Source organism: Globicephala melas, chromosome 3 (assembly GCF_963455315.2).
Source record: "Globicephala melas chromosome 3, mGloMel1.2, whole genome shotgun sequence".
NCBI lineage: Eukaryota > Metazoa > Chordata > Mammalia > Artiodactyla > Delphinidae > Globicephala > Globicephala melas.
The window spans coordinates 126,311,853-126,380,811 of record NC_083316.1 but is presented as its reverse complement, the minus strand read 5'-3'; the positions used below and the strand labels follow the sequence as shown (position 1 = coordinate 126,380,811).

Genomic DNA, 68,959 nt, shown 5'->3' with positions numbered 1-68,959 from the left:
TCCAGAGCTTTTTTCCCCACAATCCCTGACAAAGTTCTGGCTAATTGTGCTCTAGATTTTTGTATCAAATATATTGTTAGGACTGATACACTATATTGCTACTGTTTCAGAGTAACTGCTTTTGGGAGTGATTTTTTTAACTGCAGATGACTTTTTATTTATGCGAAAAATATTCTTTCAACAAAAGTTTCTACTATACAGTAAAATAAAAGGGAAAAGGAAAATACAAGTTTATCTATGTTAAGTTCAGAAAGTTGACTCTGCTAATCAGAGTCCTGGTCACATATTGTTTAATATTATCTGTATGTTTGTTAAGGGGGTGTTCTGATTCTGGAATATAATGACCCTTACATGACTGATTATCCAGAGGATGTGTAGGACAAGCCTAAAAATAATTCATTTTTTTATATTTATTTTAAATAAATTATGGCATATTAAAAGCTAGATGCATTATTAATTGCAGGTCAAATCTAACTATAGTAAAAGTTTGTTCATCTAAAAGATTTTCTAAAACATAAATTTCGTGAAATTTCATGAAAACTCAGGAATTTGGATAATTTCTTAGAATGCTCTGTAGTAGTATTGGCCTGATGGTGCTAAAGATTTTGAATTAAAATAAAGCCTCTGGGGCTTCCCTGGTGGCACGGTGGTTGAGAGTCCGCCTGCCGATGCAGGGGACACGGGTTCGTGCCCCGGTCCGGGAGGATCCCACGTGCTGTGGAGCGGCTGGGCCCGTGAGCCATGGCCGCTGAGCCTGCGCGTCCGGAGCCTGTGCTCCGCAACGGGAGAGGCCACAACAGTGAGAGGCCCGCGTACCGCAAAATAAATAAATAAATAAAGCCTCTGGTACCAAATAAGAAAGTGGAGAAAATGATGTATTCTGTCTACATATTCAGTTTGGATATGGTTTAAAATGTATTTTGAGTTTTTTCCTCCTTTCCTTTGTTGTAGGCTTGCCCATCCAGGTTCGTGACGCAGGATTGTCTTTTAAGGATGACATGCCAAAGTCCGATGTCAACAAAGAATACTATACACAGAATATGGAGCGAGAAGTATGTTGCCACTTGCTTGATGTAGTTTTATATTTAATGAAAGAATCCTGGGGGATTGATACAACCTGTGTAATTTATCTTTTGAATGTGTCATTCCTTTATAGATTTCTAACTCTGATGGAACACGGCCAGTTGGCATGTTGGGGAAGGCCACATCCACCAGTGACATGCTGCTCAAACTGGCCCGGACCACGCCCTACTACAAAAGAAATCGGCCCCACATTTGCTCCTTCTGGGTGAAAGGAGAATGTAAGAGAGGAGAGGAGTGTCCATACAGGCAAGAGCTGAACTGCTTTTTCAGTTTTTGCTTTCAGATGATTAGTCATCTAAGAAGGGGGAGGTGCTAGCTTAAAGTATTTCTGCTTTAAAATGTAGAAGTTTATAGAACTAGTGTCATATGTCTTATATCTTAGGACTAGAGCTTGATCAAATTGTTTTTACTTATAATGGAACTTTTACTTACAACCAAGCCTTGGGAAACTAAATTGCTCTGCCATAAAATATCAATGTTGACCTCAAAAGTTTCTGCCTAAGATGTAAGTCTTTGCCATCAGGGTATGATTGGCTTGAATCTCAGTGTATAGTTGAAATCAGATTAAGACCAGACTTGTAAAGAATGTGTAAGTGTGTTTGACTCAAGACTGCCAGGCATCTGGATTAGGAGTTCTTACTTTGGGGTTGGTGAAGCCTACACCCAACAAAAAGCTAGCTATGTTTTTTTCTGGGGTTGGGTCCATAGATTTAATAAGACTCTGAGTGGAATGCAAGACCTCAGACACATTAAGAACCCTTGACCTAGAGGAGGGTAATCATGTTTTTGTTACCTTTTGTTTTGGAGTGGATTGTGTCAAAAACATTTCTTTATAAGGAAACTCTGCCACGCTGTGGCCGTTTAAGTGGCTTTTCGGAGGCTAGCGAGTCCTTGTGTGATACAGTAAATCCCTTGATATTAGCTCTGTTTTAATAGTTATGTTTTGGTATGGCCATGGTTTCTAGATCAAAAGGGGACTTTTGTAGCTCCTGTTGGGTGGTATCTGTAAAATTTTTTCCCTTGTTTCACCTTTATGCATTGTTCTTTCCTGAACCATAGACATGAGAAGCCAACAGATCCAGATGACCCCCTTGCTGATCAAAACATTAAAGACCGATATTATGGAATCAATGACCCTGTGGCAGATAAACTTTTAAAGCGGGCATCAACAATGCCTCGTCTGGACCCACCAGAGGACAAGACTATCACCACACTGTATGTTGGTGGTCTGGGCGATACCATTACTGAGACAGATCTAAGGTTTGTGAATATAATTTTATGAGTTGTTTTTGCCTTCACCTGCCCTAGAATTTTTTTTTTTTTTTTTTTTTTTGGCAAAAACATGATAATTCTGTATAAGGTACATTTTTCTTTAGTTGCTCTAGAGTTAGTGTCATGCTGACTGGAATTTTTATAAAGTTGTCCTTTGTGATGCCACGTAATGTTCCTCAACAGTGCTTATTCCATGCTTGTGTAGGGTATTAATTACATGAGCTTCTGTTTGGCCTAATAGCCATTAGAATTTCTAAAGATGGCACATATCCAAGTATGATTAATTTTGTAGGGGAGGGAGAGCTTTGCAATTATAAAACCTTATGGTTTACTTGTTGGCTTTTTAAAGAGATTGGTATTTGGTAAATTTGTGTTATTCTTGGCTTGTATTTTGCATGGCTAGATGAAATATCTGGGCAGATACTGATGGAAATTGCCTCTTGCAAAGAGATAGAGGGGAGAAGAAACTCTTATAGGTGTACAACCTGCCCTTGGTAGCTTGTCTGCATTAAACCCTAAGTGAGCGAGAGTGTCCCCAGGGGGTGGCAGACTTTTTCCCACCTGCTCTTTCTCTTCTTCTTTTTTACAACCTTAAAAAAAAAATTTTTAAAAAACGTTCTTGGCTCATCAGCCATGGGGGCTGTAGTTTGCCAACCCCTTATCTAGGGTTTAAGGTCTTTAGGGAGCCTTCTGGAGCCCCTTCTCCTCCATGGGAAAAACCCTGAGATGTTTGATAGCCTTTATTTACTCATTATTTTTCTTTCCCTTCCTCAATACACAGCACCCACAATAGGGTTTAAGGTATGGGGGAACCACCTGCAGGTAATTAGGCAGATCACCATGGGGCCACCTGCCTTGTGGTGAATCAGTTAAAGAGTTAGTAATCCAGGGCTTCCCCGGTGGCGCAGTGGTTGAGAGTCCGCTTGCCGATGTAGGGGATATGGGTTCGTGACCCGGTCCAGGAAGATCCCACATGCCGCGGAGCTGCTGGGCCCGTGAGCCATGGCCGCTGAGCCTGTGCGTCCAGAGCCTGTGCTCCGCAACCGGAGAGGCCACAACAGTGAGAGGCCCGCGTACCGCAAAAAAAAAAAAAAAAAAAAAAAAAGAGTTAATAATCCATATTCAACTTCCTGGGAATGTCTGTGTTATTAACTCATTTTTCTCTACCTGTATCCCTTCAGAAATCACTTCTACCAGTTTGGAGAGATCCGGACAATCACTGTTGTGCAGAGACAGCAGTGTGCTTTCATCCAGTTTGCCACAAGGCAGGCTGCAGAAGTGGCTGCTGAGAAGTCCTTTAACAAGTTGATCGTCAATGGCCGCAGGCTCAACGTGAAATGGGGAAGGTGAGCATTAGACTGTATTAAAATAGCATTATTGAGATTTTCAAGAACCTTTTCATTATCTGGGGACTAGTAAGCTTTCGGTGAATAGGCTTAAATCAATAGGACCTTTACAAAGAATTTTTCATTCTGTCTGGCACTCCATTCCTGTGGATATTAGGAAGATGCTACTTTGGAAATTTATTCAGGGTTTTGGTGTAGTGATCTGATCCTTTGAAGGTTCATGTGTTTTTTGACCAGCTATTACAGGCCAAGGGTAATGCCAGGGCATGAAATGTGGCCTGAGAGTTTACACAGGAATTAGACCTAGATTCTGTCCTCTGTAGGCCAACTATCTAGTGAAGAAGAATAGCTAACATAAGTTTGAAAGTGGTGATTGCATAAGAGAGACACAAGTAAAATGCCCTGGACATTCAAAGGTGGAACGTGTTTCTGGCTTGGAGCCAGGGAGACCTTTCACAGCAGCAGCAGCAGTCCTCACGGAGGGCTTTCTGAGCACTGGGCTCAACACATGGGTGTTGCCTCCTCCATTCCCTACAGCAGTTCTAGTGAATTTTGAACCCAAGTCTTTCTGGCTTCAAAACCTTTGCTCTTATCCACTGTGCACTATGGCATTTATGGGAAAAGAATGTGTGCCGAAAAGGAGGCAAGGAGTGAAGGAAATCCGTTTGTCTAGGAAACATGAGAAGCAGAGGTGTGAGAGAAGGTGGGACCATGTGCTGATGGCGTAAGGGTCTGTGTCTCCCAGGTCCCAAGCAGCCAGAGGAAAAGAAAAGGAGAAGGACGGAACCACAGACTCTGGAATCAAGCTAGAGCCCGTTCCAGGGCTACCAGGAGGTGAGTGCAGACTTTCTGCCTACCTGGTAGCTTGCTAACTTCAGTTGCTCACACTGCCCTCGTGTCCCACGGACGTTAGAAGAGACCCAGGTCTCTGGCTCCCAGCAGCTGTGTTCTCCCAGCAGGACCTCCCAGGATTTCAAGGCAGTGGAAGCGCTGTTGCACAGTTGTCCTCTGCTCTAACCAGCTGTTTCTCTTCTTTAGCTCTTCCTCCTCCTCCTGCCGCAGAAGAAGAGGCCTCAGCCAACTACTTCAACCTACCCCCCAGCGGTCCTCCAGCCGTGGTGAACATCGCCCTGCCACCCCCGCCTGGTATTGCCCCGCCCCCACCCCCAGGTAACCAGCTTCCTTCTGAGGAAATCGGGAAACCCTGGCGAAGTCCTGTAGGCTGTGGGTGTGTTTTAGCTTGCAAAGCCTTTACTACGTGCCTGCAACAAGGTAAGGAGTTTGCACCAAAATGTAAATTCGTCAAGAAAGTCGTGTTACCAAAAAATTGTCAGATGAACTAAACAGTGTGCTTGGTCATGTAATGAAGTTACATTTTGGCTCAAGCTCTTTATCTTGTTCATGACAAGTAATAAACAGTTCAGGGACTTGCACTTTGTATAGCACTGCTCTTTATAGCACTGTCAATGCCAGTATGAGCAGTGTAAGTAAATCACAAGCAGCAGGTTCTCCTGGGCAGAGTTCCCATACTCTGGAGAAAGTTCTGGTTTCTGAACACCCTTCACTCGAGTATAAAGCATTGAGGTTAATGATGACAGGGTGTTGCCATCAGCCTGATTTCTCCCTCACCTCCCCAATTCTGATCAAATCCTGTGTGATAGGCTTGGCATGTTTGATAGATAGCAGAGGCTCAGATGACATACTAGCAATACCTGAGACATGTGGAGTTTTTTTTTTTTTTTAAGCCATCTTGAGGGGGAAGGTTTCTAAAACCAAGGAAGTCATGCAGGTAGACATTCCTAAGCAAGTCTTGTGAACTGACATTTTCTGAAGCCCCATGTCAATTTGATTTATGTGTAGGTGGTATTGACCTTAGAAAATTCAGGGTTTGAAAGGTTGTCAAGAGAACTGCAAGCCTAACAGATTTTTCTCTCCTATCTGTAGGTTTTGGGCCACACATGTTCCACCCAATGGGACCACCCCCTCCTTTCATGAGGGCTCCAGGACCAATCCACTATCCTTCTCAGGACCCTCAGAGGATGGGAGCTCATGCCGGGAAACACAGCAGCCCCTAGCACATTATCACCACTCTGGGGCTCTACAGAAGAGAGGGCGCTTAAAAATCCCAGTAAATGAATCTTGGAATAAATATATTTTTCCTTCCTTTGTAGTTTCCATGATAGCGGAATGTATTCAGATGTGGGCAGTTGGAGAACAACAGCCATGCTTTCCTACATGTGCTCAAAGGATTGATGGACCTGAAATAAGCTGCCATTAACATATCTGGTCACTACTATAACATTACTAATAAAGTTTAATGCCTCTTCCCCTTATCTGTGTGGGGAACAAGCAACTGGGTAAATTGGAATGTCCAGCGGAGTTACCATCCCAATTAAATGTTCATTTTGTATCTTTTCTGGGGGGAAAAAGTTGACCTGCAGTAAAAAAACAAACAACTTTGACCATTTTTATGTCCATTGGATATTTTCCTTTTTATCATCTAAAAAAAGATTACTAGTACTAATCATTGTAGTGGCAAGAGTGTGATTTAACGCTTCTAAAGTCACACTCAGAAAGACAAGTAGAAACCAGCACCCAGCACAGCCCAGGTCTTTTCTCATCTCTCCTTTCCTCATTTATTACTAAAGGAATCTGGCTGATAGTTTTACTTCTTTATGCTACCAAAAAGAGACAAAGATAAAAATTACTTTTTATTCCTGTCAATCAGATGGAGACACAAATGTCATGGGGTTTTGTATCATTGAAGAAACCTGGTGTCTAGGATGAAATTATTTTAAAGAACTTCCAGTAAAACACTTGAACAAACTGTGAAAGGAAAAGAATTAGAGTGTGTTTGAATGGAAGACTTGTGACCTATAGCTGGAACTTTGATCTTCAGCATTCACCTTTGTGTGACTTCAGCGTCTCGTTTTAATTCCCTGCTTCTGGGCAGGGGACTCCGGTCTTAGAATATTTGGATATACCTGAATTGTAGATGGCAAAAAAAAAAAATTGATGTTGTGTTGTGGTTTTGTTTTTAAAAAATTAAAACGGGTCAATTTTCTAAATGTTGTCATAGGTTTATTTCTGTTTTCTTTATCCTTGGTAACTGAACTTGAGGTCAGTGGGAGTTAGAAACAAGTTATATATAAATATGTTTTTGCTTTAAACTGTTTTGATTCTGATCTCTATCCATTCTGAAAGAACCAGGCCTTTTTAGTACTTATGTCAAAGGTTAGTTGTGGGCTTGAAATAGGAATACACAGAAGGCACAGCACAGAGCCTGTCATGTGGTTGTTGATACATGGTAGCTTTAAAAAGTTGTCCTAGTATTATACAAGTCATTTTAAAAGGAAACAGGAAAAATTTATCTACAAGTGCATTTTTCCAGGAGCCAATTCCCATGTCATTTTTATCTAAAATACGTACTTACAGAATGGATATACCCCTTATTACCCTATTTTAGCTTCTCTGGAGAATTTTTGTTGTTTTCTTCGAGAGGACTTTATCTTGCCTTTCTTTTTTTAAGATCTAAAATTAATCTAGAAGCACTTAGAAATTTTTATTTTAATTCTAGTAATATCAGATGTGAAGCAATGTAGGGGTACTTCCAAGTATTTTGACACCCTTTTGAGTAGGGTTTTTTACTTTTGAGCAGGTGAGAGGTTTTTAGCCAATTTGCGAATAATGTGAAACATAGTGTTTTAATAATTGCTAAATTCAGTTATATCTATACATGTTATATACACATGTAAATATGACTATCCAATTTGCATATTCTTGCCTTTTTGCGAAAGATTCTAAATTTTGTGCCCTTACCTGGCTGTGGATGTGTATTTGTTTTTAAAGCGTAAACCAACATAAATTGAAGTATAGAATAGATGCTTGATTAGTCTTTCTTATGGAAATCAGAATTATGAGCAATTAGATTTTGGCAAAAACTCGTAGGTGCTTACCAAACTCCATTTCCTTCTCTAGGGCATACAGCCAGGGGTACACTTGGCAAAAAGTAAACTTTGCCATTCCCAGACCTCGGTAAAAAACATCTCACCCACCCAGTCCTATGAGCTCTTTCCCCATCTGCTGGCTGAATGCACAGGAGGATGATCCCTGGAAGATGGCAGAGTCACACAATGGAAGGAGCCTGGGTTACTTTATCACTGCTTCAAGGAGAGCATTGTGATAAGAGGAATTTTTGTTACAGTAAGCCATTGAGACTTGGGGATCTGTCTGTAACAGCAGCTAGTGTTACTCTCATAAAAGATGTAGTCAGATCTGATCACAAAAAAAAAGCAGAAACCCATTTTTGTACTGAGTAATGGTGATTTCTTAAATTTATTTTTATTTATAATGTGTTAATTTCTGATGTACAGCAAAGTGACTCAGTTATATACACATATACATTCTTTTTTATATTCTTTTCCATTATGGTTTATCCCAGGATATTGAATATAGTTCCCTGTGCTATACAGTAGGACCTTGTTATTTATCCATTCTATATGTAATAGTTTACATCCACTAAACCCAAACTCCCAGTCCATCCCTCCCCGCCCCCACCTTGGTAACTACAAGTGTGTTTTCTACGTCTGTGAGTCTGTTTCTGTTTTGTAGATAAGTTCATTTGTGTCATATTTTAGATTCCACATACAAGTGATACCATACAGTATTTGTCTTTCTGACTTACTTCACTTAGTATGATAATCTCTAGTTGCATCCATATTGCTGCACATGGCATTTCACTTTTTTATGGCTGAGTAGTATTCCATTGTATATATGCACCACATCTTCTTTATCCATTCATCTGTCGATGGGCATTTATGTTGTTCCCACATCTTGGCTATTGTGAATGGAGCTGCTATGAACATTGGGGTGCATGTATCTTTTTGAATTACAGTTCTGGCCAGATATATGCTCAGGAGTGGGATTGCTGGATCATACAGTAACTCTAGTTTTAGTTTTCTGAGGAACCTCCTTACTGTTCTCCACAGTGACTGCACCAACTTATATTCCCACCAACAGTGTAGGAGGGTTCCCTTTTCTCCACACTCTCTCCAGCATTTGTTATTTGTATACTTTTTAAAAAATAAATTTATTTATTATTTATTTTTGGCTGCATTGGATCTGTTTCTGTGTGGGGGGCTAGTTGCGGCAAGCAGGGGCTACTCTTCATTACAGTGCACAGGCTCCTCACTGCGGTGGCTACTCTTGTTGCGGAGCACAGGCTCCAAGCACGTGGGCCTCAGCAGTTGTGATACGTGGGCTCAGCAGTTGTGGCTCGCAAGCTCTAGAGTGCAGTCTCAGTAGTTGTGGCACACGGGCTTAGTTGCTCCGTGGCATGTTGGGTCTTCCCGGACCAGGGATTGAACCTGTGTCCCCTGCATTGGCAGGCGGATTCTTAACCACTGTGCCACCAGGGAAGTCCCCCATTAACTTTTTTAAAAGGAGGGATTGTCTTGGTAAAATGTAACTCATGTACAGAAAAAGTGCATAAACAGAGAAGCACAGCTAAGTTAAATATTTTAAAGTGAATATCTGTGTAACAATCACACAGATCTAGAAATAGTCCAGCTTTCCCCAGAAGCATTTTATTATGTCCCTTCACAATCACAAAGCTTTCTTCCTCCAAAGTACCACCATCCTGACTTTTATATTCAACACCTCCTTGCATCAGTAAACATATGTTTGTATATGTGCCTTCCTTTGCTCACCATTTTGTTTCTGAGATGCATCCATATTGTTGTATGTAACTGTAGTTCATTCATATTCACTGATGTGAACTGCCATGTCTATTGTCAGGTTTCCCAACGTTTGGGCTATTCTCAGCCCTTTTCATTTCCATGTCACGGTCTGACTTCATTCATGTATAGAACAAAAACAGGCCAAAGCATAGAGTTTATATGAAGGGGCTACTAGGCCCCCAAATTACATGAAAGGTTAATGACCTGCTTTTTCAGGATCGAAATTTTACTTGTTGAATGAAGAAGCAAAATACAGAACAACAAATACTGTATGATCCCATTAAAAGAAAGATATATCTTTGTATTTATACATCTATATACATGTAAATATTTATTCAAATAAGTCTAGAATTCTAGAGTGACCAAACTATTACCACTGGTTACCTCTGGTATATGGGAACGGGGCAGAATGCAGGAGAGTGGGAAAGTCTATGTATGTGCATGGGAGGACTATGTGGGCAGATACCTTCACATTTTACTTCTTCATTTATTTATTTTTACAGTAGGCTTCTTTTTTTTTAAAACAACATCAGCAAAAGTCACATCAGCATAAGGAAGGAATGAGAATTTACTTTGGGGTACAGCAGGCTCCCTACCAGTCTCTCCTCTTCTGTCCCTGGTGGCTGCCGTTACCCTCAGGGCACAGCAGAGCCAACCCAAGGCAGACCAAATCCTCTCTTCTGTGTTTCAGACACTTTAATGGTTGGCTTTCAGCTCTTGGAAACATGACTTTAAATGGAAGCCCCCGAATTCAAGCCAACACATCAACTGCAAGCAAATCTGAGTCAGCTGTTGGCCCCTTGAAACTGTGTGGGGCAGAGTGAAACTCCAGAGCAAAAGGAAAATGCAACCACTATCCCGTGCACCTGGGAACCAGCTAGATTCCCAGCCTTCTCATCTCCCCAGGAGAGGGCGTCAGGGTGGAGACAGAGGGAAGCAGCGGGGAAGGAGGTGAGCCATGTCCAACAGAGCCCTACAGTGATCAGAGGCTTTCCTTCAGGTTTCAGCTTTACGGACCCCCAGTGACATTTCCACGAGCCTGCTTCTCGAGGTGCACTCACTGCAGGAACATCTTATCAGCCAAGAGTAGCAGCTGCATGGAATCTGATCATGACTGAGTGCTTATCAGGTATGTGTCCATCACTATGCCCTCAAAACTCTATGCAGGGGCTTCTACTCTCGTCCTCATCTTACAGGTAGAGAATTAGAGGCCCACAGGCGAGAAATGACTTGAGTTCACACAGCCAGTGGTGGCATGAGAACCCACCCCATCCAGTCTGACCCCCAGCCTGTACTCTTAACCTCTGAACTCTAAAGCAGGGCACCATGACTAGGTGATTCCAGAGTGAATGGGCTTGGCCGCCCAGTGGGGCGAGAAGAAACATCCGCTGGAATCGGACAGATCCCCACTTGTCCCTGGACAAGTCACTTCCCCATTGTGAGCCTGAATATCCACATCCGTAAAACGGGACCATACCTTCGTCTCAAGGTTGTACTGAAAATTAGAAATGGGATATGGAGAGAACCTACTACCAGCCCAAGCCCTGAGGCACCCAATAAGAAGCAGCCACAATCATCATCATCACCACCACCTGCAGGGAGGCGTTCCTTGCCCTTCTCTTCCTAACGAGCCAGCATACAGGCCGAAAAACTCCTGGTGGAGACTAGCACAAGATCTACCCTGGCGCCTGCTCTAAACGGTGAGTGGAAGGGGCTGGAAAGGGGTCATCCTTGTAAGCACCCTACTCTGCGCCTGTCCTGTGAGGTGCCGAGCGCTGCCCCTTCTTTCTGACCCCATGGCCGCCTCCCTAGTCCAGGCCTTGTTCCTTCAAGGATCCTGGCGTCAGCTGTACTCCTCTCCAGTCTGTGCTGCACCAGCGAGACCCCTTGCTCTCCAGCCTAAGAACCTCCCCATCTCCTTAGTGCAGCCCACCCCACTCTGGCCCCCTGAGGAGTCACTGACTCCTCTGACATTGCCATCTCCCTTCTCCACAACACCTGCCCGCATGACAATTCTGTACCTTTGCACTTGCTGTGCACTTGCCAGGAATGCCCTCCCCATCACACTCTCCCCATCACACACCCTTCCCCTGATGGACTGTCACTCCTCTGCGGCCCCACTCGAATCCTCTGGGAAGCTTCCCAGAATCCCACCCCACACGCAGGGTTAGAGAACCCCTCCTCTGCTTCACTGGTACTTTGTTCCTCAGTAGTCAACTAGCGTGCTTTAGGAAAAATTAAGATGACTTCCTGCTTTACAAATCTGTCTCCTCTACTGTCTTTTCCTCCCTAGGTTAGGGCCTGGGCTTACCACACCCTCTCCCTGGAGCTGGCCCAGCGGCTAGCGCACAGTTGGTGCTTAGTAAATGTTAATAGCGTAAATAAGGACCATCTGTGTCTCAGTAAAAGGAAAATCTAATTATCAGAGTGATTCACAGGTAAATAGGCGGCTAGCGAGCTCCCTGTCATTGGGGCAGCGTAGCTAGACTACAGGAGCAGGAAAGAGTGGAGGCTTGGACGTGAAGTCATTGGTGGTTTGCATTCCTAAAGATACAAACCGGGGACGAGTTTTCCTGGAATCAGCTGCGAGTACTGGTTACTATAGAGACCCTCCACTCAGGAGATTCTGATGCTGCAGGTTTGGGACGGGCCAGAAGTCTGTATTAAAACACCTCCAGGTAATTTTGAAGCACACCACATTTGGGAACTGCTGAACTTCGTGACCTTTGAGGCCATTTGTGTGTGATGGCCCTTCGTAAACTGTGAAGTGCTGTCCACGAGTCTTGGCTCCAGGTGTTACCCGAACTCTGAGATGGGGGAATTGAAGCGGCTGGGGCTACAGCTCCTCAGACTCTGGGAGGTTGCGGACCCAGCCCTGGGCCACCCTGTTGAAGCTGGGTCTGAGGCGGAGGAGTTCCAAGCCACTGGTGAGCTCCGGAACGAAGGGGGTGCCTGCCCTCGGAATGGTTTCCCCCACCAGGGCTCCTCCAAAGGGCACTGGTGTCCTGGGGAGAGAAGAGCAGCAGGGGAGGAAGGCTGTGTGGGAAAGGGTGGCGGAACAGACCTGTGGGTCGCCACGGGAAGCCCCTCCCCTCCTCTCTCTGGGCCTCAGTTTCCCTGCTGCTCAGCAAGGTTTTGTACTGTCTTTAACAGGTTTCTCCAGCTCTGCCCATTCTCAAATCTGCCCCTAGTGGGATGGCTTCTTGCTTTGAAATAGGAGTGAGGTTTTCAGTGAGAACTGGCTTGTCCTGGCAAAACTCTAGGTTCCTGTTAAGGAAGGTCCAGAAGGGTGTAGAATTGGAACAGAGTTTTTCCCTCCTCTTGTCATCTCCCCTTAAAACAATATATCACAGGCTGGAGAGAGAAAGGAGGGTAAGAAAGAACGCTGAGATCAGAGACTACAGATTACCCCAGAGACATGCCACTTCTCACCCATAAGAATGGCAAGAATAAGTGATTTGGTAATGGGGCAAAGTTAGTGAGGCGGTGGGGCAAGGTCTCACTCATATACTGCTGGTTGGAGAGTAAATTGGTGTTGCTCCCTTGGAGGGCAATTTGGCAGGATCTTTTTTTCTTTTTTTTACATCTTTATTGGAGTATAATTGCTTTACAATGGTGTGTTAGTTTCTGCTTTATAACAAAGTGAATCAGTTATATATATATATACATATGTTCCCATATCTCCTCCCTCTTGCGTCTCTCTCCCTCCCACCCTCCCTATCCCATCCCTCTAGGTGGTCACAAAGTATTGAGCTGATCTCCCTGTGCTATGCGGCTGGCAGGATCTTTTAAACCTGAAAATGTGCAAATTCTGTCGACCAGCGCTCTACCTGTAAGCATATGGCTTAGGGAAGCGTATGCACAAGGAAGCAGATATGAGCAGCGATTAGTGACAGACCAGAAACAAGCCATATGCCCACTGGCAGAGGAATGGATAAGATAAATATAGTATATTCACATGGCAGAGTACTATATAGCAACTTAAAAGGAATGAAAAGAGATATAGGTATTAGAAAGAGGAGACTGAAAAGACATAATGTAGAGTGAAAAAAGCAAGCAAGTTACAGGATGAAATACAGAGTAGCAAAACACACACACATGCACACCAAACAATGCTACATCCCCATAGGTATGTAGCTGCTGGTAGAGAATATTCTCTTGTAGAGAATGTTCTGAAAACGTACATACCAACCTGACAACAGTGTTACCTTTGGGAAGGGAGCTGGGATTGGAGCATGGGGAACAAAGGGGCCCTACCTTTATTTGAAGTTGCCTAGGGTTTTTTTTTAAAGATAATATAAATACATGATTTTCAAACTATTTTTTAATTTTAAGAGAATAAAGAGCATTGCTCATTTAGTGTTTTCCCTGTAGCCTGGGACCAATGGAGAGAGGGGAATGCCTGCTCTGGGGTAAAAAGGCAAACCTCGGGCCAGAGCCTGGGTTCCAGCCAGGACAGTGTTTCTGCCTGGACCACCACAGCTGTGATGGCAACAGCCAGGGCCCCGCAGGAACAGGCTGGGCTGTTTCCAAGTCAAGCAGGCCTCACGGTTGGGCCCTTGATCAGGAGGCCAGAGCCCTGGATCCTGAGCACAGCTTGGCCACCAACACTACAGTTCCTTCTCTCTCTGCCTCAGTTGCCTCTTCCGTCCTAGGAGGGGTCTGGGTTCAGGGGTCCCTAAGACCCTCCTTATTTTTGTGGGAACGTGCCTTAGCCTGTCAGAGCTGAGGCATGAGATGGGTGGGGCTGCGACCTGCAATGGCCAGCCTGGAAGCTGGCTGCTAGCCCTGAATGTCAGCTGAGGGTTTTAAAGAGCTGGACAGGCAGGGTGTGAGGGCCCCAGGAGGACAGCAAAGTCCTGCCTGGCAGGAAACCCCCAAATGTCTGCCAGTGGCTCGTGGTTCACACGAGGCCTGTCGGGCCCATTCTTCCCATCATGGTCCTCCCTGGCTCTCAGCTGTTTGAGGGCAGTCACGTCCCTCCTGAGCAGTCTCCTCTCAAGGCCCATCACCCCCAGTTCCTTCAGCCCTTCCTCAGAGGGCTTGGTCTCCAGGCTAGCAAGACAGACACAGTCTCCATGTGTGGTCTGAGCAGGTGCCAGAAGCGCTGGACTGTGGCCTCCTCTCTGTGGACCCTCCCCTTTCTCGCTTAATCCAGCCCAAGCCAGAGGAGCATTTTTCACGAATAGCAGCACACTAAGGAAGCCAATTGAAATGCGGTTGAAATGCGTCCCCCAGCCCACAGCCTTCCTTCCTGCCAAGCTCCTGTCCTGACTGCTGTGATTTGTTTTCAGGCCCCCAGGGCGGGATGTTAATCTATCCCTTTTAAGTTCTCCCCTGTTGGCTTTTCCAGCCATCATTTCAACCTGTAAATAAGAATAATAATAATGGCAGCCACCACTTATTGAGAGCTTATTGAGAGCCAGAAATTTTGCCTAAGGCCTCTCATGCCATCCTCATGACCATCTTATGAAGCAGGTACTGTAACAGTCTCATTTTACAGGTGGGGAAAGGGAGGCCCAGCGAGGTTAAGCCACTTGCCCAAGGTCACACAGCCAGGGGTGGAGATTGCATTAAGCCCTCCTCCGTGGAGGGCCCACTGTGCTAAACACTGTGAGTCACTGCTTTGTGGCTCTCACCTCTGGTGTCCAACATTTCACTGTCACTCCCCACAGTGGTACAGCCTCAAGATCACTTTCTAGGCCTCTTCCAGACCACTGATGAAAGTGAGGAAAACGCTGAGCTGGCCTAGGACTAGTGAGATCTGGGGCCCCCACCCAGGGAAGGACCCGCACCTTGATGTCCATCAAGGAGATGGCACACAGCAGTGATGGAGAATAAGCAACTGGACTCTGGAGTCAGACAAAACCAGACTTGGATCCCAGCCCCGCCACTGCTTCCTTGCTTTGTGATTTTGGGCAGATTGTTGATCCTCTTCTCCAGCAGAATAGGAAAAACTGTGGCACCTGCCCCACCCTGTTGTGGAGGAGAATCCAGCAAGGTGTGTGCCACATTCACCCATTTATTCCCGGTACATTTATTGGGCACTAGTTAGTTGTGCTAAGGCAAGAGCTCTACTGTTTTAGCAGGGGCTCAATAAATGTATATAAGGCGTTGGGGTAGAGCCCGGCCTGTAGAAAGCGCTCAGGAGATGCAGCTACTGCTGTGGTTGTGACTGGCTCCAGCGCATCCTCCCTCCAGGTCTCTCCCTAAGCAGCCCGCCTCGTCTTACTTGTTGAAATTTCGATACTCCGCCAGGCTGGGGGTATGACTTCTGCCTTCGCCCAGGTGGTCCTGGTAGCTGAGGAACTCCTGCCATGGGCAGCTGTAGCCCTTGGGGATGGCCGTGTGGTTGAACTTCTCGGGAGGGACGCCCTTCAGTGGCTCGGCATAGCCTAGGGGGTGGAGCATGGCACGTGGGAGGCGGGCGAGCGAGACGCCTGGGTTCCTTTTAACCTTGCCGCCACGCCCCGCTGCAGACACTGTTGGGGGGGGGACTAGGAAAGGGGAGTTGGGGGAGGGGGTGGAATGTGATGCTAAAGTTGCTCCAGCAAAGAGGACCCTTCCCCATCCCTGGAAACAAGGAGGACGGAGCAGAGGAATTGCAAGTTGGGGCGCAGACTCTGGTCTTGCGGACCCTGGCTGGCTCTGTGACCTTGGCGCATTGCTGCGCTACTCTGGGCTTGTGTTGGGTCTTTGGAGTGGGGTGAGTGTGTGTGTGTGTGTGTGTGTTGGGAAGGAGGTGGACTAGACGCTCTCTGGATGCTCTTCCTGCCCCACCGTGGAGCTCGCCCACGCTACGGTCCCCTGGTCCTGGGACGCGGGCAGGGCACTTACCTGGCGCCAGGGCACTGGGGCTGTGGGCACTCACTGGCCGGGCGGCTGTGGGCTGGGCATCCTCAGGGCCCCCGTGCCCTGAGGTCGGGAAGATGTGGAGCTCAGAGCGGTAGTTCTGCCCCTCGGAGCTATTGGCAACCTAGGCACAGGGGCGGGAGCTCAGAGGTGGCGGACCGGGGAGTCTGAGCTGCCTGGCCCTTTCCCCCAGGCTTCCGCCACTTCGGGGTCTCTGTGCACGCTCACCATCCCAGGTTCCGCTGTTCCAGTCACCTTCTCCTTGGCGCTTCCTGCCACGAGCTGGGGGGAGGGGAGGGGCAAATAAACCGCAGGAAGGCTCAGCGGGGCAGGAGGCCAGGGTTCTCCCTCCACTAAAAAAATGGCAGGGGGTGGTGGGAGGTCATAATGCTAGAGCCCACCTCCCAGGGATGTTTTGGGGGGAGGATGAATTAATAGTGTAGAGCGCTAAACCCTGGAACAGAGAAGTGCTCTTATATACGTTAGTTGCTATTATAGTATTGACCCTGGGCATATAATACTTAACCTCTCTGAGCCACAGTTTCCTTCTCTGTAAAGTGGAGATGATGATAATATCACTCTCTGATCATTAAATGAGATGATGCATGCAAACTGCTTAGCCAATACCGTCATAAGCACGTAGCAAAGGTAGGTGTTTTGTCATTTTTATTATTCTGCCACATCGATCCCTCTCATCATCTCCTGTTTCATCCAGAAATTGAGTGGAGTAGGATGAAAGTCCCCTGAGTTCATTAGAAGTACCTGAAACTGCCTGCCACCTTTTTGAAGCCGGGGGACAAGCCATTCTTGCCTCCTTTCTCTACCAGCTGACTATCTCGTGGCCTTTGCCTTCTTCCAGTGGGAAAAAGGACGGCATTCTGCATTTTCCATCTTAGATCAAGCTCAAGTGTAATCTAAATCCTGCTTCCTGCAAATTCAGCCCAGAGCACCTGACTATTCTTCTGCATTTTTTGTAGGAGTCAGAGTCCCTTCACTCCATGGGGCATCCTGTCCGATACACTTTATGTATTGTATCTGGGGAAAGGTGCCTAAAGGGCTAACCCTTTTCTAGGATCACCTAGCAAGGCAGAGGTCAATCTGATGGCAATATCACAGCCGTCCCCGGCTGGAACTTGAGGGACCCCCCCATAGAGGGCAGAAGTCCTATCTGGTGCATTGTTTGGCTCTAGGCTAACGATTGGCCCTCTCTGGGCCTCAGTTTCCCTGTGAACACAATGGAGGCCTACTCACCGCACGCGGGCTGGCTGCAAACTCAAAGGTGAATTTCTGCACGCGGCGCTGTCTCTTCTGGAAGAGGAGGGATCCTCGGTTGTTACGCAGTGATAGCTCTTCCATCATCAAGTCCTGGGGCACGCTCAGCTTCTTGCCCAGGTCCAGCAAAGGGACTGCCCAGAGAGGCCAGAGGGAGCTCTTACTACCAAACCCTCAGGGCACTCCGGGTTGCTGCCTGTAAGGGGACCTCCGCACAGCACCATCCGCTGTGTATGAGAGTGCCGACTTTGCCCCACACTTGCTGACCCTGGGTGTCATTATTCTTAGGAATCTTTGCCCACCCAATGGGCGGAAGTGACTCCTCTGTGTTTAATTAGCATGTGTTTGACACTCAGTGAAATTGAGCATCATTTCAGGTGTTCTTTGGCCAGGTATATTTATTCCATGCATTTCCCATGAAGCTCTTTGCTCATAGTGGTGGAGGTAGTGAGTAATGATCAGATTCTAGGTATCTTTTAAAGGTAGGCCATGGGTGTGGGATGTGAGAGACAGAGAGAGAGGTGTGGGAGGTAAAGGCAAGGTTTCTGGCCTGAGCCGCTGGGAGGATGGAGTAGCCGCTCTCTGAGATGGGAAGGCTGGAGGAGGAGGAGATGTGAGGAAAGACCAGGCATTCCGTTCTAGACATGTCTTCTTTTAATGTTAAAATAGCCTTTTATTATTATAGAAACAGCATATAAGTGCATTGAAGAAAGTTAGAAAATATAGACATAAAAGAAAAGAAGGACTTCCCTGGTGGTGCAGTGGTTGAGAGTCCGCCTGCCAATGCAGGGGACACGGTTTTGTGCCCCGGTCTGGGAAGATCCCACATGCCGCGGAACGGCTGGGCCCGTGAGCCATGGCCACTGAGCCTGCGCGTCCAGAGCCTGTGCTCCACAACGGGAGAGGCCACAACAGTGAGAGGCCCGTGTACCGCAAAAAAAAAAAAAAAAAAAGAAGAAAAACACCATTTTCTACCATCCAGAGGTTGCCACTACTAACACTTTAGTGTATATCCTTTCCCGTCTTTTTCACTGACTATGTATTCATATGTGACTTTTTAACCAAAATGAAATCATAGCACAGCTGCTTAGTAACTTGCTTTTATCAGTTAAAGATCTCCACCTTTCCAAGTGAATGAATTTTTTTATATATATAATGCCTAGTCTATATTCAAACTCCCCTAATTGTCTCCAAAACTGAGTATAATGTTTGCAGAGCCTTGTAGGCATCCCAGCAGAGATGCCGAGTAGGGAGCTGGATATATGAGTCTAGTGTTCATGGGAGAAAATTGACCTGGACGTAAAATTTGGGGCATCAGGAAATACAAATGGTATTTGCTGTTGTTGTTTTTTAATGAAGACTGTCCCGTTTATTTCTTTTCTCATAGTTAGGACCAGTCATTATAGCCATGTAGACGGATTCCAGGGCGGATGACCATCCTTAGTAGTTTGGTAGCCCATCCATATCCTTGGTGCTTTCCCCACCAGCAAAACACATACTCTTATGTTGGTGCCACAAGGGAAGACTTTTGGAAGAAAGGTGAGGCATGGTGAGGACGTTGGTAGGAGAGGGATACGTATGGGCAGCACGGGAAGACTTGTCATCTCTACAATCAAACACACATAGGTTCATATTCCAGCTCTTTGAATGGTATTTGGAGCCTGGAGGCTAGGTGAGATCTCCAAGGATATGAGAATGGATAAAGATATCCAAAGACTGAGCCCCGGGGCCTCCAACATTTAGACTGAGGAGAGGAGCCCCAGCCCTGGAGCCTGGGAGAAAACACCCAGCAAGTTAGGAGGAAATCCAAAGACTGTGGTGTCCTAGAACCAAATGATGAAAGCGTGTTAGGCAAGGTGGACGGATCAACGGAGTCAAATGTTGCTGATATGTCAAGTAAGAGGAGGGCTGAAAACTGACCATTGTATTTAGTAACATGGGGTTATTATTGGCAGTCTCCGCAAAAGCAGTTCCTGTGGAGTATTTGGGTGTGAAAGCCTTATTAGACAGGGTTCGAGAGAAGAGGACAGAGGAACAGTTTGACACAACACAAGGAAGCAATGAGCCAAATCTAGGATGTGGGACGTTCTACAGGGCAGGTGGCCCGGTGTCTTCAAAGGAGTGAATGACATGGGAAAAAAGGAGGCGGGGGCAGTGTTTTAGATTAAAGGAGATTTAAGAGACATAGCTACCAAATAAAAACAAGGGCCCTTGAGGGTACAGTTATTATGCTAAGTGAAATAAGTCAGATAGAGAAAGACAAATGCCATATGATTTCACTTATATGCGGAATATAAAAACAAACAAACATAAACCAAAATAAATGATCAAACCAAACCAAACATCAACAAACATGTAGATACAGAGAACAGAGTAGTGGTTCCCAGAAGGGAATGGGGGTGGTGGGGGAGGGTGAAAGGGGTAAAGGGGATCAACTGTATGATGAAGGATAGAAACTAAATTTTTGGTGGTGAGCGTGCTGTAGTGTATACAGAAGTAGAAACATAATTCTGTACACGTGAAACTATCAATATGTAACGTTAAATATGAACCAATGCTACCTCAGTTAAAAAGTGTCTCTTATTTGGATCCCCGTTAACTAGAAAATTGGAGAAAGTTGACTATAGGACTGGCTATTAGATAGTATTAAATCAACATTTACTTTTGTTCAATGTGTTAATATCTTTGTGGCATGTAAGGAAATGTCCTTTTTATTACTTTCTGTGAAGTATTTGGGGGATGAAATGACATGCTCTTTGGGATTTGCTCTGGAACCCAGGAATAAAAGGAGGGCCACAGGGATTTGCACTCTCAACTTGTGTGTGTGTGTGTGTGTGTGTGTGTGTGTGTGTGTGTTTAAGTTGGTTAATAAAATGTGAAAAAGAGAGAAAGAGAGGAGGGAAGTATAGACAGCTGCTTTGAGGAGGTGTGCTCTGAAGGACCATGGCTGGGGCAGCTGTGGAAGCAAGAGTGGTTTGCTCGCTTGTTGGTTTGCTTACTTGCTTGCTTGTTTTTAAAGAGGGAGGAATAATAGCATGTTTGTTAGCTGATGAGAAAATCTGACGATGCAATAAAGAGAGGGGAGAATTACTGAAGGAATGTCTTGAGCAGGAGAGAGGGTAGGGAGGGTGTTCAGTGCCCAGCAAGAAGGGTTGGCTTCACACAGTGCAAGGAGAGTTCATCTATCATATCAGGAAGGAAAACAGAGAACAGGGACACAGATACAAACAAGTGGACAGATGTGGAGGCGGGAGCTTGCAGAAGTTCTCTTTTGGCCACTTTACTTTTCTCGGTGAAATAAGAAGCAAGGTCATTAGCTGAGAATGAAGGTGGGGGAGGAGGTATTGGAGATTTGAGAAGAGAGGTTGCTAAAGTTATCTCAGAGAACAGTAGGGGAGAGTGAATGGGTCAGGGATGGGTGATGTGGTCACCAGGCAACACTGAGGGCCATTCAGGTGCTGTGATTCATCCCATTCAATGGAATCCTAAACAGCCTTTTAAAAAAGGAGGCTGATGTTTCTTTCATTCTTACAGCAAATATAGAGACAGCACCTTCTACATGTTAGGATCAGAAAGAAATCCACTGTAGATTAAAAGGGGGAAAAAAGGAAATTTCAGAAGAATCTGTATTCTAAGATCCCACTCGTATAGTTTTAAAAATAAACACATGTTTATGTATGCATTGAAAAATCTGCAAGGAGATATGCCAAATATTGGCAGTGGCAATTTGGGGACCTAGGAAGGAGGAGGGCTGGAAATTGTGTGCATTGTTTTTGTATTTGAACAAGAAAATGTACTGCATATTTAAACAGATGAAAGACCACATATACCTAAATACATAATAAAAGTCCCCTGGCATCATATTCTCAAATGCTGTTCAGATGAACTGAGCTCAATATTAAAAAAAAAAAAAAAAAAAAAAGCTATAGATAAAACCTATTTGACTAAGCAATTCCACTTCTAGGCGTTCGTCCTCGGGCAGAAAAGTTGAATAAACATGCCTGAAGATATACATACAAGGATGTTTACTGCAGTGACTTTTCGAATTGTGGAAACTGGGAATCAGTCTTGCGGTGCATGCTGCCCAGATGCCCTTTATCAGTGACTAACAGCTCACAACTGCCACCTCTACAGAGAACTGCCCCGGTGAGTAGAGGCTGCAACAGCCCCCTTGCTGAAGATGAGATGAATTCTGTAGGGCAATTAATTTATGCTTTGGAGCCCACATCCTTACTTAGCAATTTCCTCTGCCGGATTGTGCTTTTGTCACTTCCCTTCTCCTAGGAATGTGAGCTCAACAAGTCACTTGTTTGGGAATCCTCAGGCTCTACTCCTAAGGGTCCCAACCTGGGCTGAGCCTTCATGGCCTCCCTTAGGGGATGTGTGTGTATAAATATATATAATATCTTATATGCTGGGGGAGCGAGGGGAGGGGAGGTGTGAGATAAGTCATACTAGGATGGAAAGAAGTCTGTGGTGTGCCGCTAAGTGAAAAAAATTTAAGATGATGAACACAGTGTATAGTATTTAGCCCGTGTGTGTGTTTATATAAATACGTTTATATATGAACAGAAGAAGGATTTACACAAAACTGTTAATAGTGGTTCTCTCCAGATGGTTTTGTTATGAGGAACTTTCACGTTCAAAGTCATTCATGTCTGCTTTGTCTGAATATTCTATAAAATGAATGTTTTATTTATATAACCGTGTGGTAAAGGAGCAGTTTTGGAGACAGATCTGGGGTCAAATCTCAGTTCTACCACCTACTATATATGTGACTTCCTAGCTTCTCTGACCCCTGTTTTCTCATCTGCAAGATGGGTGTGATCGTATCTAACTTACAGAGTTGTTGTGAGGGTTATATATATAACGAAAGGTACAAATGCTCTTAGCACAGTATCTGAGACATAGTGAGTACACAATAACGGTAAGTGTTTTATTATTATTATTTTACGATGGCTATCTTTCGGCGGTGACAGCATGAGATTTTTTCCTTTCTACTTTTCTTTAGCTTCAAAATTGTCCTTAATTAATACCTTAGCAATCGTCAACAACTCACGTATTTCCAGTCTGGCGTAAATGTTGTGTGTCAATATTTGGGGGTCTGTAACTAATTAATTACTTAGACAAGAGAAAAGAAAATGCATTGCCTGATTCTTCTAGTTAGAGCATCAGTACCTCACAAAGCTTGTGTATTTCAGCACAGAAAATCATGGAATAAAAAAAAAAAATGATACCAACAAAAGGAGGCGAGAACACACAAAACAGGTTAAAAGTACGACTCACACATAAAGTCATACACATGATTAAATACTTCCTAGAACACTGAAGGAGTTAAAAGTGCAGCAATGCCCTTAGACGGGGGTTTATCAGAGCTTGGTTCACTTCCCACCTGCATCAGAATCACCTGGGTACTTGGCTAAAAGGCTAATGTATGGCCTCCTCCCCAGGTCCCCTGAATCAGAATTCCTGGGGGTTGATGCTGGGAATCTGTATTTTTAACCAATAACGCCATGTCGCTGCGATTCACAGTGAAGTTTGAGAGTCCTGACTTAGCTTAGCTTGCTTTTAAAATGTTTGAAAGGCTCTAAAGCAGGCCAAATCAACAGACTCCACAATTATGCCGAGAGGTCTTGTAGAGTTGATAATCATGTACCTTAGATGATTTATGCATCGGATGAATGTGCTTTTAAGTGAGATGGTTTGAGATCAGGCAGCCTATTCCTGCCCCCCTGCCCCGCTCTCCCCTGACCCCTTGTCTCTTGCCATGGGGGCTCGGGGAGACGGCCCAGTTAAAACAAGCAGGGGCAATCTGTGGGACGCTTGGGCCATTGTTAGGATTGAATCTGGGGCCAGAGCCCTCAGAGCTCCATCTGGGGCTGAGGTAAGGACTTAGGTGGGGGCAGGACCCAGTCTAGGGCACTCAACCTCAGCTCTTGGGGGTGCGGGCATCAGAGCAAGGCCCTTCCCAGTGTTTCGGGAAGCTTCCCAGCCCAGGCGACAGATTCCACAGGCTGGCCTCGAACTCACACCTGTTTGCCCAGGCCTGGGGCCAGCAGGCCTGAGTGGCTGCAGCCTGGGAGCAAGAAAGCATGGGATCTGAGGAAGGCTCACGGGCTGGGTCAACCTTACCTGGTTCAGTGAGGTCCCCCGTGGTAGTCATTACCGGCCCCTTCTGCTCCTTGGGAATCATCCTGTGGAGGAGAGACCGCCACAAATGGTCCAGGCTGCCTCCGTTCCTCCCCAGACCTCCCAATCCTTGGTCTACCCAACCCCGGCCCTGCGCAGCCTTGGCCCACACCAAAGTCTCAAGCAAGGGTGTCTGAGCTGGAAAGAGGAGGCTGAGGTCCATGGAAGAAAAAGGAGATGCTCAGGGTCACACAAATCTGCTTCCTTGACGCTAGGGAAGCACACACGCATTGGGGGTAGTTTCTGGGACATTAGGAGAAGGGGAGGCGAGGGTCTCTGACTGTTGTTGTCCACTGACTCAAGTGAGCGCTAATCAGAGGCTGAAAGAGGTTGGAGGTTGAAGTCAGGGGGTGGTTAGTCAGGGAGCACGGGTGGTTAGTCTGACGCTGCACTGGGGTCTGAGAGGTGCGCCCCTCCTCTCCTCAGGACTCGGCTCTGAGGCTTGAGGGCGCAGGCTGGTCCAAGGACACTGAAAACAGCCATCAGCCCCCTTCCTACCCCTGTCCTTCAGCTCACTTACATGGTGTCCTTTCCTCCCTCGCTCCTCTCCCTCTTCCTCCATCCCCCCATTTGCATCTTATGGCGTGTCCCAGGAATCTTGGAGGTGATTTACAAATAAAATGAGGTCCAAAGCCCCAGAGAAGCCCTGCAGGCCCCAAGTCCAGATCCCCTAACTCGCCCCCAGGAGAGAAGGCAAAGTCCTTGAGCCTCCTGACGGCCTTACCAACCCTTGTGCCCCTCTGCTTGGCTTCCAGGTTTTTCTATATTTCTTCTTTTAGAGAAACAATCTGCCTCCATCTGTGCCCCCCACGCCCATACCCAGCCCCGGGTCCGTGGGCGCTGAGCCGGGCGGCCTGGCTTCTGATCGGTGTCCCTGACTCCCTCGGTAACTGTGAGCAAGTAGCTGTCCTGTAACCTGAGGAGGTTACATCGTGGGTATCCATGGACGTGCTTCAGGGCGTACATGGACCCCCTCAAACTGTGTGCAAACGTGAGTACACATGCATGCCTTGGGGGCGATGCCCACGAGCTGGTGGCCAGTGCTCCAGCTGGGACCACTTAGGGTTCCACAGTCCCCGGATCTGTTTCTTGACAAACACTCTCCTTACAGAAATTCACAGACATTGGGAAGGACCCCGCCCCTCATTTTACAGACAGGGACCCTGCTTCCCTCTATTGCTGAAAGATCTTGGAATCCTGAGCAGAGCCATTACCTACCCCAACCTTGAACCCTAGCCACCCCCTCTCCATTTAACCCAGAGTAACCCAGAGCTTAGAATCCCTCCCTTCCCAACTCAGGATCCAGGCTTCCACGAGGCCCCACCCTCCCCGGACCCCCTTGGGCCCTTCCTCTGCTTGGGGGAAGGGGCTCTGGGAATTGGCTCCCCCCCACTGCCCACCCCCGACAGCGCCTTGAGCTCCCCTTGAGTCCTGGTACCTGAGAGATGGAACCACAGTGGGCAGGAGGGAGTGTCAGACCCTCAGATTAACACCTCCGTCGGGAAGCTGAGAGTTGAGTGGTTGGTGTCTGCGCAGGCGGTCGTCAGTGAGCTGGGTATGCCTTGCCTCCGGCTCTGGCCTCAGCTGACGAGAGTTGTCCTTGCCTTGTTGTGGCTCATAGCCTTATTTCGGGCTGCAACAGGATCCAGGGACAGATGCTAAAAGCACCAGGCCCCAGGGAAGACAGGTGCCCCGGCAGCAGGCCCTTGCAAACAGAAGGCCTTGCACACGTACAGTACACATACATATGCACACACCAAAGTTACCTGGAAACGCTGAGTGAGTCACCGGTCCCCTGAGCTTGCGAATTGTATCCTTAGGGCCTAGATCGGGGCCTGGTAGGAACTCAGTAGATATTTGTTGAATGAATGATTGAATGGGTAGATTGATGAATGAATGAATTTTCCCCCAGTAACTTTGCTTGACTTGTTCATTCCTCCTTTCCTTTCTTCCTCTGCTTCCTTCCTTCCTCCCTTCTTCCCTCCCTCCCTCCCTCCCTCCACCTTCTCACATTCTCTGAGCCTCTCTCTATGGACTGAAAATAAATAAGGCAGGGCTCTGTCCTCAAGGAGCTCAGCCAGGCCTGTGTCAGACCTGTAAACAGCCTTTGCGACGCATCACGGAAAATGATCTGGGAGGGCCAGGGAAGGGTGCCACCAGCTCGGCCTGGGGGTGGGGAAGGCCTCCCAGAGGAGGAGACATTTGCGCTGGGCCTTGAAGTCTGAGTGGGAGCTCACAGGCAGAGAGGGGCACGGGCACTGCAGGCTGAGGCCATGTCACACATAGGATGTGAGGGGCCAGCGAGGAGAGCTAGAACTGGGGGCTGGGGTGGTGCTGAGAGATGAGGCCAGACAGGTGGGCAAGGGCCAGATCACAGCAGGCTTTTCAAAAGTACCGTGTATCTTATAAAAGGGCTGTTGGAGTTTAAGGCGGTGGAACGGAGCAGTCACATGATCATTTTCCAAAGATATCTCTGGCTGCCCTGTGGAAAGTGGGTTGACGGGAGTTAGTCTTCAGGCAGGAGGATTTCACTGTGGTCAGGTGAGACCTGGGAGTGGCTGGACCAGGGAGGTGACAGAGGGCATGGAGAGGAGGAGAGGGGCTTGAGGGGTATTTGAGGGATCTCCAGGTCCCAGTTAGAGACTGGATGTGGGAGGTGAAGAAAGGGCCGCTCCCGTTTCTGGATTGCGTCATTCAAGGAAAATAATGGTGAGGAGGAGGGGGGATGGGGGCAGCTTGGGGTTGGGGGCAGAGACTGAGTTCAGTTTGGGGTGAAATTGGTTTGGTGTGTCTGGGCACCAGGATCACCAGTAGGCAGGGGGATACTGTGCTCAGGAGAGGTTCCTGCTGAAGATAAAGATTGAGTCAGAAGTGCACTAACCACTACCAGGGAAGGGTGGGATCAGCAGGGATGCGCCGGGTCCAGGGCAGGGAGCTCCTGTACCTGTGTGCTGGATAGACTGTCCAAGGGCATCTCTCTTAAGAAGAAGCCTGGACTCTGCTGTGGACCACCTGAACTCAGCTTCCTGCCCGTCAGAGTCCTTTGCCCAGCCTCTGCAGGGCCTGAGCTTTTAGAGAGGAAGGTGAGGGATCTTGGCCTCACCTGGGAGTGGAGCCCCAATCCCCTTCTCTGGGCAAAGGACGCCCCCATCAGGAGAGGCTTACTCCTGATGGTCTGGATCCTGAGTTCTCTAGGGTTGGCTGGACTCTGATGTTACCTCTTGTAGGGGCTCCTCCTCCTGTCTGAAGCCCCGACCTGCCATCAGGAAGCAGCCCCAGAGCACTGGGCCCTGATGCAGCTTGGCCCTGGCCACTCCAGTGACAGTGTCCTGGGGTCAGGGCCTGGGCAATACCACCTTGAGGCATCACCTCACCAACTCACTCATTACACAGATAGGGAAGCTGAGGCCTGGAGAAGGAGTGGGTTTACCCAGGGTCACCCAGCTAGTAGATGATGGGACCAGAACTTCAACCCAGGGACTTCTATGGCCCAGAGTGTTTTCATTGTTCCCCATCTCTGTTCATGATTGTTACTTCCCAAGCTCCCATCCCATGTGTATCATTCTCATCCACCCAGCATCCCATGGACTGTTCCATGGGTGGGGAAAAGCTTTAGACATAGCTGAAAATGACACAGGAGACAGAAAGATGCAGGAAGCATTTATTGAGGGGCAGAGCTGAATTCTACAGGAGGCAAAAGGCATGACACAGGCAATTTCTAGTGGGTTAGAGGAGAGGACTGGGAGAGAAAGCAGTTACAGGGAGAGAACAGCCAGACAGAACTGCAACTTCCCAAGGCTGCCTCCTGCTGGCTCTTTGTGGGAAATGCAGGTAGAAGTGGATTTTTTTCTCTGCCACTGCATCAACTAGTGGCCTGATAGTGGGCCCCTAGCCCCAGCCTCCCATGCTACAGGGGTCCCTGAAGCAGGTGGGGACTTCAGTAATGTGATCACTCATCACTGACAAGTTGGAGCACCCTCTCATCTTCCTACCAACAGGGCCTATGTTCCCAATCTTTAGGCCCTGGGAATCCTTTGGGATCAGTCCTTTATTCCAAAGCACCCCACCCTCACCCTGACTCCCATCCTAACCCCAGCTTGCCCTAGCCTCAATTAGGGGTTCCTGGTCTAAATCACCCTGAGGGATGGGTAAGTCTCCTCCTAACCCCAAAATCACCCTCTGTCCCTCATCTTTAGCAACATCCTGGTATCCTTTCACTTACATACATACCTTTGATCCTCAGCCAATTCCAGCCCCCCCGACCCCCCACCCCCACACACTTAGTTTCCTGAAACTGATATTCTGAACCTCTAGAGGGCACCACCAGCCAACTCTGGAAACTATAGGACCGAGGTACATTCCTCCCTGTGTCCCTCCTGGGGATTGGAATCAGAGTCACTATAGCCTAAGGGACAGGCTAGGGCCTGCAGCCAGGCTCCCCAAGGTCACTGGGCACCAGACACTGGCTAGGCCAGAGTGTGATGGGAAAGAGATGAAGCAGAACAGGGCCCCATCATCTGGGCACAATATGGATGCTGGGGCCTGAAACTGAAGAGTGGAGTACTTCCTAAGGAACCAGAAACACAGGCAGACTCTGGTCTAACCCCTCACTCACCCACCCAAGCTCATCTCCCTAGCCAATCCTCCAGCACTACTCTCCCTCCCTTCCTAATACTGTGGAATGCATTTCAGGACTGGAAGAGCCCCCAGAGGTCATCTGAGCCAGTCCATTCCCTACTAGAATCTCCTCTATGCATCCTGGCCACTGCTTGCATACCACCCATATCAAAGAACTCTTTGCCTCCCTCTTTCCAAATGGGCAACCTCAAACTCAGGGCTACCAGGTAAAGCCAGAGGATAACAGATAGCTCCGTATCAACTCTTCTCTGCCCGGCTCAGCTTTGAGCCCAGAGCCTGCCATGAAAGGGCCCGGAAGGGATAGATGGGTTGGAGACACCTATAGCATCATTCCTGGAGACCCTGGGAAGCCTGAATTGGGATGGAGAAAAGCCTGAGAGGGATCTGAGAGGAGGAATCTTCCCTCCTCTTCTCTCCAGAGAAGCCAGCCGGGCACCTTGAGCTGGCCTGGGAGACCCTCTCTAAAGGTCACCATGGTAAAAATAGAGCTTGTCTGGGAAGGGATGGAAAACAGCTGCTCCTGCCTGGGACTTGGTGCCAGGGAGGCAGATGGTCAAGCCAGGGCCTGGACAAGGAACTCAGGCGTAGGATCCTCTGAACACACCCCTCATTTACCAGACTCCAGAGATCAGAGCCAGGAAGCGGGGGGGAGGGGCGGAGAGTATGGAACCCTGCAATGCAGCAAGTCTAGGGGTCCATACATACAACACCCTGCCTCTTCCAAGGCACTAGTGTGTGTGTACTGATAGAAGGGGTAATTTAGAAGTTTGGAGATCGCCTTGGCCAAAGCTCTATTAAACAGATGGGAAAGCTGAGGAGCAGAAGAAGGGTCTTTCCCACAATGACTGAATGACAGAGCAAGGGCTAGAACCCAAGCTTGGATCACCACCCCACCCCCAAGCCCAGAGCTCTCCTCCCCTGACCCCTTATCTCTGGGGCTATCAAAGAGGCCAGACCCTTGGGGACATGGTGCTGGGAGCTCCCAAGCCCCACGACACTTCTTCTGGCTCGGCTCTCCTGGGGCAGGGATGGGGTGTGGGCGGGGAAGCCTTTAGGTGGTGCAGGAGGCCTCCGTGGGTAGGTTGCCACGCTTGAGCCTCAGGCTGCCGTTCCATCCGCGGGGACAGATGTTGTAGCCGAGGATGCCGGGCGACTTAGCCCCAGAGTCCTCGGAGTCGAGGGACACATCGGAGTCCGTGGGCGAGCGGCGGTAGGGGAAAGGCCTGGGTCGCGCGGGCAGCGGGCTCCGGGGGCTAGCGCAGGGCGAGGGCCCGGCGGGCAGTGGGCTCCGGGGGATGGGAGCGAACGTTGTCCCGGGGTCCGCGGCCTGGCCGGGTCGGGACGGCAGGGGCGAGCGCATGCGCGGCGGCGGTGGCGGCGGTGGCAGCGCTCTCGGCGGGGAGAAGGGCCGAAGGCTCTCAGCGCCCGCCGGCCGCGGGGAGGCGCTCTTGCGCCGGGCCGCGTTGATGATGTTTCGCGCCAGGAGCGCCTGCAGCTGGCGGCTGGGGGGCCGCGCCTCGGTCTCATGTCGCAGAGGGGATACGGAGCGCTCGCTCCACGAGGGGGACATGGGCGGTGGCGGCGGCGGCGGCGGCAGCGGCGGGGGGCTGCTCAAGCTGCTCCCGCGGCCCGGCTCCCACGGCCCCGGGCTCACCCAGCCGTCCAGGCTGCTGGGGGGCCGGGACGCGCCCGGCGTCCAGGGCGGGGAGGTGGGCAGGCTCTCTCGGCGGTCCTGGGGAGAGAACAGAGAGGGTGGGGGCAGGCGTTAGTGCTGGGATCCTCTATACCGGGGTTTCAGAAGGGACCGAGTTGGCTGTGTCCATTGTACAGAGTCGGGAAGCCAGCGACCAAAGTCAGGTAGTGCCTGCAGAAAAACGCAGGTGCCCCAACTTTCATCTTTCAGGTGCTTGAACGAGCCCACGCTGCCTGCCCCTGCGCTTAGCAGGGAGGCAGATGACTGGCGGTTTAAGAACGCTCGCTTTGGAGACAGACCCCTTTGTTTACTGAATGAACTTGGGCAAGTTGCTTCAGCAAAAGAAGCAACTCGAAGCCCCTGGGCTGCAGTTTCCTCCTCTGTGAAATGGGAGTATAATATCAGCATGTATCCTATAGGATTGTTGTGAGGAGTAGATGAGATAACTTACGTCAAAGACTATCACAGTATGAGAAGGTTCCCTAGAAGAGAGTAGGTGCGCAATAGATGTTAGTTACCTTAAAGACATACTAGAATGATACACATGAAACTAACCAGAGTGCCTCTCTGTTAGGAAATGGGGTGAACAGGGCAGGGGACACAGCCACAGGAGTGGGAATAAGGCTTCTAATGTATTATATACTTTTTATATAAGTTTAAGGTTTTGAACCATATGGATATAATATCTATTCAAAATATTACAAGCAAAAATATTGATCATTATTACTAAAGTTGGACTTAGGGAAAGGCCCTCTCTGTCTCAATTCCCCTGCCATGTTGCCATGGTCACCTCCTAATTGTTCCTTGGACACCTTGAACAGGGAGGAGGTTCCCACTGACAGATGGAAACATAAAAGGAAGTTGGGTCGTTCCTCCCTAGGCAGCACACTCCCCTCGCTGGACTTCTTGCCAGCATGGGGTGGGGAGTGTGGGTTCCGTGAGGCCAAGTTGGTGAACCTCTGTGAAGTTATACACTGCTCTGCTATACACTATCATACCTGCTTCCTACCTCCTTAGGAACTTTCCAGTCTACAAAGTTCGGTCTCATCCTTACTCTCTCATCATATCCTCACAACAGCCTGGTGAAGTAGCTGGTATTATCACACCCATTTTACAGTGATGAAAATGAAGTTCAGACATGTAAATAACTATCTGGTGTGTTCTGCCCCACCAGGAAATGTGTGTGACTATCTGTTGCTTAAAGGTGGGAGGCAGGCTTAAGCAGTTTGAACTGGTTTGAAAGTACAGGGCTTGGGGATCCAGGCCCAGCATGTATCTGCTAAACCATCCAGCTGTTCAGCCAATCAGATTCCAGCAACAAGCCAGTCCACTCAGTCTTCAATCCAAATTCACCAGCAGTCATCCCTCAGAGTCCAGAACTAGCCAGTCCATTCAGTGCCTCCTACCCAATCAAAATCTAGAACCTCTCATAAGATCCATTCTCTCATCCAATCAGTAACCAGCCGCAGCCAAGCCAGTCAGCTTCTCATCCAATCAGAATCTAATTTCTCCCAATCAAAAGGAAGCAATAAAGTACATGTATTCTCCAAACAATGCAGCAGCTACCAGATGAGCCCAGACTCAGAAATGGAGCCCTTTAACCTATAGAGGAACGTATAGCAGTCTGAACAGATTTTTCACGGGATTGGGAATGTTAGGAACCTGCCGGGGACATCCAAGGCCCCAATCATCAAGCAGGAAAGTTAAAGCTCAGCATGGGCTCCACCCCTTTTACTCCCAGGGTCAGTTGTGTATATGTGAGCCAGAGACACTGGGAGCTGCTGTCTGTGAGCCATCTCAGGAATCTTTCAGTGAGCCTGGCTGGGGGGAGCAGGGCCAAGGGGTCATGCTCCAAGTCCATCAACAAGCACTGAGGCAGAGCAAGCAGGGCTTTCAGCCAGGAGCAAAGCAGGCTGGGGCAAGAGAAGCTGTGATAACTGTCTGAAATCTCCAAGGATGGTCTGCCTTTAGTGGCCACGAGGGGAAGGCTAGGGCCAGCAAGTGGAAGGAGTAACAGAATTTACTTCTCAGAATGCCTGGGTTGGAATGTTGGGGGCAGTGGTAAGCAGCTCCTCACCCTTTGGAGGTGGGCCAGGGCCTGACCTCATCGAAACTGCCATGTCTGGGTACTGACTGTGTGTGTGTGTGTGTGTGTGTGTGTGTGTGTGTGTTGGGGGGCGGGGGAGCAGTGAATAATACAAAAAGGCTGCAGGGAATCAGAATTATTCACTTTCTGAAAAAGTTCTCAATGTACCATATACACCAGAACTCCTTGGAAATGCACATGGGTGAAAATTCAGAGAGGAGCACCCACTTAACCCAGCACCGGACCCAAAGCAGGACACATGTGTGGGCTGAAGGTGCGAGTAGAGCAGAGTCAGACAGGAACTATCAGAGATCAAAGAGAGCTAGCTCCCAGACAGCTTCTGTAATCCTCTTGTTGCACGGAAGGGGAGACTGAGGCCCACGGCTTGTCTAAGGTCACACAAGGAGTCAGATGCAGATCTGGGCCCAGCACCCATTTTTCTGGCTCTTGATGGCCGTACGCTCCTCTCCACGAGGGCAGAAACTCATTTTATGCAAGAGCCCGGCGGTGATGACTGTGGAAAGTGGCCGGATTTAGATAATGGGGGCGACGGGGAGGTGGGGGGGGCGGCTGCTGAGGGAACCAGAAAGTATATATGCTCTGGCTAAAGGTACTTAAATACCACTTTTAAAGAATTCGAACAAACCTGGACCATAAGGGGCATGGGTTTTCCCCCGTGCTCTACAGGCTTTTTGGCCAAACTCTTAAGGAAGGAGAAAACAGAACATGATTTCCACAGGATTCTGGTTCCCTCAGTGCTGACCCAGGGAAGAGAGAGGGCAGCCCTCACTTTCAAGCCAGCACACATCTGTACCCATGGCAGATCCAGACACTCAGCAGATGCAGGCAGCACGTGGACACACACCACAGGCTCACACGCCGTAACTAAGCAGTCCCACCCCACTTCTCAGGCCAGAATTGGGGAGGAGGGAGAGGGCCCTGACCACCAGCCAGTGAGTGTGGAAGAAAGAAAGAAGCAAGACAGATTTGAGGCAGAGTGTATTGAGAACAGGAGAGAAAACAAAGTTGAGGGAAGAGCTCAGCCAGCCTGATCACAGGAGCTGCAGGATGGAGGGTGGGCTCTTCCATTGCTGGCCCTCAGGGGTAGAAGGGAGCAGGGGTCCGGAACACGGGCTTCACTCTGCCCTGGGAGGGGTTTGGCGTGAAGGAGCCGAGCTCCCTCGCGACTCTCCCATTGCATGCCCCCACGTTCTGGGCAGAATGAACTCACTGGGAAGGCACCCCCTGTTGCCATGGAGACGAGCCGAGAGCTCACGAAAACTGCAGGCTCAGCCCGGCATGGGCACCGCCTCCACCACCCCTCGCCCCTCTGGGGAGCCCAGAAATAGGGCTGGGAAAGAGAAAGTGGGTGGTGCTCGCCCCCGGTCTTGGGAAGCTTCCATCTGAATTCTGCCTCTTGCGTCTATGTTCTCTAACCCCCACAAAGTGTGGTTTTGGGGGGCTGCAGCACATCAAAGGTGTCAGAGGTGGTGAGGATCTCGGACTACCTGACTCAAAACCCTCATAGTATGATGGGGAAACTGAGACCCAAAGCTGCACATGGAGTCCATCTTTGAGAATCCAGATCTCCTAAGTCCCAGCCTTTTCTTCTAAACCTTAAGGTCTCCTTTGTCCCTTCCTTGAGCTGCTGTGCTCCTGCCCCAGCCCTTGCCGTGTTTCCACTGTCTCCAGGCGATCCTGAGCCTGAGCAGTCCCAGCCTAAATTTCTGATCTCCTGGCCTCCTGCTGCAGCTCATTCCAGCCACACCCTCCCAAGGACACCCTTACATCTACTCACCATCTGTCCTATGGCAACTGTCCCATTTCCTTCCCCTCTCTTCCCAGGGAACTGTCTTATCACTTACAGGGCCTTTCTCCCAAAGCACCAGCCTGTCCTCTCATTCCTCACAGATTGTCCAGCTAGGAGGGCCCTCATCGTATAAATGAGAAAACTGAGGCACAAAAAGGGAAAGTGACTTGGCCAAAGTCGCACAGCAAACGGCAGGCTGAGATGCCTCTCTCCTTGCGGCCCCTTCCACTGCACGTAGACGGCTGCTTTCAGTCGTGCAGATCTTGGCTGAGGTTGAAGGCAAAACAGCTGACGGATACACTGCTAGGGGCCTCTCTCCTAGCTGCACACCAACCTCTGCGCAGCCTCCTACAGGGCTCTCTGTCTCTCAGGGGTCCCCTGGGACCTCCCACATCCCAGAACGGTGAGGGCAAGCTAGGTCGAACCAGGACTGAGGTCTGGGATGAACTGCGTTAGCTGTCTCGAAAGTGGAGCTAGATGTTTGGAGCGGGCATGAAGGCAGCTGAGCAGAGGGCCAGGAAGAAGAGTGTCAGACAGCAGTGGTGGGCTGAGTCCTCATCCAGCAGAACCCGAGAGAAGAGAAAATGTGGAGGCCGAGGCAGAGGTCTCTGAAGCAGCGGAGAGGAAACAGTGTCCGGAAGGCAGAGGTGGGTGGAAGAGACAGACCTGTGGAGGTGAGAATCCAGCAAGAGGCAGAGAGATGCCAGAGCTGGGGCCACAGTGAGGACGGCCCCACCGGGGTGGCTGAGGAGGCAGACCCTTGGCTGGCTGGTCCCACAGGCCAGGGCAGGCTCTGTATGCTGCAGAAGCCCCTCAGCAAGACGCTGGCATCCCTACAGCTCACCAAGGCCAGGTGAAGCCCCCCAGCCTCGTTAGGGCCTGCCAAGGGAGTTCTCTCTCCGTGACCCTCCTCCCCCTGCAGTGGCAGACTTCAGATCCCTCAGACATGGAGTCGAACCACTCTGTGGTAGGGAAGGGGCGGCTGCAGCTCAGAGAGGGGAGGTGACTTGCCCGATGTCACAAAGCTAGCTGGTGGCAGCATCAGCCCTTGAGACCTGAGTCCCCATACTCCTGACTCAGCCCTGTGCCACTTCCTGCTCTCCATCCAGCCCTCGGAGAGTGGGCTCTGACAGGCAGCGGGATCCCTGTGGGGTCCATTACTTGAAGCAGAAGGAAGGCTTCCACACCTGAGCCTCGATCCCGGCATTCCGGGTGGAGAAGGAGGGCCTGGGGGCTTGCTTGGCTCGGGGAGACCACGCCCTGGAGGGAGACACGGGCGAGACATCACTGCTGTAGGTAGGGCTCAGGGCAGTGGGCTGGAGGCCATCCTGGCCGGGGGAGGAGCGGGAGGGCCGAGGCAGGGCAGGCGACGGTGGGAGGGCCGCCTTGGGCAGGCTGGGCGCCAGGTCCAGGGAGCTCGGCTTGGCAGGCGAGGCGGCTGTGGGCGAGGACTTGGCAGGTTCCTTGATGGGTGAGAGGACAAAGAGCGAGGGCCGCAGCTGGCAGGGCGGCTGCCTGGAGGGCTCTGGGCGCAGGACCCCATTCTCAGGCAGGTAGCCGTGATAGAGGGAGGCAGGTGGGGTTCGAGCGGGGCTTCGGGACGCCACTCGGAAGCCGCCGGGCGCGTGGGTGGGGTACTTCCAGCACGAAGGCAGGGACATGGTGGGTGAAGGGCAGCGGGCCCGTTCCGCGTGGCCCGAAGACTCGATGACGTACTTCTCCATGCGGGACTGGCGGCGGGCGTAGAGCTCGGCCCCCTTCCCAGAGGCCTCAGAGAGGTTCTGGTTGGGTTTGGGCTTGGGCTTGGCCTGGATACGCGGTGACTTGAGGCATGAGGCCCACTCGGGGACAATCTCCTCGGTACCTGCGGGGCTGGCCCTGTCCCGGGGTGCGGGCTCCTGCTGGAAGTTGGAGGCCTCGGCCCCCAGCGCGAAGGGCTCCTCCTCCACGCCCATTTCCCCCTGGTCCCTCTGCCTCCGCTTCTCGTCCGCTGTCTGTACCAGATCCAGCAGGTCCGGATTCGGGGTCACCTTGGGCTTCTCCACGAAGGTGAACATGGATTTCCGGCTGCCCCTGCGGGCCATCGACTCCTCCAAAATGCCCGTCTTGCTGGCAGGAACTGCCTGGCCCTTTAGATGAGAAGGCTTGGGGTCGGAGCTGGGGTACAGGGCAGAGTAAGAGGGGGGAGACCTAACCCGGGAAGTCAGGGGGGCTGTGGACAAGGTCTCGGCATAGGTTGGGGGCGGGGTGAAGTTCCCCAAGGGGCGTCTCTCCAAGGCGGGGCTTCGCTGTGCCACGGGCCTCCTCTCCAGCATGGGGCTATGGGACATGATGTGTCTCTGTGGCCGAGGGCTCCTGTCTGCCATGCTGGGGGGCCGGGGAGCGGGACCCTTCTCTCCAAGATGTCGTCTCTCTACCATGGGGCTTCGTTCCATCTGGCTCGTGCCGCCCGGTGCCTGAATCCCAAAGGGCCTGGCCGTCCTGTTGACCACAGATGGGGGCTTGGCCAGCGTGAGGTGGACCTCGCTGTACAGTTTGGTGGGTGTGGTGGCAGCTGCCCGCCCGGACATCTCTTGTTCTGTGGATGCCACTGGGGCACCAAGCTGGATGTCAATGAGCAGGGAGCTGGACATGAAATCTGGGGCTGGGGACCTGGAGCTGGAGATGGGAGTCACTTCTCTGGAGAAGGTGCTGGTGGTGGTAGGTGGAGCCGATACCTTGTCAATTAGCAGGGTGCTGGATCTCACCTCCGCGGCTGGCTCCTGGGGTTGCCCACCAGCACACGGGGTGCTGGGTTTGAAATCTGGCACCGCACCCTTCGGCGGGAGCTGTGCCTGTGAGGAATTCTGCTGGACGCTGGACAGTGGCAGGCTCTGCGGGGTGACAGTTGCCGGTGGGTTCTGATCGACATCTGTGGCGGGCAGGCTGTGGTTGCTGTTGGAAGCTGGCGTGATGAGCGTGGCGCCGGGTGAGGGAGGGTTTTGGCTGGCATCTGTGGCTGGGCTGTGGACCTCCGCCAGAGGTGGAGTTGGGGGTGTCTGCTGGGCTTCTCGGTTCTGGGACAGGTGGAGCCCATTGGCCGTCAGCAGGGCCGCGTTCTCCTTTAAATAAACCACCAGTGGTACCTCCTCTTCCTCACTGGCCACCTTCTCCAGGTGCCGCAGCAAGTTGGCTTCCTCTGAGGAGCCCTCCATGCTGTGACCAGGGACCCCTGTGTCAGCGCTCTGGCAGGCGGGGTTTCTCGGAGGGCCTGGTTCAGGGAGGGAGGTGGGACTCAGGCTGAGCCCTGGGGCATGGCCTGTGGGGCTGGCGGGGGGCACCCTGAGGGACTCCTGGCCGGGCTTCTGTCCCCTCTGGCCGTGACTCTCCAAGGTGAACTCGTTCACCCTCTGCCGGCGCCTGTTGAAGAGCTGGACGCCGCGGGAGTTGGAGCTGGGAGGGGTGGTCAGCTGGGCTGCGATCTGCTGGCTCCTCGCCTTGGCCTCTTTTAGATCCTTCTCGGTGAGGCTAGTGCTCCGGCCCAGCGCTGCAGGAGGGACAGAGGCCGAGTCAGCAAATGGGATTGCAGAGCCACAGGGGTACACACACAGACAGACAGATGGTCACCCATGCCCCACTACAGATGGCCTTTTCCTCCGGAATTTGATCTTTACTCACCGTGTCCTAGAATCTCTTCATAAAGATCCCTGACCCAGCCATCATGGCCCAACTCAAATAGCCATGTAAAACCTCCCCTGATTACCCTTTTAGTATTAACTGCCCCCTTGTTCGGATTCCCGCTGAAGGTTGTTGACATGGCACTTTACCAAACTCAGCAAGAACACCTCACCCTAGCAGTCAAAGCCCCACTCCATCTCGGACTCATCTTGCGCCACCTTTCTCTCTCACTGGGCTCTTCCTGGCTGGCTTTCTGTTCCTTGAAAACGCCAAGTGTGTTCCTGCCCCAGGGCCTTTGCACCTGCTGTTCTCTCTGCTTGGAATGATCTTTTCCCAAGTGGCATTCCATGTTGGTTCCTCATCGCTCAGGACTCACGTGAATGTCACCTCTCTGGAGGGGCCTTCCTCTATAATCAGCACCCCCCCCAACCCATCTCTTTGTTTTGTTTTCTTCATAGCATTCAAGACAATTCAGTATTATCTTCTTTACACGTTTCCTTGTCTATTATCTGTCTCCCTCACCTAGAACGCGAGCTCTAAGGGGGAACTGAACTTGCTTGACTTGTTCATCCCTCTAACCCCAGCCCCTAGAATAGTGCCTGGCAAAAAGTGGGCACTCAGGAAGCATTACTGAGGGCATGAATGAACCTGCAGGATATTCATATGCCTAAGTGCATATCTTAGGGCCCTTTACACTTTCAAACTCACAGTATAGTCATTTCTTAACACTGACACTTCCTCTTTTTAGAATAGGTAATACATTTACATGGACTAAAAATTTTTTTTAACTTAAAAACCTAAAAAAGTATACAGTAAAAAATGTCTCTCTACCTCTGTGTTCTCCACACCACAAATCAGGTAACAACTGTTAATAGTTTCTTCCAAGTCCTTGCAGAATGTCTTACCATTTTCATTTAAACAATCATTGAAAAATTCTCATACTTTAATGTTATAAAAGTAATAAATTGGGCTAATTTCAGCAGTGACTCTACTAGAACATTGCATTACCTCATTTTATCCTCACAAGAACACTAGGACACAAGCATTACTTGCTCCCTATTTTACAGAAGTGGAAAATGAGGTCTAGAGACTTGTAAGTAACTCACCCAAGATCACACAGCAAAGGGTGGCAAGGCTGGAGTCAGATCAGAACCATTTCTCTCTGGGTCCACAGTGCATGCTCAAGCTGCCTGCTTGTCCCAAAGGTCCCTTTGGGACATATAGGGGACAGAGTCGGTGGGAGTCGGGGTTCAGTCTGGGGCTGCAGGCTAGGACCGGAGTCTGGGGCCTGAGGTCAGGGATCAGACTGGGGGTCAGGCCCTATTAATCTGTAAGTTGACTACAGGCAACCATTTCTTTCTATATCACCAGTGCCCAGCTGGCACAGAGTCAGTGTTTAATTTGTGCTTATTGAATAAGGAATGAAGAAATGGACGCATGAACAAATGAACTTACGGACAGATGGATGGGACAGCCTGTGGCCGGGCTAGCAGCTCAGTCGGTGGCTGGGAAAATTCCTCCCTTTGTCACCCCACCCCCATCGAGGGAAGCTAATTAGTTCTAGAGGAATCTGACCCTGCCCTTCCTCCTATCTTGCCCTCATTAGCACTGGCCATGACATGCTGAGTGGGTCTCCAGGGACAGTTTTTCTAGGCATCTTGCCAGCGAGGCTCAGAATTCATGGACTCTCAGAGCTGGGAGGGCCCCTATAGAGGAGCTGTTTCACTACCACCCCCATTTTATAGATGAAGAAACCAAGGTTCGGAGAGCGGTGCAGGGTAGAGCTCACACTAGGTTCAGCGGGGAGGCCCACATAGGACAGAGTGGCTGCCGACAGCTGCTTCACTGGGACCAGGCCCAGCAGCCACAGGCTGTCTGGCCCCAAGCTCCTTCTTCCCTCCTCCCATCACGACCTGGCTCCCCACCACACACACCTGTGGCCACAGGTCCAGAACAGTGACAGCACACAGCCTGGCCCATGCGTCCCTGACGCCTGCTTCCTCCTGGTAGGGCTCCTCTCCTGCCTGGATCACCCCATGATGAAGGCTTTGGGGGTTGGGCCAGGCTGCTCCCCTGTGGGGAACTTAAGTAGGGGACAAGCCAGCAACACAGGAGGAGTTGCTCAGCTCATGTGATGTCCATCTCCTCTGGTCTGCTTAGAAACCAAGCCTCCCGGCCCAAATCCAGGCTCTGCTATTTGCTAGCTGTGTGACCCTGGCAAGTTACTACATCTCTCGGGGCTAGCTTCCTTAGCTGAGAAGAAGGTAATAAAAGCACTGACAGGGGCTTCCCTGGTGGCGCAGTGGTTGAGAGTCCGCCTGCCGATGCAGGGGACACGGGTTCGTGTCCCGGTCCGGGAAGATCCCACGTGCCGCAGAGCGGCTGGGCCCGTGAGCCATGGCCGCTGGGCCTGCGCGTCCGGAGCCTGTGCTCCGCAACGGGAGAGGCCACAACAGTGAGAGGCCCGCGTATCGCAAAAAAATAATAATAATAAAAATAAAAGCACTGACATTAGGGTTAGGAGGCTACACTGAGATCGTGGATGCCAGGGGGGTTACTGTCATTCAGCCCAAGTGGAGAGGACCGAGGGCTCATGCTACTCTGGGATGGAGTTGACGGTGACCCCACGTGACACCCTGGAAGGGGTCAGCGCTTCTTCTAGCAAAGGAGATTCACCCTACAGATCATGGTCCTGAGAGGGGTGACTGTCTTAAGGTCACCGAACAGGGGATTCTAGAGTTATTGGGAGGCAGGGATCATTGCCCCAAATCACAGAACCTCAGAATCTCAGAGATGGCTGTCACCGGGTCCAATCCCCCACACAATTCCTGCGTCCCTAAAGCCATGTCCCTGCGTGTACACGCCTCTGTTTATACCCTCAACTGACAGGGAGCTCACTACCCTGAAGATGTACCTTCTGCTAATTAACATTCTTTCTTTAGCTATAAAGTCACTCCTCATGTTAACTCCCACCTCTTGACATGACTCTGCCCCTCACTGCCACACAGATAAAGAGCTTTCTCTTTGCAACCTGACAGCCCTGCAGAGACTCAGGCACAAATCACATCCCCACGGGGCACGGTCAGGATAAACATCCCTGGTCCCACCAGTGGCTCTTATGACACAACTGCAGCCATCGTAGCTCACATAGATTGGGCTCTTACTGTGTACCCGGCTAGCGGGTCCCCACCGTGCCAGGCTCCTAGAAAGGGCTTCAGTGTTTGTGTAACTCAGACCTCCCAAATCCCTGCACTTTTCTCTTTTCTCTCTTCGCCTCTCTGCTTCAGTCCTATCCCAAGGTTGGTTCTAAGGGCCATGGGGCTAGAAAATGCTCCAGTGTCAGAGAGTGAAGGGCCCTCGGGGATAAGCTGGCCTGGGAGGCTTTAGAGAGGGAAGGGGTTGCAGAGGAGGCCATGGGCCAAGACCTGGTCTGCTGACCCCCAGCCAGGCTGGGAACGTTCCCCACGCTGTTGTTCTGAGACAAGAGGAACCCAGCAGAAAATGCCAGGGGGTGAGAGAGCCCTGCCTCTGAGGGAGCTCCCGTGCCCCCCATCCCAGCCTGCAATGACTCCACGGAAAAGGAATTTGGCAGGAGGCTTGGACCAGACCCAGCCAGCAATCCAGATGACTTTTGCCACCCTGCACAAACAAAGCTGGGAGAAGGGGGGCTGGGCCAACTACGGGCATCCCAGAGTCCCCCACTGCAGGGTACTGGGGGTGGCAGCTCCATTCAAAGTTCCCCAGACTAGGGAACTGCCACCTCTAGGGATGCCCCAGCCAGGTGGGTCCAAGATTGTGGTCCCTGGTGTCAGAGAGGCAAGAGGTGGCCAAGGGCCACAGGGGAGAGGCCCCTTGCTGAGCCCCCAGTCTGCTTGGCTGCAGCCTGCACCTGTACAAGTCCTAACACCCCCTCTTCCCTCAGCCTCTTCAGGGCCGGTCCTTGAAAGCCCCACCCTGGACAACGGGTGAGGAGCTCTGAAGACCGGCCTTCCAGAGATGGAGGGGTGAGGGCAGACTCAAGGAGGAGCTGCCCAGCGTCAGGAGACCTGGGTCCAACAGGGTTAAATCCCTAAGTGGGGAAGGGGGACAGGAAGCCCTGAGTACAGCCCTTCGAATGAAGATCGCAGCGGGTGCTATAATTAGCGAGCCCTCACTACTGCCCCGTAGAAAGTGCTGTGCCACGCACTGTAGCCCCATCGTCTTGTTCGATCCTTCCGATGACCCTAAGAGATAGGTACTAGCGCTCTTCCCAGTTTGCAGATGAAACCAGAGCTCAGAAAGACCTGCCCGGGGTCATATGACTTTTAAGTAGCAGAGCTGGGATTCAAAACTCAAAATCTGGCTTTGCTGAATCTCATTTCTTAACCACCCTGCCTTCCGGATCCTGACTCCGGTGGGAGGGGCACCCACAGAGACTCTGGTGCTCCTGGATGCTGGTCTGAAGAGCCCTCTGTTTCCACATCTCGTGATCAGTGCCCGCGGCAGTGCCCTCGCCTCTTCATATTCAGCTGCCCAGAGCAACTCATGCTTTGTCGTCCTTCTTCCTCTCGGGAGAAGAGCTGATAAACGCATTGTGACTAAGGTAGAGATGACTGCTAGGACATAAAAAACTAGTGGAGTAGAAAGAGCACGGTGTGGGGAGTCAGGAGACCTGAGTTCAAGTGGTGCTCAGGCAGGGTATATAAGCCCTTTCTCCCACTCCATTACTTCTGTAGGCAGCTGCCTGTTCTGCCGGCCATCAGGCCTTTTGGACAGAGGATCCAGAGGAGGGAGGCAGGGCAGGGGAACGGAGGCCAGAGCAGAAGGTCAGGACAGGGAGAGAATTCAAGGAAATTCTTCTTCACACGGCTGCCGTCAATGGGAGTGCCCAGGGCCCGGGCAGGGTGGAGTGGGACAGGGAGCCAGAGGTAGGAAGAGAGACTGGCTGGAGACGGCCCATTGTGGCTGCCTGGGAGTCTTGGCAACGGGACAGGTAAACAGGCTGGGATAACTGCCCCCCTGGTGGGGTCAGGAAGGAACCAATGGCTGGCTGCTGCACAACCTCGGCCTCAGCCGGGGGCAGGAAGATGAACTGGACCTGAGTAATGGCCTGACTACCTTGCCAGCCCCTGCCCCGCATCCTCCCTGCTGAAAGGAGGAAATGACACAGCCTCCTTTCCCTGGGGAGTTCTCCATCCATGCCAAAGTCCTGGTGAGTGCAACCTGCCTGAGTCCCAGCAGACTGCCAGGCCTCCTTGCAGAGAATAATTCATACCAAGGTGGGAAGGACTGCCAGTCACGGGAGATGCACAGGAATGGAAGTGAAGAGCCCCAGACCTAGCTCCAGCCTGGCCACCCACCGGCCGGCAGAAGTCACGGCACGCCTCTCCCTTAATGCCCAGCGGGAACTGAGACCACAGGAGGATGCTGTACGCCCTAAGTTACACACCCCAAACCACCAAGGCACCTCTGGGTGCTCGCTTTACTCACTCCGGCTGGGTCCTCCCTGCAGCCCAGCTTCCCTCCGGATGCTGAGCCGGCCTTGCTTCTCAAAGCCTCCGCGAAAGGCAGCCAATCGACTAGCTGACACAGAGGAAAATCCCACGTTGACGGCAACGCGGAGGAGCTGGATGTGACTTCTCTCCTCCACAGATGACTCAGCCTAGCTCTTTATCAGGAAAACCGATTTCGCAACAGCCTTTTAAATGGTCCCTCCGCCCCCAGTCTCTCCCCCGACAATCTACCCACCCCACGCTGCCAGATCCGTCTTCCTCCTGCCTGGCTCCACTCTGTGTTGGGGTCTCTCTCCTCCTCTCCAGGACATGGGGGCTCAAGCAGCCAGTCCTCGTCCTGGCATTCATGGTCCCTGATGTCAGAGCTCGCTCACCTGCTCCCTGCGCCCTCAGCAACCGTCAGAGGGAGTCCAGCGGCTCGTGGTGCCACGCCTGCCCTGCGAGTTCCAGCCTCCGCTGTGGGTTTGCGCCCATCTGTCCACCCGGAACCCGTCTCTGTCTCCTATCCTTTCTACACGCTCAATCCCCAGATCATCAGTGTTTTATCTGCACCGCTTAATAACCTCATCACTTGGCATATTATTTGTTTTAGTCAGAGTTTTCACCGGGGCGTGCTCACCACATGCCCCATGCCAGGCCCTGGCTTCATTAACAGCAGCCAGGAGGTCAGCAGTCCCCTCATCTCCATGTTAGAGGAGAAACGGGCTCAGAGAGGTGAAGTGACTTAAGTGGTACAGCTAGCCAGAGGCAGAGTTGGGATTCGAACCCAGGGTGGCCCCGCACCCAGCCCAGGACCCATCACATGGGCCCTGCTGCCTCCTCCCAACATCTTGCTTTGCAGCAGTCAGGGTCTGGGTCTTATCTTCCCCCAGAGAGTGCAAGAGCCGGGGGACAGGGCCCTCAACTGCTTCCGCCTTGTCCCCTACACCTTCCCCGGGGGCTTGCAGAAAGGATGGAGTCAATGAAGATGACAACAGCCAACACATGAGGAGCTCCAGATGCTGCCAAGCTAAGGGTTTAGCATATATTTTCTCACTGAATCCTCACAGCAACTCATAAAAGAGGCCCCCTTACCTCTGTTTTATTGATGAGGAAAACGAGACCCAGAGAATTAGCCAACTCACCCCAGGTCTTACAGCCAGCAAGGGACAGGCAGAGCAGAGCTGGAGCCGGGAGTCTGACTGATCCCAAGCCTGGGTCCCTCCTTCTGAAGAGCTCAGCCCACAAAGCACACTCACTTTCCCACCTATTGTCCCAGGCCCAGCCCAACTGCCACTTCCTCCAGGAAGCTTTCATCAATCCATCCAGACTCCTCGATCAGTGCCCCTCCCCTACTCGACCGGGCCCAGGGGTCTCGCAGCAGGAGCAGGGCTTGAAGGAAACAACGGGTTGAGGAAGCTCAGGAGCCAAGGCCCAAGGGGAAGGAGGCTGGGACTGGCCCAACTCCTGGTATCTCCCTGACAGGGGTTCAGGATCATGCAGGGCAGGGTGGGTGGGCTAAGTCAGGTCGGCATGGGTGTTGGCTAGCAGGTATCCCTGTAGGCCACAGGCACTGCTCACTGCTGGCTGACGAGGGCCCTGCTATGCGGTCCTCCTCTCCCAAAGGCCGGGAGCCACCACCTTCCTCCTGCCTGCTCTACTGGCCTAAACACTAATCTACAGTTAGGTTTTCAGGGACTTGGAAATGGTGACCCAGAGAGAGGCAGGTTCAGTTCCAGGTGCACAACAAACTGGAAGGGGCTGGTTCACCGGGAGCCGAGTTCAGACCCAGGCTCCCACCTCCCCCAGTCCAGCCCTGGTAAGCCAGGCTTCCCCCGCGACCCCCAAGCCCTCTCCTGCTGCATCAGCCTCCATCATCCCAGCCCTGGGAGCCTTGAGAGTACAGAAAGGACTACCACACCCTACCCTTCCAGAGAAAACAGTGAATCCAGGAGACGTAAAGGTGGTGAGCCAGGGCGGGAGAGAGAGCATTTCCCCTAAACTATGCCTCTGCCAGGAGCAGGGCTGAGCCTAGTCTATCTCAGGGTCCCCAGCACCCAGCCCAAGGCCCTCGACAAAGATACAGCCCTTCCTCTTGGCCCTGGGGCAGCCTGGGGCTGGAGTTGGTCCCATTCTCTCTAAATTCCCCAGACTCAGCAGAGGCCGTCACCCAGGAGGGGTTCACTAAGTGTTGACTAAACAAATGACTGAAGGATGAGCACTCCCACAGTCCAAATCTACCTTCACATGTCACTCCACCATTCACCCCAGGAGACAAATTCTCGATGTGTCTAGATCCCAGAGTTATGGAGATTCTAGGTCAGAGATCTAGAGGGTGGTTCCTCGAGGAAGGGGAGACAGGAAGGAGGGAGGTAGCAACAAGACTTTGGGTGAAGAGGGAGATGAAACCTCAAATGGCAGTGTTAGATCCAAGAGGCAGAATATTCCATCGAGTGCCAGGAGAATACAGAGCTTAAGAGATAGATGAACGAGGATGAAGAAATCTGGGAAGTCTTCCTGGAGGAGGTGGCATATGCCCTAGGTCTTGAAAGATGGAGATGTGGAAGTATTTCAAGCAATGGGACAGGCCAGTGGAGGCTGGAAGGCTCAAGGTGGTCCCCACCCCATCCTCTACACCCCTCCACTCACACCTCCAGTCAAGACAGCTGGAAAGGAAGGCACCTCTGACAGAGGAACACGTCCACCACTGGGCTTGCCCAGAAGCTAAGGGTGACTGGGGTGGTCCAGGTAGAGTTCCAAGGGAGCTATGTACATGGGAATGCACATGCCTAGAGCTCAGAAGCACCGTGGTATCTGCCCTGGGCCTCCGGGTGGGTTACATAACCGCCCCACCGGGGCCACAGATTCAGCCAGGACCCTCCTCCGCCTCCACCTCCCCAGCCATCTGTCTCTGCTGCTTCCCTCTCATAGAAGAGGCCGCTGCACTGCCCAAAGCAAGGCCAGCGCCCTGTGGTAAATTCCCCACATTCCTTCCTCACAGAAAAATAAATAACGGGGAGAAAAAAATGCTGGAGGAATGATAATGACGGCCCCAGCACGCTGCAGTCCCAGCTCGCCTCCCCACCCTGTAGAGCAGAGCCCCATCCTGGGCTGGGGCGGGGATGGGGACGCTGCTGCTTCTCCCTGAGGCATCCTCACTGCCAGGCCCCGGGATAGACGAGCTGCCTGCAGCCCCTCACCGCTCCCCCAGGCCTCTCAACCCTCTTTTGTTCTCAGGGTCACTCATATCTGCTGAAGAAGGTGCTGGGAAAGGTGCTGAGAATCTTTCGGTTGTGGCAGGTGACCTCCGAGGGCAAACTCGCCAGAGGCTGGGCGCCCTTCACTTTTACTACTCAGGTTGTTGTTTACTGAGCGCCTCTTATGTTCCAGGCATTACTACATTATGTTTTGATTTATCTTTGCAAGCTGTGAACTGGAAGTACTGTCATACCCATTTTACAGATGAGGAAACTGAGGCTCAGAAAGGTTTTATGATTCGCGAAAGTAGTTTGGCCAGTGAGTGGTCTACCCTCTCCACTCCTGCCTCTTACTCCCATATCTATTCAGCCTGTCTGTCCTCCCCCAGACAGCCCTCCTTTACCAAATCCAACCAGAGGTGCAGCCTGTTCCCTTCCCACGTCCTGCTCAACAAAGCATCCTGTGCGGGCTACCTTTAGTAAGTCACCTCACCTCTGAGTCTCAACTTCCTCATCAGTAAACCAGGGATGATTATAGCTGCTTTGCAGAGTCACTGCTGAGCAAATGAGATGCACAAATTATTTCTATAGCATAAAGCATTGTGCACACCTGAGGGGGATTTAACTTCAGCCTTTTGCACAAACCTACCTTTGTATAACTGTACCAGGCTAGGGCGCTGTCTGTCTCCCTCCCTTCTCCAGCCCTCTCTGGGGCTGTTCTCCCTCTTCTGCTCATAGTCAGGCACAGCCCAACCTTCCCCTCCCCCTCCAGCATCCTCTCAGCAAGGGAACCCCAGTGTCAACCTCTAACTAACTGTGCTGTAGCAGGAGAGAACCAGGTTTGAATACCAGGTCTGCCTCTTACTGGATGTGAGCACCCAGGCCCCCTTGGATGGCCCCAGACCCAAGACTCCTGGGAGGGAAGGTATGGCCAAGGCTCCCACCACTCAGTACGCAGTCTGCAGCCAGGAGGGTGCTGTGGTCCTGAGCGGGCAGGAGGCTACCGACCCTGCCATCCCCTCATGCCATTCGCCGGTTACCAGGCATGTGTGGCTCCCCTCCAGCTGGAGGAGTCTCCAGCCAGAGGGAGGCTGAACCGTCCCCTTGTCCCTCAAACTGCAAAAGGAAAGCAGGCTGGAGGTCAGGGGATTTGGTTCCAGTCTGTTCTGTCACAATATGGGTGAGATGCTGGACTAGTTCCTGACCCTCTTTGGGTTTCAGTTTGTCCATGTGTTTGTTTCAGAGAAGGGATTGGCCTGGACCAGTGATTCCTAGAGTGTGGAACCCCCACACCTCTAGTGGGAGCAAAAGGATTTAAGTGGTACCCTGATACTTAATAACATCTTACTAGTTATGTAAATTTCACATGTGTATTAGAAAAGGAGGATAATAAATCCATCAAAGGTACAGTACTGCTTAGGGAGAGGTAAAAGTGGATATTTCAGCAACAAAAGTTAGACAATTTAAAGAAAACAAGTATAGGTCGTGTATGAACTCATTCACTCAACTGATATTTATTGCACACCAACTAAGGGCCAGGCACTGTTCACAGCCATGAAGAGAAACAGATAAAGCCCTGCTTGCATTCTAGCACGGGAGCCAAAAAATAAGACTATTTCTATAATCTTATTATCTTATTATATTATATATCTATAATCTTATTCTATTCTATAATAAATTCTGTAGAGAAAAATAAAGCAGGGGTGGGAGATATACAGACTGCACAGGGTGGGGAGTGGTGTGCAAAGGTGAATAAGGTAATCAAAGGAGGCATCACTGAGAAGTCCCATCGGAGTGAAGAAGTGAAGAAGGTGAGGGAGTGAGGCTTGTGCATTTCTAGGGGAGGAAAGACCAGGCAGAGGGAACAGCTAGTGCTAAGGTCCCTAGGCAGGCTCGCACCTGGCAGGTTGAGGATGGTGCACGTGATGTGGAGGTGGGACATGAATAAGGAAACCAGCTTCTCTAGTGGTCTTTCTAGTGGCCTGCAGGGTCTCAGGGATCCCCCTGCATTGCAACCATTTGTGCCTGTGCGCACACGCACACACACACCCCCTGCAACACGCACATTCTGGACAGCTCCCTCATGCTGGTGAGAGCCTAGCCAGCAATAGTATATCTTCCTCTGCACACACACCCACACACAAAGGTGCTCTTTGCGTGTGCACCGGTAGAGGGGGAAGAACCTACACACCCGTGTGTGCACGCATAGCGCCCGTCGGTATGCATGTGGAGACACACAGGTACTCAGGTGGCACACTGACGCAGATGCACATGCAGCGGGTACACACCTTATGAGCGGACATATGTGTCTCCCTCCTGCCAGCCTGCCCTGTCTCTGAGTTACCAGACCACCCTTGCCTGGAGGGCAAGTGCCCCGATGGCGTGGTTTCAAATTCACTTCTCCGTATCTCTGCACCTCAGTCATGGTTTCCCATTTCCAGGGCTACATTAAAATCGGCCACCTGCTGCTCAGATGTCCCAAGGGAGCACGTTGCTGTAGAGCATGTCCCCTTTTCTACCCCTACTGCAGTTAAATAGAAAAGCCATGGAAAATGCCTAGCCCAGCACTGTAAACAGGATCAGCCGCTACTGGCATCATCGCTCATCACAGTCATCCGCATCCTTGGCTTCATGCCTTTAGGGAGCTCAGGGGGCAGCTGATGAGTAGAAGGAAAAGGCCAGACTGCGAGCTTCAGGCCCGGGTTTTAGTTGCAACCTGGTCTCCAACACATCGCGAGGCCTCAGGCGAGTCCTGTCCCCTCTGGCCCAGATCGGAAACCTGTGGGTGCGGCAGAATTTCTCAGGGAGTGTGTCCAACATGCCGATTCCTGGGCTCCGCCCCAGACCCAGGACCACAGAATATGCACGTTAACAGTCTCCCTGAGGGGTTCTGAAGCACAGCTAGGTTGGAGACCCAGTGGGCTTTAGAGCTCATGATTTTATAAATGTGTTTATAATTAAATGAACATATAGGGAAATGCTTGGAACATAGGCTGGCAGATAGACCCACGTCAACAAAAAATAAGTGAGAAAATATATTTACATAAGTAATTCTATGTACTGCTCATACACCATCCTTGAACATGCACACACGTTTATAGTTTTCCTAGCAGCTTCACATCCGTCAGAGAAAGAAGTAGAGCAGGGATTGTGATGCTATTTTAAAGACTAGAAAACTGAGGCAGAGAAAGGTCAGGGGGCCTGGCCAGAATCTCACAGAACACAGGTCTTTGGCTCCCAGCCAGAGTCCTTGGGCCAGCTTCGTTAGATGCGCCACCTCGGGGCCTTGTCACAGCCCAGCCCACAGTGTGCACTGTGTACACAGCAAACACAGTCCTTCCACTCCAGGTGCACTGACTTTTCCAGTCACTTGGGGTTCGCTGACAATGGGACAACCTCAGCCGGTTAATTTCCTTCCAGCTGAAATACCCTTCTCACTGGGTAGGGCAGGGGCTTCCCAAAGCCCTTATGCTCCATGCTACCGTTTGATCTGGAATGGTGTTTCTGTTCCAGCCAACCTGAGTCCAGATCCCATCTGCGCAGATCACTACCTTGTATATGCTAAGCCTCAGTTTCCTCCTCTGCGAAGGGGTCTCCTAATTCCTATCCTTCGGGGTGATTGTGAGGATAAGGTCTTTTGTGCAAAGTACCCAGCATCTCGCCTAGTACACACGCTTCTGCAATGCTGGAGCGCCACTAACTTGCAGGCTAAAGTATGAGCTCCTGGAAGGCAGGAACCCACAAAGCGGTCATCAGGGCACCCACACCTACCACGTGTCATAGGCTCGATTAATACGCACCCGAATGGGTGAGAAATGAGATATCGTCTCGAACTTCTTCCTGATCGCAGCTCATCATTGTCTTTCATGACCCATTTCCCAGCATGGGGGCTGGATGCACAGAGCAGAGATGCTCGGGGCCAGAGGGATGGGTCACGGGTCCTGGGAAGACACTGATGAAGGCCGCTGGGGAGGGCCGTGTTCTGGGAGACCTGAGTGCAATCCTGTTGACTCAGAGGCATAAATAATGCACTAGCACATTCTCTGCTCGCCATCCTGTCATGCTAAGAATAGCACCAGCTACCCTTTCAGGGATTTCTCAGGGAAGAGAGAGGAGGACACCAAGATGGAGACAAGCAGGAAAAGGCATCGCTAGACTGTGGCCCATCAGGCGTCCTTTCTTCAGGCCCACCTTTCCAAACCCATCAAACTGATGACCCTGGAGGTCTGAGCTGAAAGGGCTCCTGGGGGCACCTGGTCAGGAGAGGCCTGAGGAGACGGGGCACCACCCACCCTCGCCCACTGGGGCTGTTTCTTTTCCTCCTCCCTTCTGATGCCCATCCCAATAAAGCCCGTGCCCCTAGCCCATACCCCACGATCCCCACCCCCAGTCATGTGATGAACAGAGTGAGTGGTTCCCCTCTTAATGTGTTTTCATCTGTAAGACTTTGGAGAGAGAAGAAGATTCTATAAGCTTTTGATTAAAAAATTTTTTTTAAGTTGAAAAATGACTGACTTAGCGCTTCTCATACTTTAATGTACATATAGTAGTTACTCAGGGTTGTTGTTAAATTGCAGATTCTGATTCAGGAGGTCTGGGGTGCGGCCTCAGAGTCTGCATTTCTAAGAAGCTTCTGGGTGACGCTGACATTGCATACATGATTGCCATACCATGAGTACAGAAAAACTAGAGTATTTCCCTATAAACTAGATGGAGAAACCGAGGCCCAGAAAGGAAAAGGGATGTGCCCGAAAGCACACAGCAGAGCTAGGCTCAGAACACAGGCCTCCTGAATCCTCCTGGGGCTTGGTCCTAGAGGGGCTCTGGGGTTGAATGGAGGTGGCTGGAGTGGGACAGGGGACAGACAGCAGTTTCAGGCAGCAGGAGTCGTCCGGGGGGCGGGCCTTCATTCAGCCAAAAGCTGAACCTCCTGGGGTCCACAGGCTCCCACAAGCCATAAGAGGAAATAAGAATCCACCGGAACAGAGGCGCTCAGCTGAAGTGACTGCAGCCCCTTGCTCAAAATCATGCCCTCATCAGTTTGCATTTGAGGCCCGAGGGGCTGGTACCCTCCTGGAAGGCAGGATGAAACAGGGGGCTATTAAAATGCAAACAAGATCCAGACAGAGGAAGATGAGGTCTGAGCACTCTGCATTCAGTCATACTGAGAAGTGGCTGGGGGAGTGCGCGGGGGGGCCCACTGCACTATCAGGATGGGCATCGGAAGGAAAGCAGAAAAGAAAGGAGGCAAGATCAGCCTCTAAGACCAACACTAGGAACAGCTCCTCCTTCCTAGGCTTGGCCTCAAACCCCTTTGCAGGCTCCAGGCCCTGCATGACTAGCCCCACTGCCCCTCCATGCCAGGCTGCAGCTCCCCTCGTGGTGTTTGCCCTCCCTACACGCCAGCCACGCTGGCCTTCCTTCAAGTGCTCAGACAGGAACCAAGCACTTCGCACCTCAGGGCCTTTGCACTGGCTGCTGCTTTTGCCTAGAACCCTTTCCTCCCATACCCCTCAGTTGTCCCTTTCTGGCCATACTTCTCCTTCTTCAGGGATGTTTACAGGTCTCAGGGAGGGTGCGCCTATCCTGGGAGGTCACATTCCTCTGCCACGGCACCCTCTATCTCTCCTCCAAACTCTCATGAGATTTGTAATTCCATCGTCATTTGTTTTAGTGTCAGTCTGCCCTGCCCCATGGTAAGGAGGTCCCGCCGGGCAGGGACCTTGGCTATCATTTCTCTGCTATGTTCCTGCCCCCGTGCCTAGGCCACAGCTGGGCTCAATAAACATTTCCTGACCGAATGAGGGAATAAATGAATAAAACCAGTGCTGACATCTACCTGCATGTTTCCCAGTGACCTCGCTCACCCTGGAGAAGCTGTAAAGGACCAGGACTTGCAAGATTATGTGGGTCTAACCCTCTGCTCTGCTACGCTCCAGATGAGTGGCCTTCACAGGTCATATCACCTCTCTGAATGGGGAGCGCTGTTTGTCGGGTCTAAATGAGAGGTAGAATCTGGGAAAGGCTCTGAAAGCTAGAAAGAGCTTTAACTGGTAGCTCTACTCATCCATGTTTGAGGCCCAGAGAGGGAAAGGGCCTCATTCAAGGCCACACAGCCAGTGTGTGGTGACGCCAGACCCCCCGTGGCACAGCTTAAAGCCAACAGGCCCACCCAGACTCAGTGAGGGCACCATCTGGCTGGAGGCGGGGCAGGGGTGGAGGAGGAGAGGAGAGGAGGTGGCTGGGAGCATCCAGCCTCAGGCCCAGAGCCAGGGGTGGGGTGGGCGGGGCCCCCAGCAGGAGCCCTGAGTGGGGCCTGGCAGCTGGGCATAGGGGAGCCAACTGGCTCAAGCTGGGTGGTGGCAGGCCTGTTCCGCATGCGTGTGACGGTCTATTTTTTAATCAGCGCCCTCCCCATCCCCCAACTTCATGTGCCCTCCTAAAGGGTACATATTAGGAACCACGTCCTGGCTGAGACCAGGGGCCACCTTGGAGATTGGTGGGAGGGTCCCCAAGTCCCATATCGTCACGAAACCCACAAGTCCTAAGCAGCCCAGAAGGCAGTACAGGAGACTCAGGGAGGCTGTGTGGGCTTGGGCCTGTCCCTGGACTCTCTGACCTCAGTTTACCCCGTCCGTACAGTGAAGAGAGTCATGCCAGACTCCATGACAGTTTATTACAGCTCAGGCTCTTGGGATCCACTCAAGCTTCACGACACTAATGACGCTCACTTGTCAGGCCCTGGCAGAGCCTCCTTTGCCCACAGCATTCCCAGGGCACACATGATCCTCCCTGACCTACTCCCAGGGGATGAGGGGAGAAGATAAGAGGCTGAGCTGGCTCAAGGGTCAACCTCAGAACCCCAGGCCCCAGACCCAGTGAGGCTCCCCCTTCCAGCACCTGAGGGGCAGAGATGATGAGGATCAAAGGGCAAAGAGGTGTGTTATTAAGCACGTGGCTTGGCCCCTCTGAGCCTCTGGCACTCCACCTAAGGCAGGAGAGAGCATGTTGTGCAGGAGTTAAGCACATGGGCTTAGAGGCCAGACTGCTTAGGTTTGAACCTGGCCAGTTACCACTGTGTGACCTTGGGAAGCTCACTTAACCTCTCTGTGCCTCAGTTTCCCATCTGTAAAATGTTGATGATAACAGGACTTACTTCATAGAGTTGGTGACATGTAAAGAACGTAAAACACCCTGGCACATAGTAAGTTACCATAAATGTGAACTATTTTTCAAGAACTTTGGCTTTTACCTATCGAACACTCTTTGTCTCCAAAAGATTTTATTCCAGAGGACGACATGCAGGAGTCTCACGTCAGCCCACTCTCCTGCCCCTTCCTGACCCACCCTGCTAACCACCCTTCCTGCCAGCCCAGTGGCTTTCGCGTCTGTTGAGCTCTTTCACATTCACGATCCCCTTATATCCTTCTTAGTCCATTTCATAGTAGCTCAGACCCAAAGCCTGAGCCCCAGAGGAAGCAAATGATTTGTCCAAGACCACCAGCTTGTTGGCTAAGGCTGGAGGTTCAAGTATCCATTCCTGAAGCTCGATCCAGGCCCTTTTCCACCATACTGTGCCCATCCTCCCACTATCAAACCTGTTCCTGGCTAAACGTCAAAAAGTAACATATACTGAGATATGAGTCTTCAGCGAGTGTCCCTCTTCTCCAGGGCTTGCTATTTTAACAGAGATCAAAACATTATAATACTATTTAATAGGTAATAGTTATTTTTATCATCTCATTTAATTTTCAGAACAACAGTACAAGGTAGGGTCTGTTATTGTTTCTATTTTATAGATGAGGAAACAAAAGCCTAGAGAGGTTATATAACACACTCAAGATCTCCCAGCAAGCTGGGGAGAGAATCCAGGGGTCCAACCACAGGATCTGTGTATTAGACACGCAGGAAACAGCTAGCACAGGAGTAGACCGAATTTTGCGTCACCTGCAGCAGCCCTGGGAGGCTGGACAGAGAAGGGTAGGGTAGGGTAGGGTCAACACAGCACTATACTATACTGCCTCACTGAGTGGAAAAGATGAAGCTAGGATGATGGAATTTCAGGCAGCGGCCAGTTGGTAAAGATTTCATTTCGGAGAGAGAGGGCTTTTGTGAGCCTCTGGAATTACAGGGCCTGGAGGCTGTCCCCACATTGACTTCTCCTCTGGCCACACTGGGTAGCAATTGAGCCACAGTGTCCAGGGACAGTTCACAAAGGACTCTGAGCGCGCGCCACACACACACACACACACACACACACACGCACACACGCGCGCGCGCCTGGTAGAGCCCAGCTGCCCCTGTGACCCGATCACAGGCCTGGGTTCCTTTGGGTGGACAGCCTGAAGCCCTGAGGAATGAAGGCATTTTCATAACCTACAGCCAATGCCCACCCCACTCCCTTCCCCCAGCTCTTAGTTTAGACCTTTCACCAGCCTCTGAAACACCCTTTCTCCCAACCAAATCCCTCCCATTCTTCTAGACCCAAGTTCTGGACATGCCAACTCCACAAAGGCAGCCATGACCACACCTTCAAATAACATTCAGGGTGTTGATCCAACGCCACCTCCAGAGAGAGGCCTTCCCTAACCACCAAGACAAAGAACCCCTCTAAGTGCTCTTCATCTTAGCAATGTGGCTTTTTGTTTGTTTTTCAGGCTACTTTTATCTATCTGAAACTATCTTGCTGATTTCTTTGCTTCCCTTTCTCTTGTCTATTTCCCCAATTAAAGAGCAATCTTGAGGGCAGGGACCAGCCTATCTTGTTCACTATTGTAACCCTACTGCCTAAGGATCCACGCACCCCATTGCTAGACAGGGACACTGAGGTCCATAGAGGGCAAGGGATTCACCCAAGGTCATACAGCAAGCAAGTGGCAGAGGTCGGTCTAGCACATGCAACTCTGCACTACGGCCCAGAGCACTTGGCCTGTCCCCATCCCCACCCCACTTGACCCTCTGTTGGCCTATCTTGTCCCTGCCTTCACACTACAGTGGGGCCAGAGCCTGCCAGTCCTTGACAACAGCGTCCCTCCACTGCCCCAGGGGCCTTTGGTGCCCCATTCTGGGCAGCCCAGCCTGCTTCCCCCTCTGTCCCTCCCTTCCTGGCATCAGCATCTCCGATGAGCTCATGTCTGGAGGCCTGGGAGCTGCCCTGAAGGAAAAGGTGCCTCCCAGGCCGGGCCCCTAGGTCTGGAGGTGTGTTCAGCCTTGTGGGATAGCAGCCCTGGCGGGTGGAGAAAGTGTGATGACCCCTGCCCATCCCAGCGCCCAGGGCTGTGCAGTGGGCTCAGGGAGACACGTGTCATCCAGGGAGATAGAGCACGACTAGGGGTAGAGAGGAGATGGAGAAAAGGTTCCTCCTGTGCTTCTCCCATCTCTCCAGGTGCTCCTCTGCCACACTGGCCCCTCCTGCTTGTCAAGGAGCTGCTCTGTCCCAAGGAAAGGGGGCTCCACTGCCTTCTCCTCACAGAACCACCCTGAGCAAATCTCTTCCCCTCCCCAGCCTCAGTCTCCCCAACTCTAAAATGGGGAGATTAGATAAAGTGCTGACTGCAGAGGCTAGGGATCAGTTGGGAACCAGGCCCCGAATGCCACAGGATTTTTTTCTTTTTGCTTTATTATTTTTTTTTTTACCTTAGAGGAAAGGCAACAGATAACAAGGGAGGAAAGGAGTTAAAAGGCCTTATTTTAATAATGTAAATGCTGATTCCAACCACAGTTTAATTTAGGTACTAGTCTGGGGGCGGGGAGTGGGGGGAGCCGTTTCAAGGCCTGCAAAGTGGCGATGGGGAGCCAAGGTAGCATAGCAGCAAACAGTTTGCTTTTGGGAAGTTCTCTGAATATCAAACCAGAATGATCCTAGTCCGTTCCCCTCGTTGTACAGATAGGAGAGAGAGGAAGAGGCACCAACCCAAGATCCCACAGGGAGACGGAGGCAGGTGTTCCCCCACCTCCCAAGCAAACAAAGTATTTTCACCTCCCTTGAGGTCCCATTCCACTGCCTGAGATAACACAGCAAAGCACTGGGAGGAGGACATCAGTTTGTTTGTGGTGCTGTCCCCCAACACAGGGTGGGGGCCAGGCCCGGGGGTGGTGACAGTCAGGCTGGCACCAGCAAGGCTCCCAGCCCCCTACCCCAGCATACCCTGGTCCCTCTGAGCAGCATCCTATCTCATCCTAATCGTGCAACATGACAGGGCTGGGACAACCTCCAACTGCTACTACAGCCACTACCAGTGCTGCTGTCTCCAACGCAGTTAGCCCCTCAGGGGCCACCCGCCCACCCTCTCACTGGGAGCCAGAGAGGGCAGGAGGCTTGCCCCAAGATCACAGAGCAAGGTGGTTTACTCCAGTGCCACCTGCCACTCAGCGTAGGACGGGGACTGGGGCGCGTGCTGCTTCCCCACTGGCTCTTGTCCCTGTGAACAACCCAGGCATGGAACACGCGAGGTCCTGTCCCCATCCAGAGTTAGCCTATAACTTGGGGTGGAGGTGGGGAGGAGGGAGACCTTTTCTCCCGAGTTCTCAGAAAGGTCCTGTCCGGGCTCTGGATGGAACCCCCTGATTCCACGGTGTAGTGGTTAGATAGGAGCCCCGCCCTTCACCTCTAGGGCCTCCGCGCTCACCTTGGCAGACTGGGCAAACTGAGAATGCGGTGTAGAGTCCTTAGGACAGGTCCCCCTCTCCCCCACAGGCACTCAGGAAAGGCCTCGATTTCCCCAGGTGGGGCTTGCGCCGGTGATCCCCGCGGTCTGCGGGTTCCGCGTCCTGCGTGCCTCGCCCGCACAGCCGGACCCGGGCGCCCCGCCCGCGGTAAGGGGTGAGGGCCCGGGCCCAGCACACGCCGTTCCCGCTGCCCCACAGGCGCCCATGTTGGTCAACCCCCGGCAGAACCCAACCCGCCACTTCCCGGAGTCAAGCCGTTTCCCCCTTCCCCAGAGCGGGCCGGGGGGCGCAGACCTCCGGCTGTCGCCCGCCCGCCAGCCCGCGGCTGACCCGGCCGCGATCTGCTTGCGGGCTGGGGCTCGAGGGCTGGAGCTCCCACGCAGCCCGGCTTCGGGGCGCGCTGCTGAGCTGCCGCGGAGCTTCGAGATTTCCCCAGGTCCCCGCCTCCACCCCACCGTACAGGTGGGGAAACTGAGGCCCAGAGTGTAGCAGCGACTCAGCCAAGGTCACCCTGCGTGTGGGGACTGGAGCCCAGACGTGCCACCTCCACATGGGCGGCGCCTAGACCGGCACAGGTGGGAAGGGGCGAGGCTCGCTCGGCACCGGCACCCCTGCCCGGCCGGCGCCCCTCACTCACCTCCAGCCTCCGCGCGCGGTCCCCGAGCTCACCGGCGCCACCACCTCCGCGCACCTGGCCACGTCCGTCAGCGCACCCCGCCCCGATCGAGACCCCCGCCGACCCCCCCCCCCCCCGCGCCTGGCGCCCCCTCCTAACCTCCGCCACAGCCCACTCCACCGCCTAGCAGGCTGCTCCGGGACCGGGAGCCGGGAGGGCTGGGCGGGCTGGCGAGCCACGCTCCTGCCGCTCGCTCCCCGGGGCCCTAGCGCCGCCCTTCCCGCCCGCCCCGCCCAGCCCTCGGAGGTGCGACTCCCTCCTCCACGGGCTAGGCCTCCCATGTCCCCTCCAGTCCCCTCTCTCTGCCTCTTTCCTCTCTCTCCCTGGCCTCACTCTCTGCTGCCTGATTGTCTGTCTCTCTGTTTCCTCCTCAATTTTTGTGTCTCTCGATGGGTCCCTGAATCCTTCTGCTTGCTATTTCACTCAGTTTCTTCATGTCTCTCCCATCTATTTCATGCCCCCCTCTTTTCTCTATCCTTCCCACTAACCCCATTTTAAGTCTGTCTTTGTGAGTCCCCATAACTAACACCACCTCCCATCTCCCCAGCCCATTTCCTTTCAGACCCAGATGCAGTACCCTCTTAGACCCGTCCTCTCCCTTCTCAGCCCCAGTAACTAGAATAACTGTCTAGGACTTAGGCAGGTAGGACTGCCTAAGTAGGCCTTGGCAAATAGAGGTTGAGGAAGGTTGTCACCTCCCAGGCAGTCTGGGGCCATCCACTGTCTTAACGAGTGGGCCAGCAACAACAAGGGCAGTGACGTTCAGAGCCCCATGGCAAGGGTCATTGTGCATCAGAATCTAGTGGGGATGCTGTGAAAAGTCAAGATTTCCACAATCACGTGCCCCCTCCCAGTGGTGGAGGGGCTAGCAATGGGCTTGGAAACTGGGCTGATAAGAAGCACCTTTCACGCCCCCAACAAAGCACGTGGAAAAACGCTGTCCTGGGTTTTCACCGAAGTTTCCCTGGGTTCCAAGTACCCCACCCCTTTAACCAGGGTGGTTCCACTTTTGTGTCCTTTATATCAAGGTTCTGTGTTTAGATTTCTGCTAGAGGAAGTTAGAAATGTGCTGATGTAAGCCCACTCACCCAAGGTTCTGCGAAATGCAGAGGTGTAAGTGGCCTGGTTTTGAGACGTCCCCTGTCCCCAGTGGGTGGGCTTAGAGTGCATGGGGTCAGGTGACAGAAGGGACAAACCCTCCCTGGCTGCTGACCTTCTGCTTGGCTTCATGGCTCCAGAGAATCCCTCTGACCCGGTGGCTGCCCCAGGTGACAGTGGGGGGGTGGGGGTGGGCACTGAAGGGGTCCTGGGGATTGGCATCAGGCAGGGTATTGCCTGCTCTGTGAGTGCACGTGCTATAGCCCAGCCTGTGAGAAACCAGGAAACAAACTGTGTGGGAGAGAGAAAGAGAGAGAGAGAGGGAGGGAGGCTAGGATTACTGTGTGGGTGGGTATGAAAGTGAAAGAGATGGGGGAAAGGAAGGACAGAAAGTGGTTCGGTCTGTATGTGGGTATGTGACAGTGGGTGTGCAGAGTGGATATGCCTGTAGGAGAGAGTGTGTGCATGCAAGAGAGATTGCACAGTGTAGGTGTGTGAGCAAAAGAAAATGGAGAAAGGAACATGCTTTTAACCTGTACCTAAGGGAGGGAATATGTGTGCTTGTATGTTTTCAGGTGGGACTGCTATGTATGCAAATCTGACACATGTGTCCACATGTGAAAGTTAAGCATGCATGGATGAGGGGGGCATCTGTGGGAGGGTGTGTGCCAATGTCTACCCCATGCACGGGTGTGTTGGTGTCTGAGAGCATGCATGTGTGTGCATGTGTGTGCAGTTGTGAATATATACACATGAGCATTTGCATAAGAACATGGTGTGTAGATGTCATTGTGCATACACGTGTGTTTGTAGGGAGTGTGAGCGAGTATGCGTGGGTACACGTGTGAGGGCTATGAGAACCTGTGAGCCCTGCTCCTACACCATCACCCCTATTAGAGTCACCGTGGTCGGGGGGTGGGGGGAGGGAGAGTGGGCCGCACCTTGCCTTTCTGTCTGCCCTCTTTTCCACGGGCCTGAGGAGCAGGGGCCTTGTCCTTGGCCCAGGGATCAGCTCTCATCATGGGTGCTGACTCCTCTGCCTCAGCAAGATAGACATGGCCAGGGGCCGGGCTCCTCTGACAACCCAGATCCACACCCCCATCTCCACCCCAAAGGCTTGGAGCAGTGTCCAGTAGAGTTGGAAAGGTCTCCACATTCTCCAGATAACCTGGACCTCCAGAACAATGGCCTGGAGAGGAGGGAAGGTGGGAATCCCAAAGCCAGGGGCAGAGGAGGGGCTGGATTGGCAGTGGGTCCCAGGTCTCCCTGAGTGTCTCCAAGGAGGAAGGGGTATGGCTTGTCCACCATCCCTCAGAGTCTGAACAACCTTTCCCCAGCCCCAGGTGGGTGGAAGAACACAGCCTGCTGCCTTGTCTCCATGGAGACAAGGCAGCACAGAGGGTGGTTGAAAGCATGGGCCAGACCTCCCAGGGTTCACATCTCAGCTCCTCCACCCGCTGGCCTGATACTTTGACAAGTCACCTAAACTTGTTATGCCTTAGTTTCCTCATCTGTCAAACAGATAAGAAAATGATGAACTTCAGAGGGTTGTTTAGAGGATGAAAAGAAAGAACCCATGCAAAGCATTTAACACAGGGCCTGGCAGCTGAATTGAGGGGCAGAAACTCTAGGTTCCAGCTATAGCTTTGCCACCAGCTTACTGTGTGACCTTGGACAATTCACTTGCCATCTATGGACTTAGGAATCTCCACAAGATTATCTATAGAATAATCTCAATAAGCCCTGCCAGTTACGACCAGCTGAGACTTTGTGGGAAGTACAGCGTGGGTCTCTCTTGGTGAGCTATGGACTAACCAGCGCTGATGAGGAGCCCTATGGGACACTTTCCTTCCCACGTATCTTCTCTCAAGTTGGCAGCAGCTGATGGCAGGAAACTTGAGCTGCAGGCTGCTGCCCACCTCATCTCTTTGCATCCCCTGACCCTCCAGCCTGCCAAGGACCCCCTTCTGTTCTGCTCAGCTTGTACTCAGGCCTGAGCAAAATGTCACTGAAACCCACCCACCCCAAGTGGTGGATACCCAAGGCAGAAGATGCCGTGACCCATAGTTAAAACTGTCAGGGAGCATTCAAGAGAGGCAGGTATAATTGCGGAAGGATGGGTGTAACTGTCTGAAGATGCTTATAATCCTTTGGCAGTAACGGGAGGAAGTTTTAAAAGGACGCCCTAATCCGCTAATAACCTGGCAGCCACAGGCCCCTTCCCTCCAGATCTCCGCATAGAGAGAAGGGACTCTGGCCACTCCCTTTCTCAAGGGAGCAGAAAGGCCAGTGTAGGCTCTGACCCAAGACCACCCGGGTTTCTACTCTCTCCCAAGACCCAGCTTCCTTCCTGCCTCCACTTCTGAGAAGTCTCCCCTGCCCACTCCATCCTCCTGAGGTTACTCCTACCTCTTCTGTCCCTAGAAATGTTCAGGACAGAACTAGATAACCATCTGGCTGGTTGTTAAAGAGAGGCATGAACCGGACTGTGAGCAAGAAGAACAAGACCATAGTCTCAGCTCCAGCGCTGACTGTGACCTTGGGCAAGGGACGTAAGTCTCTGAGCCTCAGTTGCCTCACCTGTACAATGGGGAGAATAGTAGCTGCCTTGAAAGATCAGCAAGAATGAGATACCATGAAATGGGCCAGCTCTGTGTGAGAAGCCAACAGGAGTCGGTACTGGTAGTTTCTCCATGTATGGTCTCTTTCCCTCAAGGGTGTCAGCAGACAACTCTCGCCCGTGTAGATCCAGAGCACAGTGGTAGCCAAGAGCAAAGCCCCACATTCAAAACACTGTGATTGAATCATGGCTTTGCAGCTTGCTAGCCATGAGTCTTGGGCAAGTCACTTATATTCTCTGAGCCTCAGTCTTCTCTTCTGTATAATGGAGATAGTAACAGTATGTCCCTTATGGGGATTGTTATGTGATTAAATGAAGTGATCTGTGCAAAGCTGTTAGCACAGTGGACTTGGCACATGAGGGCTCAACAAATAATAGCTCTTGTATTGCTGCGCTGACGATGATCATTGTAGTTGTTATCAACATCCCTTACGTGCTTATCTAGATTACCCTGCAACCTCCTGATAGCTCTATGAGGTAGATAGGGCTCCTATTTCTATTTTATTTTCACAGATGAAGAAACTGGGAAGGGATTTTGGGGCCTTGGCTAGTTGCATCAGGTCCAGAACCAGCACCCATGTCTCCTGACCCCCAGCCATGGTCTGTGAGAGGGAAGGGAGCAGGTCCTGAGGCTTCCAGCTCTAGGGGACCTGGATTTGTGTCGACTCTGGTGTGGAGGCCTGTCTTCAAGTTCAAGGCTGCTGGATCCCCCTGGGATCCTCCTCCTACCTACCCCAAATGCATTGAAGGCCCCTCCTTGTTCCTGCCTGGTTCCCTGTGTGACCCAAGCCTGGGGGCCACGGGCATGGGGAATGGTGCCTGTGGGGTGTGGTCAGAGCCTGGAGAGAATTATTTCGGAAAAGGGAGTGGGTGGGAGGCTGGTGAGACGCCAGGCTGGGTGTCGGCGACGCCTGCACAGATATGAAGTGCTCCTTCAGTTTCCTGACGCACAAGCCCTCCCAGGCCTGTGTCCCCCGCACGCCCTGCGCCCCCGGGATCTGCTGGCAGCGGCTCCCGCCTGAGCGAGCATGGCCCGGCTCATGTCCTCCCCATCTGGACCCACTTCAGCGTTGCCATGGACCCAGCGGTGGAGGTGATTCAGTGTGGGTTTCCCTGTCCCGCCCTGCCGACTCTTGCCGCCTGTGGGAAATTGATCTTCCTCCCTTCCTTCCTTCCTCCTGTGCCATGCACACCGAGCTCTCCCTACACAATGTCACTGAGTCATCACTGCAGCCCAGGTGACGAGCCTCTGTCGCCTCTAACAGATGGGAAACCAAGGCCTGGATGAGGAATGTGGGCTCGGCTCAGCCACCGACAGGCCGAGTGACCTGGAGCAGTCTCTTCCTCACTCTGGGCCTCAGTTTTCCCACCTGTAAAATTAGGAGGTCGGTTTAGATCAAAGGCTCAGACTCTACCTCCAAAGCACCATGAGGGCAGGGACCACATCTGTTGCGCCCCGTGCTGCATCCCCAGCGCCCGCAAGTAGTTGGCGCTTAGTGTGTTCAGCAAGGTGGTCCTGCCCCATCAGTTGCTCAGACTCTAAGGTCATTTGTTACCACGAATGATCAAAGGGCAGACAAGGGGCTTCCCTGGTGGCGCAGTGGTTGAGAGTCCACCTGCCGATGCAGGGGACACGGGTTCGTGCCCAGGTCCGGGAAGATCCCACGTGCCGCGGAGCGGCTGGGCCCGTGAGCCATGGCCGCTGAGCCTGCGCATCCGGAGCCTGTGCTCCGCAACGGGAGAAGCCACAACAGTGAGAGGCCCGCGAACCACAAAAAAAAAAAAAAGGGCAGACAAGAGTGTGTGATGGGCTTTTTTTAACCAAGCATGATAACGTGGCTTTCTCTCGCTGCCTTCTCACGTGCCCTCTTTGGCAGAGAAGAGAGTGGACTTAGATGTGGTACAGCTGGAACGACACGTATGGTACAGCCTCCCCTGTCTCCCCACAGCTGTTAATCTGGGCAGGCCCATGGGACTCTGATGGTCTCTTGTGTACCATGGGAAAATATGGTCGGGAGTGCCTGTGTTAAGCACCTGTGGGGTCCCCCATGACTCTGGCAGTCCAGGGGAAAAGGGCCATGAGCTTACCTGGTTTCTGGGCAACCCTGGGCCCAGGGCTGGGGCTGAGGCTGGCTGTCATCACCTGCTGGGCCTTCACCGTGTCCCAGTCCTGGCTGGCTCTGTTGTCATGCTGGGAACCCCCTCGTGCCTCCCTGGAGCAGCTGGGTGACTGGATGCCCCGGGGTCTGGGAAGCTGTGGTGCCCCTTGGGTGGCTCTGCAGGCATTGTCCTCACGCCTTCTGGCCACTTCGTTTTCCTCCAAGTCCGTGAGCCCCGCCTCTCCCTGTAGGCCCTCCTCGCCGCCGCTCTCCTCGGCCTCCAAGGCCAGACACCTGTAGCTCCCGTCAGGAAGCCCAAATGTGCAGGGTGAGGACTTGCCTTCGCTGGGCCCCAGGGGCGGGGTCGGGAGGTGAGGGCCCAGCATGGTGCTGCCTCTCCTCAGGGACACAGAGAAGCTGGCGCCTGGGCTGAGGCCAGGACTGGAGGCTCCCGAGTAAGCCCTGGTCTCTGCTCTTCTCGGGGCCTTCTCACAGAGCTGGAGTGGGGTTCAACTGCTAGACTTCCTGGACTGGGTGGGTGGTGGCCCCCCAGGCCCTCCTCCTTCACCCGTCTCTCGCCTGTGAGGCCTCCCCTTCAAGATGATCTATCTGCAGAGGGAGAAAAGAAACAGTGCATGAGATGGTTCTCTGCGTGTTCCAGGATGAGCCTCTGACTCCACTTTAGGGGAACCCTGAGAACTGAACTGACTGGTGTTTGGGGGTACAGGTCTCATGTGTCCATAGGAAAGTCCCAAGCTTCAGTCATTCGACATCCCAAATTTTTGCCCCAATTTTTGCCATATCCTTATGCCACTTACACTTTATTTGCTTAATATCTTTCCGTAAATCAACTTTAAATAACTTACTTCTATTACTTTAGACTTATCTTAAGCAATAATTGCAGAGAAACCACAAATATGTTGTGCTAAGTCATTTTCCCCCTTAATACACATTAAATAAATACCTAGTTATTTAAAAATATTTATCTGGGCACCTCCTAGAAAAAATTCTCTCGTGTGTCACCAAAGGTACGTATGCCACAAGGAATCACAGCAATGGTGGCGCAGAGGGTGCAAGACTGGGGCCAGGACCCCCTGAGGAGGCTGTGCACCAAGGGATGGGGCGCAGTGATGTGCTTACATGCCCAGGCTTTGAGCTAGAATCCCACCTCTGCCACCTGTGTGGTGGGCAACAAGTCCCATGACCTTTGTGAACTTCAGCTTCCCCATCTGTAAAATGGGAACCGTAATATTTCCATCATAGTGTTGCAATGAGGACTAAGTGAGAAAATGCATGCAGAGGACTTAGGACAGTTTCTGAGACATAACTTAATACATGTTGACTATTCTTTCATTCCACCAAAAACTTTTGAGCTCCTGTTTACATTTTAGACACTATAAAATGTACTGGGGCTACAGTGGGACTAAAGAAGACATGGTACTCTGGCTTGAGAAGCCTTCAAATCTGGTGGGGAGAGCTGTGAATGACAACGGGGACAATAATAATAACAGTATGATTATTTAGAAATGTTAAAAATGATGGCAATCCAGGAGAGAGAGGATGGAGTCTTTCTGCAGGGATACGCGGAGGGGATAGATGGGAGAGAAACTTGGGCAGAAGAATTGGCTGGGCGGGGAGGCAGATGGAGAGTGGGTGTGAAGGAAGAGGGAGGAGGCTAGGATGCAGCCCAGTTCGTCACTCTGGTGACAGTGTGATTTCGCTAATAGAGATCAGGAATAAATGGTTAGGAGCAGGTGTTCAGGGGAGCAGGGAGATGAGTTTGATTTGGGATTTCCGGGGGAGCTGAGCACGGTCAGCTCCACAGGGAGGCCTGAAGAGCAGGGGAGAGGTCCAGGTTGGAGACAAAGATTTAAAAATCATTTGTGGAGGCCCCAGGCAGAGGTGGGCAAGATGCCCCAGAATGGGCAGGTAGAGCTTAAGTCAGGGTCAGTGACCAATTGCACTCGGGAGGAAACCTTGCAGTTTATAGATATTGGTTAACAGATCTTGGATTCCACCACTGCTTAGCTGTGTGAACTCTGGAGGATCTGAACTCTCCGAATGTCACTTATCCTGTTATAAAACAGAAAGAGAAGAATCCCCCCCACCTCCTACTGGCTGCCCCATGGGCAGTGAGAATTCTGAGAATTGTGAAAGACTGTGGATGTTGGCAACCTCAGGGCCTGGGCTGACCTCTGCTGCTGTGGTACCTGGAGGCCATGCCTCCGCCCCCAGGCAGGGTCAGGCATCCCCCACCCCAGTAGGCTCCTATGAGGGAGGTACTGTTATTATCCCATTTCGGAGGTGGGGCAATTGAGGATCAGAGAGGCGAAGTGACTTCTGGCCTGAGTCACACAGCTAGCAAGTGATAAGGCTGATCTCTGAACCCATATCTGGCACCTTGACCGTGATGGTGGACACAGGGAAGAGAGGTTCCAGGGCCTCATTCGTCTCCAGATTCCTTCTCACTCGCCAGCTGCTGCCAGATTTCTGCCATTAGAGTTTCAAAGAATCTTAGAACCTCATGAAGGGCTGGTAGAATTCTGAAGAGTCCTAGCTGGCTGTTTGACCTTGGGCAGGGGCCTTCTGTACTCGAGTCGGTTTGCCCAAAGGCACCATGGTGGGCTTGAGCCAGAGGATGCTGGAGGGTCCAGCCAGCCCTGGCATTGCAGGATGCCATGATCCTAAGCCTTTGGAGCCCTCCATCACCACTGCCACCCGCCCCACCATGGAGCCAGATGGCAAGAGGCAGGAGTGGGTGTGGGGGGCAGGGCTCCCTGGGACGCCCCACAGGGCCTCGCCTCACTCTATGCCTGCTTCTGTTTTGCTGTATTTGACGGTGGCCACGGTTTCCAGGAAAGAAGACAGAGGCGGAAAAGTTAACTTTCCGCCACCCACACAAATATTTTTGGCCGGCGTTGTCTTCGCACTGCCAAGCCGGGAGGGAGGAGTTGGCAGGGGCGCTCCAATTCAAGTCTCCCTCCCAAGGAGGGAAGGCTCCCAGCCCAGCTGGGGGGTCTGGGCAGGCCCCATTGTGGGCCCAAGCCCTGGAACACCCACCCTGCTCCGGAGCCTGGGGAAGGGGCGGGGGTGTCACGACACGGAACAGTAATGGCGGCTGCCCCTTCCTGAGCATCTGCTGGCGCTTGGACAAGGCTTTGACCTAACGCTCCTGTGGGACAGCCACGTGAGTGCTGTCTACAGATGAGGAAACTGAGGCACGGAGAGAGAAATTCTGCATCCAGGGTCACAGGGGGCTGAGTGGTAGAATTGCTGGGCCCCGTGCTCTTACCCGCACTCTCAGTGGCTGCAGACTTGACTCCAGGGACCCCGCCCAGCCCCCGAGCTTGCGCGCTCAGACGCAGCACACCTGTCTGTGTGGGCACGGCTCCACCGTGGGCAGGAGAGAGCCTGCTCCGGCCTCCACAGAAACGGGAGGGGGAGTCCTCTGATACCAGCTTCCCCAAATCCACAGCCCTCCTCTGGCCACAGGCCCAAGGTTCCAGGCCATCCACCCTCAGCTGATAGGGCTGACAGAGTCCAGCAAACCCACTGCGTTCATCTCAGAGAGGGGAGCTCTGAGCCCAGAACAGGGAAGGTATCGCTTAGGTTGTACAGAAGGTTCAGACACAGGCCTGGCATTAGAGCCCAGGTGTCAAGACACCTGCCTCCAGCCTCTTGCACAAGCCCTGCTCCCTCCTGAGCGGTCAGCCTCCTGTCCTCCCTCCCCTCGCCTCCCAGGAGTCCAAGCAGGGCCCCCAGGACCAGAGGCCTAGCTGAGCATCAGATCTCTACAGCCCCTGTCCGTGCAGCTCTGAGGGTCTACCGAGATCTCCAGAGGCTCCTTCCGTGGTTGGCTTCTGCCATGAGTGGGCCCAGGGGACGTGGCCTTGGGAGCCTCACGTCCCTATGTGGTGGAGGAAGGGCACTGGCTTTGGAATCAGATCTGGGTTTGAATTCCGACTCCTCTGTTCAGTGGCTGCCCGACTCTGGGCAAGTCTCTCTGTCTTTGTGAGCTTCAGTTTCCCCTTCTGTAAAACAGATTAACACAGAGCCTACTTCACAGGGTTGTTGAGGGATTAACTGAAAGATACAGGCTCGTTCCTTTGCTTGGCAGGGGATGAGGGAGCAGGGCCGGGTGCTGCTCACCTATGGGGCTCTGGGGATGCTTGGCTCACAGGCCAGGGGAACATAAAGCACAGTCTGGCCTGCCCTGATTCTTCATCGTCTTCAGTGCCCTCGCCTGCTCTGCAGCTGCAGAGGAAATAAGGGGAGTGAGGAATGCTGAGGATCAGGGCTTAAGTAGACACATGGCAGCATCAGGCATGGGGTCCTAGTTTTGACTTTCCCCCTGACTTCCTGAGTCAGTGCTGGGGAAATCACAGGATCTGATTTCGTAAAGGGGAGACTAGAGTAGGCAGAGAGGGGATAAGCAGCCCAGGAAGGTGAAACCCTTATTCCTCTGAAGGACTCCATACCTGGCCTGCCTACCTGCAATCTCTCCCTGTCTCCATCCTCTACAGGATCTGGCCCATTCTTCTAAAGTGTACCTCTGAGTGTGTTGCTCAGCTGCTCAGGAACCCTCCGTGGCTCCCCATTGCTCATGGAATAAAGAAAAGTTGCAAACAAAGGGAAATGCAGATTCAGAGGCAGATCTCATGATTCTTGGCTGAGGGGAAGGAAGGAGGGCTTCCTGGGATGATGGACGATGTTTCAGCTGAATTTGAAGGATTTTGGCAGGAAGCGTTTGGCAGTCTGATGAATGGAGGGTACTCCGTCCATCAAGGCCCCGTGGAGGCAAGAAGGAAGGACCATCTGAGGATGAATCTGGAGAACCACAAGGGCCTGGATAGGCTGAGGCTAGGGCACGTGTGGCAGGGCAGAGGGAGGTGAGGCTGGGAGAGAAGGTGGCCAAATTGTGACAGGCTTCAGCTGCCTGGCCTCTCTCCTGCTGGCTTGAGAGGTCATGTAGAGGGTAGCCCTATAGGGCTGCGGGAGCCACGGCAAGGCCCAGCTTTGGGGGTGGAAGTGGAGGCTGAAACAAGGGCTGGCGTGCAGACGCCTCTGTGAGAGGAGCATTTTGAAGCAATTTCCTCAGCACCTGGCACAGTGCCAGGCACATAATCACAATGACAAGGATGATGGCTGAAGTTTATGAAGTGTTTACTACATCAGGTGTTATTCCAGACACTTAGTGTACATTGACTCATGTTATCCTCATCACAACCCTATAAGGAAGATGCTATTATTATCCCCATTTTACAGATAAGGAAATTGAACTTATGTGACTTGCCAAGCTCACACAGCTAGTGAGTGGCTGAGTCGGGGGTCATATCCGGATAGTCCAGCTCCAGATATCCCTCTTCTCCATAGGCTGCACTGCCTTAATAGTTTAAGTAGTTACTAAATGAACGAATGAATGAATGAGGAGGAAGAATGGAAAGATGGGAGGATGGGAGGGTGGAAGGGAGAGAGGGGAAGATTATCTGCGGTG

General features: G+C 51.9%; 3 protein-coding genes across 6 annotated transcripts in view; 1 reads left to right on the top strand and 2 right to left on the bottom strand.

Moving 5' to 3' along the window:
- Positions 1-5,928, top strand: part of RBM22 (RNA binding motif protein 22) — an 8,601-nt gene extending 2,673 nt beyond the window's left edge. The window contains exons 5-11 of the mRNA XM_030834124.2: positions 952-1,052; positions 1,157-1,329; positions 2,143-2,343; positions 3,537-3,701; positions 4,447-4,535; positions 4,740-4,871; positions 5,646-5,928. Of these exons, the coding sequence (XP_030689984.1) occupies positions 952-1,052; positions 1,157-1,329; positions 2,143-2,343; positions 3,537-3,701; positions 4,447-4,535; positions 4,740-4,871; positions 5,646-5,776 (992 nt within the window). The 3' untranslated portion in view covers positions 5,777-5,928. The remainder of the gene's footprint in view (positions 1-951; positions 1,053-1,156; positions 1,330-2,142; positions 2,344-3,536; positions 3,702-4,446; positions 4,536-4,739; positions 4,872-5,645) is intronic.
- A 6,347-nt stretch (positions 5,929-12,275) lies between these two features.
- MYOZ3 (myozenin 3) lies at positions 12,276-25,295 on the bottom strand. The gene is made up of 7 exons (XM_030834034.2): positions 25,191-25,295; positions 23,696-23,757; positions 17,543-17,697; positions 16,514-16,573; positions 16,277-16,415; positions 15,672-15,834; positions 12,276-12,444 (listed from the first exon to the last, which is right to left on the bottom strand). Exons 2-7 carry the CDS (start codon positions 23,754-23,756, stop codon positions 12,276-12,278), a joined length of 747 nt encoding a protein of 248 aa, XP_030689894.1. The 5' UTR covers position 23,757; positions 25,191-25,295.
- A 2,098-nt stretch (positions 25,296-27,393) lies between these two features.
- On the bottom strand, positions 27,394-57,853 carry SYNPO (synaptopodin). 4 transcript variants are annotated; one of them, XM_060296454.2, is made up of 3 exons: positions 43,364-43,539; positions 35,167-37,505; positions 27,394-30,122 (listed from the first exon to the last, which is right to left on the bottom strand). In XM_060296454.2, exons 1-3 carry the CDS (start codon positions 43,437-43,439, stop codon positions 29,442-29,444), a joined length of 3,096 nt encoding a protein of 1,031 aa, XP_060152437.1. In that variant the 5' UTR covers positions 43,440-43,539; the 3' UTR covers positions 27,394-29,441. The 4 variants fall into 4 exon arrangements, 3 of the variants coding, with proteins under 3 accessions (XP_060152437.1, XP_060152436.1, XP_060152435.1); XM_060296453.1 differs by lacking the exons at positions 27,394-30,122; positions 43,364-43,539 and adding an exon at positions 57,748-57,853 and having other exon boundaries at positions 33,152-37,505; XM_060296452.1 differs by lacking the exons at positions 27,394-30,122; positions 43,364-43,539 and adding an exon at positions 43,106-43,272 and having other exon boundaries at positions 33,152-37,505.
- Positions 57,854-68,959: the final 11,106 nt, after the last annotated feature.

What these genes read in the sequence shown, in the direction of transcription:
- MYOZ3 (XM_030834034.2), bottom strand. Translation starts at nt 23,756, where the DNA reads ATGATTCCCAAGGAGCAGAAGGGGCCGGTAATGACTACCACGGGGGAC. An exon ending in CGGAACCTGGGATGGTGAGC is followed by an intron (nt 16,416 to 16,513) that starts GTGCACAGAGAC and finishes CCCTGTGCCTAG; the next exon opens with GTTGCCAATAGCTCCGAGGG. An exon ending in CCCCAGTGCCCTGGCGCCAG is followed by an intron (nt 15,835 to 16,276) that starts GTAAGTGCCCTG and finishes TCCACCCCCTAG; the next exon opens with GCTATGCCGAGCCACTGAAG.
- SYNPO (XM_060296454.2), bottom strand. Translation starts at nt 43,439, where the DNA reads ATGTCCTGGAGAGGAGGAGAGAGACCCCAACACAGAGTGGAGCCAGGC. An exon ending in GACGGATCTGGCAGCGTGGG is followed by an intron (nt 37,506 to 43,363) that starts GTGGGTAGATTG and finishes TCCCTCCTGCAG; the next exon opens with CGCTGGGCCGGAGCACTAGC. An exon ending in ATGCCGGGATCGAGGCTCAG is followed by an intron (nt 30,123 to 35,166) that starts GTGTGGAAGCCT and finishes TTCTCTCCCCAG; the next exon opens with GACCGCCGAGAGAGCCTGCC.